Genomic DNA, 72,089 nt, shown 5'->3' on the forward strand with positions numbered 1-72,089 from the left:
TTGTGATCCATGATTCAGCTACTACCATACATTGGGCCCTGAAATATGACCCCGCTCGACTTCTTATTCACCCTCGTCCTCTGTCCAGGAGTTGCAAGTAGTTTCTGGTGTTTGTAGTATGCTGGAGGCCGTGGACAGCGCTGACCGGAGGGGTGTGCTGTGATGCGGTAGGCACGTGGCCGGGTATACCGGGTGCCCGTTTGGTGTCACGGAACCCTGTTCACATCGTTTGGGGCTGTGAGCGAAACTCCGGCCGGATCTCCTCATGGATGGAACCCGAATAGGCGATAAACCTGGGCTAGAGACTTGAGTGTTTAGGTAGGTCGTGGTCTACACCCACATCGGCTTTCGCTTGAAGTCTGCCGAGCACATGTCGTGTGCAGACGCTAAGTGGTGGAAACATGTATGAAGAAGTACACCCCTGCAGGGTTAATATCATCTATTCGAATAGCCGTGTCCGCGGTGAAGGACTTCTGGGTTGCTTATATCAGTTCATAGACAAGTGAAAGTGGATACTCTAAAATACGCAAGATAAGCGTGAGTGCTATGGATGGCGTTCTCGTGGGGAGACGGGAGCGGATCCATAGTGGTGTATTGATATGGTGAATATGTGGACTCGTGTGTGCCACCTCAAGAGTTACTTGCAGTCTTAGTTTAGGTTAGCCACCGAGTCAAAGCTGGCTTGCTGCAGTTAAACCCCACCATCCCCTTTGTTGATAATGATGCATATGTAGTTAGTTCTGATGTAAGTCTTGTTGGGTACATTTGTACTCACGTTTGCTTAATTTATGTTTTTGCAGAGAGACTTCAGTCTCGCTAGTAGTTCCGTGTGGTCTTCGACGTTTAGCTTGATACCTCAGCTACGATCTTGTGCCCTCGGCAGGATCTGGTAGATAGTCAGGCTTCTCAGCCATTTTCATTCTAGATGTCTGTACTCAGACATGATAGCTTCCGCTTGTGCTTTGATTTGTATGCTCTGAATGTTGGGTCATGAGACCCCTGTTTGTAATATCTCGCTCCTCGGAGCCTAATGAATACTGACTTGTGTCGTAGAGTCATGTTGTGATGCCATGTTGTACTTGCACATATCGAGCATATTGTCTGTATGTTATTGAAATGCTTGGTATGTGTGGGATCTGACTATCTAGTTGTTTATCCTTAGTAGCCCCTCTTACCGGGAAATGTCTCCTAGTGTTTCCACCGAGCCAGGGTAGCTTGCTACTGCTCAGGAACACTTAGGCTGGCCGGCATGTGTCCTTCTTCGTTCCTGTGTCTGTCCCTTCGGGGAAATGTCACGCGATGAATACCGGAGTCCTGTTAGCCCGCTACAACCCGGTTCACCGGAGTCCTGCTAGCCCAGTGCTACAGCCTGGATACACTCGCTGATGACCCACACGTTTGATGCTGGGTCATGGATGCCTGTCCCTGTAAGTTTGTGCCACTTTGGGTTTACGACTAGCCATGTCAGCCCGGGCTCCTTATCATATGGATGCTAGCGACACTATCATATACGTGTGCCAAAAGACGCAAACGGTCCCGGGCAAAGGTAAGGCGACACCCGTGGAAATACCATGCGTGAGGCCGCAAAGTGATATGAGGTGTTACATGCTAGATCGATGTGGCATTGAGTCGGGGTCCTGACAATTCTGCTTCATTTCACTCCTTGCTTTTTTCATGCTGAGCCTCTCTTCTTTGCTGAATGTGAAATCCCTCTTGTGCGGGACATTAACACCTATACCCCTTGCATGGCCAGGGGGCTCTTTTGTGTCCAGAGCAATGGACAGAATGTCACATGGCCCCGAGTTCCTGTAGAACCTTCTAGGGATCTCGGAAGCCTCTACCATCACTTCATATAGTTTGGTGTCACGTGCATTTTCAAAGTAATAAGTTCTGTCACCATACCTCTTTGCACGTGCCCGCAAGTAGTCTCTGGCGCGTTCGCCCTTGATTTCTCTAAAGGCCGGACTCCCACCCACCGCTACTCTTCTTTGTCCTCTTGTTCCCATATCAGTTTTATGTTGTAGTATCCTGCCACACCCATATGGTGGGGGGTGTATGTTCTTCTTCTGAAGTTCTGATTGCTTGAAACTCTTCGCAGCAAACTCTGGAGTTGCCCTGACCCCTTTGAATTCTGCCTAGTTTGCCTTTGAAATTTGGGGGTATGTGGGGATTGGGTCCTTGCCTTCACTCAAGTACTTCTTGTATAGTACGTGCTTCCAGTTTCTCCAAGCATCCCTAGCCTTCTTCAGTGCAGCGTGTTCCACCTGCATTCTCCACTGCTCTGGAGTGTTGATGTGATCCATGATCTCCCGGACTATCCTTCGTCGTGTTTCTGTGTCAGCCTTCCAAAACCCCGGTAGATTAATGTTGAGCCTTGCCCTGCCAACAAATCCACACACACTCCTGAACCTCATGCGTGCTTTATCTGGTTTAGTTGGAGCCCAGGACTTTAAATCAATCTTGGTTACTTCATATACACCTTTAGGCTGGTGTGGGGGCTTCCTTGGAGTGTTCCTCCATGTCCTGACCAGAAGGGTAATTGCTGCAGCTCTATCCCATTCAACACTACTTGATCCCTCACCATCTGCTGAAGACCAAGGGTTGTCCGAATTAAATGAAGATACATGGCTTGAATGAGTGTTGTCGTTGCTACTCGGCATCTACAGAGAACACATGCAAAACTCTGGAAAGGAGGATAAGCATAGAACTAACAACTTGGTATCAAGCTTTCTAAACATGACATGCAATAATTTAGAAAATGTACGGCTAATTTGTTAAGTTTGTGTGACTCGGGCGCCCGTGATCTGTAAATAGGCAGTAACGTATTGCAACAAATACAGCTTATATGTAGTAAGGAAGGTAGATAATGAACATATATACGCTCTCCGTTATTTTATAGCCAATTTGGGAACATACAGAATGAAATTGGAAGAGGGATTGCGAGGAAATATGCCTCACCATGATGGAGAGCAGTAACTAACAGGCTTCTTAATGCAAACCCGACCGGACCACATGAGAGGCGAGGGTTACTGCATCGATATGATCGAGGGTGGCTGGCGAGCAAACAAAGACGGCGAGGCGTGGGCCGCCTCGTGTTGGGAACGGCAGTGGAGGTAGGCTTGACGCTGAAGAGCGGGCACACGGTCGGGGTGAGCACGGTGGCGCCGGAGAGGGTTCTACTGTGGATCTGGGGAGGGGGAGCTGGCGAAGGAGATTGGGTGGACTAGTTGAGTTGAGGGAGTCCTGGATTAGGGGGTCTCCAGACAGCCGGACTATATCCTTTGGCCGGACTGTTGGACTATCAAGATACGAGATTGAAGACTTCGTCCCGTGTCCGGATGGGACTCTACTTGGCGTGGAAGGCAACCTAGGCAATACGGATATGTATATCTCCTCCTTTGTAACCGACCTTGTGTAACCCTAGCCCCCTCCGGTGCCTATATAAACCGGAGGGTTTTAGTCCGTAGGACAACATACAATCATGCCATAGGCTAGCTTTTAGGGTTTAGCCTCTCTGATCTCGTGGTAGATCAACTCTTGTAATACTCATATCATCAAGAACAATCAAGCAGGACGTAGGGTATTACCTCCATCAAGAGGGCCCGAATGTAACGCCCTTGATGCGGCTATATCTCCCACGTGTCGAAGCACGACTTAGAGGCATAACTGCATTGAAAGCAATGTCGCAAGTGAGGTAATCTTCACACAACCCATGTAATACATAAGGGAAAGAGATACATAGTTGGCTTACAATCGCCACTTCACACAATTAGATGAATAAAGGATTACATCATCCAGATACAATCAAGGTCCAACTACGGAACCAAAATAAAAGAAGAATCCCAAATGCGACAAGGTCCCCCGATCGACCCAACTGGGCTCCACTACTGATCAACTAGAACGTAACAACACAAAGGACAAGATCTTCATCGAGCTCCTCTTAAGCTTGGTTGCGTCATCTGCACGGTCTCATCGACACCTGCAAGCTGGTTTTGGAAGTATCTGTGAGTCACGGGGACTCAGCAATCTCACACCCTCGCGATCAAGACTATTTAAGCTTAAGGGTAAGGTAAAGGTATGAGGTGGAGCTGCAGCAAGCGACTAGCATATATGGTGGCTAACATATTCGCAGAAGAGAGCGAGAAGAGAAGGCAAAAGCACGGTCGATGAACTATGATCAAGAAGTGATCCTACAACAACCTACGTCAAGCATAACTCCAACACCGTGTTCACTTCCCGGACTCCGCCGGAAAGAGATCATCACGGTTACACACGCGGTTAATGTATTTTAATTAAGGTCAACTTCAGGTTTTCTACAACCGGACAATAACAAATTCCCATCTGCCCATAACCTCGGGCACGTCTTTTGAAAGTGCAAATCCCTGCAGGGGAGTCCCAACTTAGCCCATCACAAGCTCTCACGGTCAACGAAGGATATTCCTTCTAGCGGGAAGACCCGATCAGGCTCGGAATCCCGGTTACAAGACATCCTCGACAATGGTAAAACAAGTCCAGCAACACCGCCCGAATGTGCCAACAAATCCCGATAGGAGCTGCACATATCTCGTTCTCAGGGCACACTCAGATGAGCAGTCCGTACAACTAAAACCAGCCCTCGAGCTTCCCCGAGGTGGCACTGCAAGGGGCTCTAGTTTGGAACAACACTCAGAGGAGCACTGGCCTGGGGGGTTAAAATAATGATGACCCTTGAGTCTGCAGAACCCAAGGGAAAGAAAAGGCTAGGTGGCAAATGGTAAAACCAATGTTGGGCATTGCTGGAGGAGTTTTATTCAAGGCGAACTGTCAAGGGGTTCCCATTATAACCCAACCACGTAAGGAACGCAAAATCCGGGAACATAACACCGATATGATGGAAACTAGGGCGGCAAGAGTGGAACAAAACACCAGGCATAAGGCCGAGCCTTCCACCCTTTACCAATTATATAGATGCATTAATTAAATAAGATATATTGTGATATCCCAACAAGTAAACATGTTCCAACAAGGAACAACATCTCCATGTTCCAATAAGGAACAAACTTCAATCTTCACCTGCAACTAACAACCCTATAAGAGGGGCTGAGCAAAGTGGTAACATAGCCAAACAACGGTTTGCTAGGACAAGGTGGGTTAGAGGCTTGGTTCAACAATATGGGAGGCATGATAAGCAAGTGGTAGGTATCACAGCATAGGCATAGCAAAAGTGCGAGCATCTAGCAAGCAAAGATAGAAGTGATTTCGAGGGTATGGTCATCTTGCCTGAAATCCCGCAAGGAAGAAGAACGAGTCCATGAGCAAGACAAACGAACGTAGCCGAACGGATCCTCACAAACGCGACGTTATCGGAACCAACCCGAAGAAGCAACACCGAAAAGAAGCAAACCACATAGTAAACAACCAACACATCAACATGGCATGATGCACAATCGAGTATGATGCATGTCCGGTTTAATGAAGCATGGCATGGCAAAATGCACAAGCAACCCTACAAATTAAGTGGACCTCAATATGCAACGGGATGCATATTGACGAAACACCACGACAAGTTATTTAGTTTGATCCCGTTTATGTACCCAGCAATATTAAATGTTGATTAACATGGCAAGGGGTGCAGCATAAAGAAACTATCTATCTAGGCAAGTTTAAATGAGGCCGGAAATAACAAACAACAATTCCGGAAAAACCTCATGTGCATATTTTACGGTTTGGTACTGTCCTGCCCTAAACCATATTTTAGAGTTATTAAACATGCAAAGTAAAGCCATCATGTTAAACTAGGCATTTTTCTACCCCATTTACATATAAAGTTTATTAAATTCCGAGTTATGGTAATTTAGTTATGAAATAAATCATTTTAGCAAGTTAGTAAGCAAATTTAAACAAACATCATTTTAAACATTTTAAACATAGATGAAAGTTGCATATTATTAATCTACACAAAATTCTAAGCAAGTTTCATATATAATTCATTTTAATCCGATGCACCAATTGTGAGTTATTATATGCATGATCCACAAGGGCTTTCCTGCAAAAATGCTCTCCTTTGAAAAAATAGAAAAATTGCAGATCTGAAAAAAACAGAGGCGGGCCGAATCGGACTGGGCCAACAGTGCATGGGGTCTAGGCGAATGCTCACCATGGGCTTCGGCCCGTTGGTGAAGGAGGCTGGCTGGGAAGGAAGTGACTGGGCCTTGCGGTTGGGCCAGGGTTAGCGGCGCAGCTGGGCCGAAGCGCTGGACTAGCTTGAGTCCACGCGGGCGCGCAGGGCAAGCAGAAATAGAGGAGCGGTCAACGAAGGCTGGATCTCTCTGCTCGATCCTGAGCTCACGTACGAAGACACTCCTCGGGCGCTGCAAGAACCAGCAGGTGCGGCGTCTCCAGGGACTTGGCGGGGTTCCAGGATAGTGCGGCGGCGGATCCGGGCATGGGGAGAGGCGTGATGCAGGCGGGGCGGCGCTGCTTGGTCTCCGGCGGCGAAGGCAGACCATGAGGCGGGGCGATTGGGTCAGTGCGCAGGGATAACGGCGAAAACGGCGCGGAATGGAGGCAGAAGGAAGTGGATCCCGACGCGAGGTTCTCGGGGATCATAGGAGCTCTTGGCGCCGATCCATGGTGTTCGACAGCTGCGACCATCTCCTACGGTAAGAACCAGAGGAGGGAATTGGAGGGATGAGGTAAGTTCGAGAAGAAGGGAAGAAAAAAAGATAGGGACGTGATGGGGAGTCCGGCCTGGCCTACTGGTGGCTGTCGGCACGGCGCTGGTCGTCGGACGGCGGGGCGACGGGGAGGCCAGAGACGAGGCAGGAGGAAGTGGGGCGCTGCACTATGGTGGCTGGTGTTTGAAAGAGAGAGGAATTTTGGATCAGGGAGAAAACTAGTGGTTTGGTGTGGAACCCGAGGAAGAGAGTGGCGGCGGTGGGATGGATCCCTAGAAATTTGGGATCTGGTCTAGGGTTAGACTAGCTATATATAGCGAGTGGATATTTGGGTACGGGCTACCTCGTCCCTCCTATTGTAATCGGGCGGTTGAGAAAAGAATATGTTAGGAAGTCCAATTATCAAAATGGAGACGTTTTGTAGATGTTTGGGGATGATCCGGACACAACGGTGACGACTCCCCGGGTTGGTTCGGGACAACTTTGGGACGCGTGCGAGGGGGGCTGCGGGCTGACGAGAGAGGTTAGGTTGGACCTGGCGGTAGGTAGTCAGCTGTGTTGACGGTCTCGAGCTGAGAGAAGAGAATAGAGGGAGGCCCGGCGACTGTTTCCGGAGACCGAAAACATCTGACGTTAGACCGGCTATACTCCCGCTATAGTTTAACGGTTGGGCTATCAAACGAACTCCGAATGCGATGAAACTTGACAGGCGGTCTATCTACACTATAATAAGACCAGACGCCAACTTTCAACCCATTCCGAGAACATTTTCTGGCCACTTATAAAATACTATTTCCGACATGCCGCGGGCCCGTGCAAATGTGTCTGGGCTCAGAACGCACAACGGAAGGAACAAGGAGACTGGGACAGATGCAAGTTTTGAAAACATGATGACATGATAAGATGCAACACGCAAGCAAATGACAAGGCAACAACAACGAATAACTGGAAGACACCTGGTGCATTGGACTCGGGGCGTCAAAACACTCCACCACTACGAGAGGATCTCGTCCCGAGATCTAGGATGACACCGGAGGGAAACGGAAGAGGAAGATAAAAGGTAAAACTAAGTTGCTTCTCTGACCAATGAGTGAAACCAAGGAACCTTGCGAGGTTGAGCAAAATAAAAGAAAGAAAGCAACGAAGATGAACAAAGTTGACATCACTCCATTAAGAAAGATGAAAAGAAAGAACCGATTCGGGTAGCACTTCGGTTGAAGAGAGATGAAAGAGTTGATAAAATTAAAGAGCTTGAGCAAAAGGACACACCACTACGGTTAAATGGATAAACACGAAAAGAACACGATCCAAGATGATGAGAGAACAGAGAAACATCAGAAATGCTCCGTAACAAAAGAATAGAAGATAGATAATTGAAATAAAAGAATGGAGACGAAAATGCCATCCTATGCCACAAAAGAGCTTGAGAAGGCCTCCTTAGGAGACGGGTCGGGCGGAGTTGTTGGAAAACCAACAACGAAAAAGGATAAGCTTGATATGGTCTTATGGAATACATCTCAAATTATGAGGTGACAACTTGCCACTAACAAAATCAAAGATTGGATTGATATCAACAAGGAGACGAGAAACTTATTCACCGGGAGGATAATTGAAGAACTTGGGTCATTATAAGCACCATGGATAGCAACAATCCTCAGGGAAGGCTTTAGGTGAAATATACCCCAAGATAACTCCAAAGAAGAGGTTGATTGGTTGGAAAGATGACTTGAGCGAAGAGAAAATGATGGATTTAAATACCTCACTCTTGAAAACATGTGAAACATGAAACACGAAGGGAAATTGTCAAGAGTGACATAACACCACCTCAAAATATAAGAAAGAAAGAAAGAATCACACTTTGGAAAGCAAGATGAAGAATGCTTGAGCTCCTCTGAAAAGAATGTTGATGAACCCTTCGAGAAAGAATTAAATCCTTGATGAACCATCATGTAGACCTCCATGAAGAACTCCGGTAATAAAAGGATGATCAGAACGGAAAGAGAAGTTGAAAACACAAGCGAAGCCTTGCGACGATTTAGATGAATCTCCGTGATTACATAGTTGAAAGAGGTTGGAACCCCGGGAAAAGATAAAATGAAACAAATGAAACCGAGAATTTGAAGGGCCTCCGGAATAAAGAATTAATCATTAGGATGAAACAAGAATAAGAATTATATTATGCTTATCCTTCACCACTTTAAATTGATGACAAGCAACGGATCGCATATGACTTATTCTCGTAGAAAGGATTAAGATAGATATAGCGCAAACATGAGAAGGTTTTCAACGAGCCACCGGTAGGATTGGAAAGAAAGAGTCAATTGATATTATAACGAAGGAAGAAGAATCTTAGAAGAGCCACCGGTAGAATTCAAAATGAACGAAGAAAATATAGAGAAACACCGGGAAGAATTGGAAAACGAATGAAGATGCTTGAGGGAATTTAGATACGTGAGAACGAAGAGATCATGAACCGATTGCACCGGTGAGATTTGGGGAACGAGAGCTGAAAGCTGAGAATGAATAAATCTTAGATGATGGGCTCTGGATGAACAAACTGAAAAAGGCTCCTGAATTGCTCCAGATATTTTAAAAAGAATTCTCACAATCAAACAATTATGAGAGGATGGCCTCGAATTAGAACCACGAATCTCTAAGAGAACGGATAAGATCTGGAAGCAAAAATCTTCTTCGGTCTTCAAAATCCGAGAATGACGACGAGAACACCACCATGTATTGTTGAGATACTCCGGAAGAATCAAAAGCGAAGAGGTTGAGCCAACGATGAAAAGAATTTGAAAGATCTTGGAGAAATACATTTGACTTATGATAATTCATTCTTATGTCAAACTTTTGAAAAAGAATTGAGAATAACTCTGGGAGAATAAGAAGAGTCAGGTAAGATCCTGGGAAAAGACCTGTGGGTTAGGGCCCACTCAAAAGAAACACCGTTGAAATGATTTAAAAGAGATGTTGCACCGGTTGAATTAAATGGCTTGAATGAGAAAACGACCTCGAAAGATCTTGAACGAATGTAGAGTGGAAACACGAATCTTCGAGATGTCTTGAGCACTCCGGAACAGATGAATAGCGAAGAGTGGATGATTATGAGGTGCACCGGTATGATAAAACTTCTAAAACAAGGAAAAGATATGATCAACACCAAAAGCTTGAATTGAGTCCACCGGAGAAGAAAAGAATGAAGAATGATGAACTTGAAGAGCATCTTCATGAGAACCACCGGGTAGAATATTCCAAGAAAAGAATGAAGAGACTTCACAAGAATAAAATGATACTTGAATAATAAATCTGAATCCTTGAAGAAATAAGGGTGGGAGGGCAGGAAAACAAAGGCAACTTGGGGACGGATGAAACAAACACCGTTGAGAAGAACTGATACTAGATCTTGCAGATGTTGAAAATAGACGGATCCACTTGAAGAGAAAACACGCCGGTTGAAAAGGATTGACATGACAAACTCGATGATCGAGAAGGATTAGTATTCACATAGAAATATGAGAACACCGCTTAGGAAAAGTATGGAATCAACACTTGACTTCGAAGCAACTCGAATACCACAACTCAAAACAAAACAAGGATTGGCTTGCAGAATAAGCCGGAACAAACATATGATAGAGATTTCGTCCGAAGTTTTCGTGGTGGGGCCTGCACGGGCTCGATCGTACAGCACCATCATGTACAAGGCAGTGCACATGACATACGAAGCATCCCCGAGTCGGCATAGCCAAGGACTCTTTAAGACACAATGAGACCACTGTAAAACCGACCGTGAATAGGCGGACCACTAGACGTCCAACCCCAATTTCATATCATACATCTGTCGGAAAGATATCCTAAGATCTAGTTGAATTCCCACTTATAAACTCCCAAAATTTTCCGGTTATGCAATCGGGTGTTGGGGATACAGGGGAAGCATAATATCTCACCCAAAACTAGCAAATCCTACATCCAGCTGTATCCATCCTTCAACACATAACCAAGAAAGCTTCGGAAATCGTCTACCTCAACCTTCGAAAATCATCCGTTATACAAGTTATGGCAATACTCCCGAACTCCCACCCCAGTACTGGGTGGCGTCGAGGTTATCTCACCAACAACTGCATAAAAGAGATTTTCGATGTCGGCAAACTAAACTCAGGTATTCCAGAACTGCAACGATAAAATTGTGACGACAACACCTCGGAGCTCAACTCCCCGGGACACTGCCACAACCCCTAAATGTCAGGAGGCACCAAGAACAATGTTCTCATCACAAAACCATCGGAACGATTCCAAGATACCCGCGTGATCCTAAATTTTTTTTGTGAAAATTTGAGAAGAGAAGAGTCAAAACTCTACGTCAGGATGCCTTACCAGAGCGATGAAGGGACTGGGGAGTAAAAAGAATTCCTAAACTCTCCGATATATAATTCCTAAATGACTCAAAACATTTTTCTAGACTCAACAACGGCTGCTAATAATGATCAAGCAGTGGGGGCTCCTAAGGTCGGGGAAGGCTCTGATTACCAACTTGTAACGCCCTCGATGCGGCTATATCTCCCACGTGTCGAAGCACGACTTAGAGGCATAACCACATTGAAAGCAATGTCGCAAGTGAGGTAATCTTCACACAACCCATGTAATACATAAGGGAAAGAGATACATAGTTGGCTTACAATCGCCACTTCACACAATTACATGAATAAAGCATTACATCAGCCAGATACAATCAAGGTCCGACTACGGAACCAAAATAAAAGAAGAACCCCAAATGCGACAAGGTCCCCCGATCGACCCAACTGGGCTCCACTACTGATCAACTAGAATGTAACAACACACAGGACAAGATCTTCATCGAGCTCCTCCTGAGCTTGGTTGCGTCATCTGCACGGTCTCATCGACACCTGCAAGCTGGTTTTGGAAGTATCTGTGAGTCACGGGGACTCAGCAATCTCACACCCTCGCAATCAAGACTATTTAAGCTTAAGGGTAAGGTAAAGGTATGAGGTGGAGCTGCAGCAAGCGATTAGCATATATGGTGGCTAACATATTCGCAGAACAGAGCGAGAAGATAAAGCAAAAGCACAGTCGATGAACTATGATCAAGAAGTGATCCTAAAACAACCTACGTCAAGCATAACTCCAACACCGTGTTCACTTCCCGGACTCCGCCGGAAAGAGACCATCACGGTTACACACGCGGTTGATGTATTTTAATTAAGGTCAACTTCAGGATTTCTACAACCGGACATTAACAAATTCCCATCTGCCCATAACCGTGGGCACGGCTTTCCAAAGTTCAAATCCCTGTAGGGGAGTCCCAACTTAGCCCATCACAAGCTCTCACGGTCAACGAAGGATATTCCTTCTAGCGGGAAGACCCGACCAGGCTCGGAATCCCGGTTACAAGACATCCTCGACAATGGTAAAACAAGTCCAGCAACACCGCCCGAATGTGCCAACAAATCCCGATAGGAGCTGCACATATCTTGTTCTCAGGGCACACTCCGATGAGCAGTCCGTACAACTAAAACCAGCCCTCGAGTTTCCCCGAGGTGGTGCTGCAAGGGGCTCTAGTTTGGACCAACACTCAGAGGAGCACTGGCCCGGGGGGGGGGTTAAAATAAGGATGACCCTTGAGTTTGCAGAACCAAAGGGAAAGAAAAGGCTAGGTGGCAAATGGTAAAACCAATGTTGGGCATTGCTGGAGGAGTTCTATTCAAGGCGAACTGTCAAGGGGGTCCCATTATAACCCAACCGCGTAAGGAACGCAAAATCCGGGAACATAACATCGATATGACAGAAATTAGAGCGGCAAGAGTGGAACAAAACACCAGGCATAAGGCCGAGCCTTCCACCCTTTACCAAGTATATAGATGCATTAATTAAATAAGATATATTGTGATATCCCAACAAGTAAACATGTTCCAACAAGGAACAACATCTCCATGTTCCAACAAGGAACAAACTTCAATCTTCACCTGCAACTAACAACCCTATAAGAGGGGCTGAGCAAAGCGGTAACATAGCCAAACAACGGTTTGCTAGGACAAGGTGGGTTAGAGGCTTGGTTCAACAATATGGGAGGCATGATAAGCAAGTGGTAGGTATCGCAGCATAGGCATAGCAAAAGAGCGAGCATCTAGCAAGTAAAGATAGAAGTGATTTCGAGGGTATGGTCATCTTGCCTGAAATCCCGCAAGGAAGAAGAACGAGTCCATGAGGAAGACAAACGAACGTAGCCGAACGGATCCTCACAAACGCGACGTTATCGGAACCAACCCGAAGAAGCAACACCGAAAAGAAGCAAACCACATAGTAAACAACCAACACATCAACGTGGCATGATGCACAATCGAGTATGATGCATGTCCGGTTTAATGAAGCATGGCATGGCAAAATGCACAAGCAACCCTACAAATTAAGTGGAGCTCAATATGCAACGGGATGCATATTGACAAAACACCACGACAAGTTATTTAGTTTGATCCCATTTATGTACCCAGCAATATTAAATGTTGATTAACATGGCAAGGGGTGGAGCATAAAGAAACTATCTATCTAGGCAAGTTTAAATGAGGCCGGAAATAATGAACAACAATTCCGGAAAAACCTCATGTGCATATTTTATGGTTTGGTACTGTTCTGCCCTAAACCATATTTTAGAGTTATTAAACATGCAAAGTAAAGCCATCATGTTAAACTAGGCATTTTTCTACCCCATTTACATATAAAGTTTATTAAATTCCGAGTTACGGTTATTTAGTTATGAAATAATTCATTTTAGCAAGTTATTAAGCAAATTTAAACAAACATCATTTTAAACATTTTAAACATAGATGAAAGTTGCATATTATTAATCTACACAAAATTCTAAGCAAGTTTCATATATAATTCATTTTAATCCGATGCACCAATTGTGAGTTATTATATGCATGATCCACAAGGACTTTCCTACAAAAATGCTCTCCTCTGAAAAAATAGACAAATTGCATATCTGAAAAAAAAACAGAGGCGGGCCGAATTGGACTAGGCCAACAGTGCATAGGGTCTGGGCGAATGCTCACCATGGGCTTCGGCCCGTTGGTGAAGGAGGCTGGCTGGGAAGGAAGTGACTGGGCCTTGCGGTTGGGCCAGGGTTAGCGGTGCAGCTGGGCCGAAGCGCTGGACTCGCTTGAGTCCACGCGGGCGCGCAGGGCGAGCGGAAACAGAGGAGCGGTCAACGAAGGCTGGATCTCTCTGCTCGATCCTGAGCTCGTGCACGAAGACACTCCTCGGGCACTGCAAGAACCAGCAGGTGCGGCGGCTCCAGGGACTTGGCGGGGTTCCAGGACGGTGCCGAGGCGGATCCGGGCATGGGGAGAGGTGTGATGCAGGCGGGGCGGTGCTGCTTGGTCTCCGGCGGCGAAGGCAGACCATGAGGTGGGCCGATTGGGTCAGCACGCAGGGACAACGGCGAAAATGGCGCGGAATGGAGGCAGAAGGAAGTGGATCCCGACGCGAGGTTCTCGGGGACCATAGGAGTTCTTGGCGCCGATCCATGGTGTTTGACGGCTGCGACCATCTCCTGCGGTAAGAAGCAGAGGAGGGAATTGGAGGGATGATGTAAGTTCGAGAAGAAGGGAAGAAAAAAAGATAGGGACGTGATCGGAAGTCCGGCCTGGCCTGCTGGTGGCTGTCGGTATGGCGCCGGTCGTCGGACGGCGGGCGACGGGGAGGCCAGAGACGAGGCAGGAGGAAGTGGGACGCTGCACTATGGTGGCTGGTGTTTGAAAGAGAGTGGAATTTTGGATCAGGGAGAAAACTAGTGGTTCGGTGTGGAACCCGAGGAAGAGAGTGGCGGCGGTGGGATGGATCCCTAGAAATTTGGGATCTGGTCTAGGGTTAGACTAGCTATAAATAGCGAGTGGATATTTGGGTAGGGGCTACCTCGTCCCTCCGATCATAATCGGGCGGTCAAGAAAAAAATATGTTAGGAAGTCCAATTAACAAAACGGAGATGTTTGTAGATGTTTGGGGATGATCCGGACACAACGGTGACGACTCCCCGGGTCGGTTCGGGATAACTTTCGGACGCGCGCGAGGGGGGCTGCGGGCTGACGAGAGAGGTTAGGTTGGACCTGGCGGTAGGTAGTGAGCTGTTTAGACGGTCTCGAGCTGAGAGAAGAGAATAGAGGGAGGCCCGGCGACTGTTTTCGGAGACCGAAAACGTCTGACTTTAGACCGACTATACTCCCGCTATAGTTTAACGGTTGGGCTATCAAACGAACTCTGAATGCGATGAAACTTGACAGGCGGTCTATCTACACTATAATAAGACCACATGCCAACTTTCAACCCATTCCGAGAACATTTTCTGGCCATTTATAAAATACTATTTCCGACATGCCGCGGGCGCGTGCAAATGTGTCTGGGCTCAGAACGGACAACGGAAGGAACGAGGAGACCGGGACGGATGCAAGTTTTGAAAACATGATGATGCAATGCACATGATGACATGATAAGATGCAACACGCAAGCAAATGACAAGGCAACAACAGCGAATAACTGGAAGACACCTGGCGCATCGGACTCGGGGCGTCACACCGAACCTGGGTAAACATCGTGTCTCCTGCCTCCTGTTACCATCTGCCTTAGACGCATAGTTTGGGTCCCCCTACCCAAGATCTGCCAGTTTTGACACCGACATTGGTGCTTTCATTGAGAGTTCCTCTGTGTCGTCATCATAAGGCTTGATGGCTCCTTCGATCATCGCTAGTGATGCGGTCCAGGGTGAGGCTTTCCTCCCCGGACAGATCTTCGTATGCGGCGGCTTCGCACTGCGGGCCAATTCGCTTGGCCATCTGGAGCAGATCGAAAGCTAAGCCCCTGGCCATAAGGTCAGATTTGGAAACTTGAACTACACGGCCGACATCCGCGGAGACTTGATCTTCGATGGATTCGAGCCCATGCCGGATGCGCCACACAGTCGCGACGAGCAAGATGTAACTCTGTCGTCGGATAGTGTTCGGGAGATCGCATCCGCCGATACTCCGGCCTTTTACCCGGAGCAAATCGCGCCATCCGAAAGCGGAGGGATGGACCCCGCCATGGAGGCCGCAACTCTCAGTGGTGATAGAACCAGATACTGACTTCACCCCTTATGAGAGCCGTGTCACCGAACCACTAGATTTATCCCCGGCCACGGACTCGGAGCCGCCTACATCCGTGCCTGTCGAATCCGACGGGGCACCGACAATGGAGTTCACCTCCGCGGATATCTTTTAGCACTCACCTTTCGGAGATGTGCTAAATTCATTAAGGTCTCTCTCCCTGTCAGGAGAACCTTGGCCGAACTATGTCTGGCTAGAATGGGATGCGGACAACGAAGAAATTCGCTGCCCACCCACCACCCAGTTAGTAGCCACTGTCGACGACTTAACCGACATGCTTGACTTCGACTCCGAAGACATCAACGGTATGGACGACGATGCAGGAGACAAACCAGAACCACTGCCCACAGGACGCTGGACCGCTACTTCATCACATGACGTATACATGGTGGATGCACCCAGAGAGGGAAATGGCGAAGAGACAGCGGAGGATGCACCCTCCAAGCAACCCAACCGCCGACGTCAACGGCGCCGCTCTAAGTCCCGCCATAGCAACAACAACGATAATAATAGTCCACGTGACTCTGGAAGAAACAACAACTGCACCACCCCGATGGCAGAACACGATCAAGATGCAAACTGCGCACATAGTACAGATCCGACGTCCGAACACGATGACGCTAAAGATAAGCCTCATCAATCCCCGTCTAGGGAAGAAAATAGTCCAGACAAAGATGCACACATCGTCCCGGAAACGCACTTGGAGCAAGAAAACCTCCGCAGAAGGCTTATTACCACAACGAGGAGCCTGAAGAAACAGAAGCAAAGGCTCAAGGTCGCACAAGATATGCTCAATAGCAAGTGGAACAAAGTAACGAAGTATGGTGGAAGTTACCATCAAAATAGCTATCCAAAGCGCAAACTATTACCGGAATTCGACGATGAGGCCTTAGAGCCCATACAGCCGAAAGGTGATACGGCCAACCGGCCGGATCCACCACCCTGTGAACCACAGACCCTGGAGTCTGGAGTCTAGATAGAGGACTTCATCCTCCATATTCATATGGCTCGTGGAGACGATCTCCATGCCATTAAATACTTGCCCCTCAAGCTTAAAGGGCCATCTAGGCACTGGCTGAAAAGCTTCCCCGAAAACTCAATTGGAAGTTGGGAGGAGCTCGAGGACGCTTTCCGGGCCAATTTTCAAGGGACTTATGTCCGACCTCCGGATGCAGACGATTTAAGTCATATAATCCAATAGTCCGGAGAGTCCGCCCAAAAGCTTTGGAACATGTTCCGCACCAAGAAGAACCAAACCGTCGACTGTCCGGACGCCGAAGCCTTAGCATATTTTAAACATAGCGTTCGAGACGAATGGCTCGCCAGACACCTCGGTCAAGAAAAACCGAGAACCATGGCAGCCCTAACAAGCCTCATGACCCGCTTTTGTGCGGGCGAGGACAACTAGTTGGCCTGTAGCAGCACCATCGACCCAAGCACATCCGAAGTTAGGGATGGCAATGGTAAACCACAACACAACAAAAACAAGCGTCGAAATAAAGAAGGTGGCCCAGATAACACGGCGGTAAATGCCGGATTCAGGGGCTCCCGACCAAGTCAGCGGAAAAAGCCTTTCAAAGGCAGCAGAGAAGGACAATCTGGCCTAAACAAAATTCTTGACAAACTCTGTCAGATTCACGGCACCCAAGACAAACCTGCAAATCATACCCATAGAGAATGTTGGGTCTTCAAGCAGGCCAGTAAGCTAAACGCCAAATACAAAGGGGAAGAGACACCAAGCAAAGACGAGGATGAACCTCGCCAGAAAAACGCCGGAGGACAGAAAATGTTCCCACCAGTGGTTAAAATAGTAAACATAATCCATGTGACCAGGAGGAGAAGCAATCATGCACTCCGATGCACACGCGCCATAGAGCCCGTCACCCTAGGTTCAACCACTGGTTGGCATGCCCGATCACTTTTGATCGTCGGGATCACGTTACAAATATCCGGTGTGAAGGACTGACGGCCTTGGTGCTAGACCCAATAGTAAATGGGTACCATTTCACACGGGTCCTCATGGACGGTGGCAGTGACCTAAATCCGATATATCAGGACACAGTCCGCAAAATGGGGATAGACCCGACACAAATAAGACACAGTAATACTACCTTCAAGGGAGTAATACCCGGCCAAGAGGCCTGCTGTACGGGCTCTCTACCACTAGAGGTGGTATTCGGTTCTCCCGATAACTTCTGAAGCGAAATGTTAACTTTTCACATCGCTCCATTCCGATGTGATTATCAAGCACTACTTGGAAGGGCGGCTTTCGCTCGTTTTAACGCAGTACCACATTATGCTTTTCTCAAGCTCAAGATGGTCCATGTGGCATCATCACAGTTATTGGAAATACCGAACGTTTTTTACGTACGAAAGAGGACGCGGTGGCTCTAGCAGCAGCAAACTAAGAAGGCCTCGCCAACCAGAAAAATGGCAGGTCGTCAAGACCACGGACACGGTTAGACGAATCCGGTGTTCCATCATATATACATGAGATTGGTTTTCAAACCCTCATAAAATGACACCAGCGGCTTCCCGCGTGTAATCAGGGCCAGCCCGGCTCAACTTGGTTTCTCTTGAATTTCGATAGTTCATTGATAATAACCAACTCTTCTCTTTTTTTGGCATGGCAACCTTCACCTAAGTTCTTTCCTTTTGCAGATGACAATCGTGATGCACCCGTCCAGGGCACGGCACAACGGAGACACAGGTGCAGACGTGCAGCAGGGACCTGCCCAAAGGTTTCTTTTTAGATTAAGACCCTGCGTAAACCTTTTTTAATGTCTCTTGTTGCTCACATCCTCTGTATACTCCACACAACCGAGAAGGATGCCGGTGTTATTGGCATGTGGCCACGCCAGGATTTTGCACGTACCTGGACACATGGGGTTTCTTATTAAGGGCATTGTTTAGCCTAGTATATGTTATAAAGACCGAACACCTTAGGGAGTGTTCGGCATCGCAAGTTTGGACCTATATGCATCAGCTCCGAATCAAATGTCTTTGGTCAAATGTTGGGTTTGCCCAGCTCCCACGTTTTGGTACCTTACGTTCCGTTATATCGGCTAACGTAGCACTGGGAGAACTACTGTGATTGTGCCCTGGGTCATCCAGATGAGCACCTCAGTAGAGAAAGCCGAAAACTGACTATCATGATATAGCGAGAGACTGGTCAACCACTTGATGACTCATCGGAATCTTCGGGATTCCTCCGCATTAACGAAGGGCCGTTTCCCGGTCATGTACGTACGCGCCCCGTATTCGGACGAGTGCAGAAGTACCAAGGGCTACATAGTAGCCCCACTGTCAAACTCCTATGGCTAAGTGAAAGTGTTAAAGCAATATAGTCTGATTGCCTAGTTCGCTACGCTATCACCTCCTTAACGGACCAAGACGTTGGATCAAGTGTGAATATGCACCTTTTGCAAACACCCCCGCATTATATGCGTGGGGGTGGAAGCCGACGACTGCAAACTTTCAGGTTATACACATATATACATAAACGGCCGCATAGGAGGCGCCATAGTACTTTCAGGCAAAAGTATAAATACAGCCTTGACAATTCAATAAAACATTGTTTTTACAATGGGAATACATGTCACTTGAACATAACATTCTTCGAGCACTGAGCCTCTATCGAACGAGCGCCTTCAAGAACTTCTTCAAAGTAGTGCTCGGCAGCCACTCGGCCTACGGCCGAACCCTGTGTCGCAACAGTGGTGGCCTCCATCTCCGCCCAGTATGTCTTGACACGGGCAAAGGCCATCCGCGCACCCTCTATGCACGCTGATCTCTTTACAGCATCGATGTGTGGCACAACACCAAGGAATTGTTGCACTAAGCTAAAGTAGCTATTCGGCCTTGGCCCTCCCGGCCACAGGTGATCCACAACGGACCTCATGGCAAGTCCGGACAACCTATGGAGCTCGGCCCACTCGGCCAATCGCTTATTCAATAGCAGCGGACGGACTGAAGCGTGGAACTGTGACCAGAACAGCTTTTCCACTTCGGGACCTTTCTGATCCTTGAAGTACTCGACCGCATCAGCAGCACTTGCAGCCAAATCCATATACGCGTCTGCAGAACTCCATAGCCGGTCCAGAGGAGCATACTTCGGATCTTCGAAGTTAGTCCGCAACAAGAAGGGCTTCCCAGACACGATATCTGCAGCTTGGTTCAGATCCTCCTTCGTCGCTCTAATTTTGGAGCGGGCTTCCTTGGCAGCCACCTGGGCCTTCTCCAGGTCCGTCGCCTTCGCCTGGCTCTCTTCTTCAAGAAGTTGGTAACGGTCAGTGGCATATTTTAACTCTACAACCATCGTGGCTATTTTTTCCTTGCTCTCACAATGCACGGCCTGTTCGGCCCTTAATTCTCCGGCCGCCTTTAAAGCAGCTGCATTGCTACTCCTTGCTTGCTCCTTGGCTCGGGCAAGCTCCGCCCGAAGGGTCTCCACGGTGGCAGCTCCATCTGTAGGCACAACACATTAAAGATATTGGCATCATGCTACTCTTATTATGTGACAACCACCAGAAAAATCACTCACCCTATGCCTCATCAAGCCGCTTGTTGACAAGCACAATGTCGGCATCTGCCGCATCTAGTTACCGCTTTAGCTCGGCAAACCCATCAGTCCGGCTAGCCACCAAAGCCTCAACCACCTGCACATAAAGGCGGTCTGGTTGTTACCTGGGACTATGATCCTCTGTTTGCCACCGTTTTCGACGACAACCAGAGTCTCAGGGGCTACTATCTACATAGGGCATACCTACGTATGCGGTACTGTTAAAAACATACACTAGTTCACGTACCTCATAGCCTTTCAGCAGACTCATAAGGGCTTCATGTAAACCGCTTTCAGTGGATGAAATCCTTTCAATTACCGTACCCATTAGTGTACGATACGCTTCCGAGACGGCAGCTTGCCCTAGAAGATCCTTCTGCGCGTCCGACCGCACACTGTACGGACCCTTGTTGTCTCTCTCCTTAGGAGCCGGATACTGGGGACTCCGGGCAGCCAAAGGGTTATCCTCTGGCCCTATAGGATCTGGAGATACCCTTCGCGACGACACTTCAAGGTCGCCCACTTCTTCAGCCTGGGTGTCCGGGGGAGGCATTTCGCTCTCCATCATCTCCGGAAGAAGATCCCCCGAAGATGAGCTCTGTTGAGAAGGGCTGCAATCTGGACTACAATTTATAAGCATCAGTTATTGTCTTCAAAAGTAAGGTAGGATGTTTTCACCATTAAGTACTTTTCGATTACTTACAGCTCGGTAGAGGGCTGATCCCCGCGCGGACATTGTGGGGCAAGAATACCCTCCGAGGCAGGACCTTCTGCCAGAGATTTCTTCTCCTGTTTGGAAACCTTGGTTTCCGGATCTTCAGAGGTAGCCCTCTTCCTTCCCCGGGGAGAGAGAATGTCAAATTTTTCCCCTTGGTTATCCTCCCTCGCAGAGGCGCTCATTCCCTCGGTTGGAATAAATAGCGAAGGAGGCCCGCTTTCGCCCTCTCTTTTTTCCCTTCATCTTCCTCTGAGGGCACTAGATAAGGTGTTGGCTCGAGCATCTTTTCTAGCACCGGATTGTCCAAGCCCTCAGGAAGGGGGGTCGAACACCGGATCATCTTCGCCTTTGTTATCCAGTCCTGGTCAAAGAGAGATTCTTCAGAATGATGTCATGATAAATAAAAGGACGGTGTGTTCAGCCACGAGATTACTTACTTGGGCAGCGGGGCGGTTGCAGCTTAGGCCCACGTCATCGGTGGTGTCCGGACACTCTATTTGGGGTTCGAAGAATGGTTTGTACATCTCCTCATTCGTCATGCTGAGGAAATGCTGAATAGTACGCGGTCCTTCCGGGTTGAATTCCCACATGCGGAGGGGCCGACGTTTGCAAGGTTGGACTCGACGAACCAGCATAACTTGCATTACCATAACCAGACTGAAATCTCCCTCGAAGAGATCTTAGATATGGCTCTGCAGCATTGGCACGTCCTTGGCTGGACCCCAGCTCAGCCCCCTGCTGATCCATGACATCAGTTGTGGTGGGGGGCCCGAGCGAAAGGTAGGGGCAGCTACCCACTTGGCACTTCGGGGAGCTATGATGTAGAACCACTCCCGCTACCACAATCGGGACACCTCTAGGAAGGAACCCTCTGGCCATGGAACGTCAGCGATTTTGCTTATCAAAGCACCTCCGCACGCTGCATGCTGCCCCTCGATCATATTCGCCTTCATATCGAAGGTCTTGAGCCACAGGCCGAAGTGAGGGGTAATGCGGAGGAAGGCCTCACATACGACAATAAATGACAAGATGTGAAGAAGGGAATCCGGGGCCAGATCATGAAAATCCAGCCCGTAATAGAACATAAGACCCCTAACAAAGGGATCCAGAGCGAGGCCTAGTCCTCGGAGGAAGTGGGAGACGAACACAACGCTCTCGTTAGGTTCGGGAGTAGGGACAACCTACCCTCGGGCAGGCAGCCTGTGCGAAATTTCGACGGTCAAATATCTGGCCTCTCTCAACTTCTTGATGTCCTCCTCTGTGATGGAGGAAGGCATCCACTGACCTTGAAGGTTGGATCCGGACATAGTTGAAGGTCCAAAGCACCTGACCTGAGCTTTGGGTGTTAGAACTCGAGGCGGGGGAAGGATTCGATTGAATGTGGGAGGGAAAAAAGAAAAAGCCTTGTCCCCTTTATAAAGAGGCTGAATATCAGGCGTCCTCCTCATGGCCGTCTGAGACTTACCTAAGATCTAGGAGTCATACCAATAGGCACGGTTGGGTTACCCACGTCTGTATTGATGAGAATCCCGTGATAAGGGGAACACGATCTCTGCTTTGACAAGACGTGTCGAGGAAACCGCTTCGCGTTATGTGCAGGGCTGGTTAAAGGAAAACAGTTCAAATAATGACCGGGCCGTGGCGTGATGTCTTGCTGTCAAAACATGTCAGCAGATTAGATTTGTGGAAACATTATTCTCTCTATGGTGGTATGTGGAACTTATTTTGCAGGGTCGTACACTATCCTCATATTCAAACTCTTCCATGGTGTATTCAGAGGAGGAACCCGCCTTGCAATGCTGAAGATAATACTGCGTGCCGGACTCATCGTCATTGAAGCCTGGTTCAGGGGCTACTGAGGGAGTCCTGGATTAGGGGGTCTCCGGACAGCCGGACTATATCCTTTGGCCAGACTGTTGGACTATGAAGATACGAGATTGAAGACTTTGTCCCGTGTCCGGATGGGACTCTACTTGGCGTGGAAGGCAAGCTAGGCAATACGGATATGTATATCTCCTCCTTTGTAACCGACCTTGTGTAACCCTAGCCCCCTCCGGTGCCTATATAAACCGGAGGGTTTTAGTCCGTAGGACAACATACAATCATACCATAGACTAGCTTTTAGGGTTTAGCCTCTCTGATCTCGTGGTAGATCAACTCTTGTAATACTCATATCATCAAGAACAACCAAGCAGGACGTAGGGTATTACCTCCATCAAGAGGGCCCGAACCTAGGTAAACATCGTGTCCCCTGCCTCCTGTTACCATCTGCCTTAGACGCACAGTTTGGGACCTCCTACCCGAGATCCACCGGTTTTGACACCGACATGAGTGAAACACGGGAGGGTGGTAGGGGGTGTTGGCGGCCTAGGTGAAAAGGGTGAAAAATATCCCCGGTCGCTGCGCGCGTGGAAAGGCCTATGCAAACGGTTGCCTCTAAGCGCTCGTGTGCACAAATAGAATAATTTTGTTTGAAATGAAGACGTACTAATTTTGAAATGAAGAAATGAGTTCATCGTTTCTCATCTAAATTTTTTGCACGTAAACCAATCACAATTTTACCACGGGTTTGATTTGCTGGAGCATTTCAGGTCTCGTGTGCTATATGTAAGACATTTTTTGGCATTTACCATGCATGTTTGCATATAAATCAATACCTAGCCAGACTGAATTTCCTGTCGAAAGGGATGAGGATTGCCGTTCGATCTGGGAGCATCCAACGGTGCAAATGTACGATCCATGGGGCTTGGGTTCTGGCCAATCAGAACGCACGACTCAGATCGCATGCGCAGCGAGGGGGGCATCGGCCACGGTTTGGTAGGCACACGTCTTTCGTGTATGAACCATGTGCTTTTTGAAAACACTTTTTGGGAGGGGCTATTTGAAAACATGTACATGCATTGTCGAAAGGGATGAGGATCGCTGTTCGATCAAGGAGAATCCAACGGTGCAGGCGTACGATCCGTGGGGTTTGGGATCTGGCCAATCAGAATGCATGACTCAGATCGCGCGCGTGGTAGAGGGGTGGGGGTGCATCGGCCACGGTTTAGTGGACACACGGCTTTCGTAACTGAACCGTGTGCTCTTTGAAAACATTTACATTACCTAACATCATATTTTTGTTCGAATGAAAACATGAGTTCATCATTTCACCTCCAATTTTTTTCCACTGTAAGAAATCATGAGTATAGTCAAGAGTGTCATATACTAGTATCATGAATATACAGTAGATATGATACTACCTTTAATTAATTATAGCGCATAGTATAATAAATAGAGTATAGTATATCATACATATATATATATATCACATTTATTGCCATGCATGACACAAATTAGCATCGCATTTAACATGATACAGTATCTACCTACTATATGTTACTCTAACCCTCTTTATATATTGTCGGCTATGATACGACCACTATGGCCAGCCTTATATAGGGAGTATCATATAGTACTATATATATAGTATCATGCATATGATTCTAGTGTATGATACTACGTACGTACCTTCATAGTGCATATATAGTATCATAGGATAGTACTAGTTCCCTCTGTAAACTAATATAAGAGCATTTAGATTACTAAATAGTGACCTAAACGCTCTTATATTAGTTTACGGAGGGAGTATATATCATAGATGACCGTATTTATGGCCATGCATGACACAAAGTAGTATAGCATTTATTATATATATATATATATTACGGTATCTACTTGTTACTGCTTCTTTGCCACATCATCGTATTTTCTATTCCTGGGTGCATGATACTGGCTATGATACCCCCACTATGGCCACCCTAATAAGGCTGGTCGTAATATGGGAGTATCAAGCGGTATGATGCATGCCAACTAGACTTTTTGGATGATGTGGCACACAGTTAAATGATGAAAGAGGGTGTGTGGTATCATATCATGATACCGTATCATATTAAATGTTGTACTACTTTGTGTCATTCATGGTAATTAATAAGGAACCTAAGATACTAACTCATGATACTATGCATGTGCGCATTACGGAGGTATTGCCGATCATATACTAGTATCATGCATATATACTCCCTCCTTTCCAGTTTATAGGCTTATCTCAAAATTTTAGTTTTTCCATTTTATAAGGCTCAATTTGGTTGTTCCCCATCACATGTCCAGATTCCAAGGTGCATTAAATCATTGCATGCAAGTATTAAGAGAAAGTTGACCAACGCATGTACTTTATATATGCATGCATGTATTGCAATTAATACATTAGAAAACATAAATTTTTGAGGAAAACAAAAGCATTAATTGGGTGTTCTTGCAAACTACAAAAGGTATTCCACCACTCACCATCTACCTTGGTTGGTGAGTTTTTTGAATTGAGCCCTATAAGGCTGGTTGTAATGGGGAGTATCATATATATATACTAGTAGTATCATGCATATATATGATAGTGTAGCTAGGATACTAGCTACTTCCGTAATGCATAGTATCATAAGTTAACATCTTAGGTTGCCTTACAAATCACACAAATTAGTAGTACAACATTTAATATGACACGGTATCATGATATGATACCACATCCTCTCTTGTGTGCCACATCATCCAGAAAGTCTAGTTGGCATGCATGATACCACTTATGATAATACCATTACAACCAGCCTAGCTAAACCGGAAAGGAGGGAGTATGAGACTAGCTAGCCACAATGGAGAGTAGTACACTGGTAACATACACATATCCCTAGACTATATATGTTACTACCTTCATAGTGGGTAGTAACATAAGTGTAGTGTCATGCAAAGCTTCATTTCTTAGGTTACAGACTCATATTGCATTGGGACATGTGATGCTACAATAACTATCTAAGTTACTGAAACTATCTCTCTCCTCATTAACTTATTGCCACATAAGCAAGTTTGCTGAGTTGGAGTCGGTGTTACTGCTGAAGTTACTCCCACTGTGGCTAGTCTGATACTAGCTAGTCGTCTATGATATACTAGCTACCTCACTAAGAGCATGGTTAATAATACAGCCAAGGGTCGGCTATAAGAAGTTGACATGTCATATACAGCCAACCTCTTAGCGGGTATGTACAATAATAAGTTTTATATACGTACTAGTTTATCAATAGTTGGCCCACCTTACATCCTCACAAAGTGTCTTGGGTCTCCTGTTGCAGCTGGCTCTACTAACCAAGAGCCCGCTTCTCTTCTCTTTCCTCGAACTAATAAGCACATATATATTATTCTATTCCTTATAGCCAGACTACCCACAGTGGGAGTAACATAGGTAGTAACATCACACATATCTAGATAAAATAGATGATGTGGCAAGCAATAAATGAAGAAATGGAGGAAAGTGGATATGTGTGATGTTACTACCTATGTTACTCCCACTGTGGGTATAGTCTTATACTATAGTATAACATCACACATATCTAGATAAAGTAGATGATGTGGCAAGCAATAAATGAAGAAAGAGAGGAAAGTAGTAACATAGCTAGTTACTAGTAGTATGAGTAACATCAGATGTACATATCAATGCAAGATGTGTCTATAGCCTAATAAATGAAGTGTTGCATGTTACCACACATATATGTTACTCCCCACTATAGAGGTAGTAACATAGACTAGTGTAACACATGGGCATGTTACTAGTCTATGTTACTACCCATTGTGGCTAGTCTGAGTAACATCACACATCTCAAGGCAAGATGAGTCTATAGCCTAATAAATGAAGTGTTGCATGTTACTACACATATGTTACTCCCCACTATAGAGGTAGTAACATAGACTAGTAACATTCTATGTTACTACCCATTGTGGCTAGTCTTATGTCACTCTATTGTGTACTTACTTGCTCTAATAATGCATAGTATCATAGAGTAGCTAGTATCATATGTAGTACTTTATTTATATTGTCATGCATGACACATAGTAGCATAACATTTATTATGATACGGTTTCATGATATGATACTTAACCCTCTCTTTCTTCATTTAATTAATTCTATGACAGCTCATCAAAATTGCCTAGTTGGCATGCATGATACTAGCTATGATACCCCCTTACTATCAGCCTAGCAAAGGTGTACAGATCATTTGTGCGTCACTTTGTGAGTTTTCATCCGTTTGTTCGAGAAGCGTGGAGAAGTTTGAAACATTTCAGCCGCGTGGTGCGGCCACTGACGTAGGCCTAGTTGGTATTTTAATTACAGAAAATTTAGATGGAGTTCGGACATCATCAAAATCGATGTGTGCCTGTGGCATGCTCTCATGACCCTGTGGAAAAAATTGGTAAAGTTTGGCACAAGTTTTGATGACCGCTCCTTCCAAACCGGAGCATCTCACATGAAGGATCATGGTTTTCCAAAAGGAGACGTGTCAATTCAAACTCATATGGCCGGTAACTTCATCATTTGGCCTCATAAAAATTTCCACGGTACGCAATCACCATTATACCACGGGTTTGATTTTCTGGCGCATTTCAGGTATCGTTAGCTATATTTAAGATATTTTTGATATTAACATGCATTTTGTGCATAAAAATAAAATTACAACCGGAACTGCATGTGTTGTCGAAAGGTATGAGGATCAACGTTCGATCTGGGAGCATCCAACGGTGCAGACTTACGATCCGTGGGGTTTGGGTTCTGGCCAATCAGAAAGCATGACTCAGTTCGTGGGCGGGGTGGTGGTGGGGTTTGGTCGGCACACAACTTTCATCAATGAACCGTGTGCTATTCGCAAACCAGATTGCATATTTTTGTTCACACATACTGTAGTGAGATCGATTGAGTGTGCTACCTCTATGATATAATAATAATAATAATAATAATAATAATAATAATAACAAAAAATAGTTGATATTCATTGCCTGAGCTGACAGTATATCAAGGTCAACATATTAACGGTTCTTACATCAATAGAAAAACGGGCATAACTTACAAATTCAGTACACACGACAGTTCTAAATTGAATGAATTAAGTTGTAGGGTAGGCATAAAGACTAGTCTTACAGCTTAATTCCCATGTACATGGGGGAACTAGGATCATTAAGTTGACCCAGAATGAACTTGGGTTTTTTGATGATTTTAAACTTCTTCTCTGTTGCACTGGTGTGTGATCCCTTGGTTGGCAACTCATCAAATTCATCATACTCGTCCTGATCGGCAACAGCGTCGACACCCAGTACCCTTCTCTTCCCATGCATCGCTAAATGTCCATTCTTATGCAAGGGGTCTTCCACAAAGAAAATCTGGGTAGCATTGCTGGCAAGAATGAATGGGTCCGCGTGATATGCCATCATTGTCCTGTTAACACAGGTCTTCCTGTACTCAACAATCCTTACCTGACCAAGAGGGATCCATGCGCACCTGAATAATGCCACCTTAACTTTCACATAATCAAGCTCCCAAATCTCTTTGATGGTTCCATAGTATACCCTTTTATCAGCTTCATTTGCAGTCATGCATTCTATTCGAACAGAGCTGTTTTGATACGAGGTCTTCTTATCACGTTCCTCAGTGTAGAACGTGTATCCATTTATATCATATGCTTGGTACGTCAATACCGTAGGTGATGGCTTTTGTGCCTACCACGTAGCAATGTCATTGATGGATCCTTGTGCCAAACGATTCTTCAGCCATTCGGCGTAGTTCTTAGTGTGCTCCTTCATCTCCACCTCTGATGAAGGCACTATTGGTAAGAATCTTTGGTGTATCTTTGCCAAGTGTTCTTTGGCATAAGCGATGAGAACTGGGATGTTAAGCAGTACCGTCAAATGGGCTTTCTCTGCCAATTCTCCGGGTGTAGCCATTTGTGTGCTAGTAAGGACTGGCTTACCTTTCAGACTTCCCTCGTGGAGAGAGAGGGGCAAACCTATAGGTCTTTGTTTCATGTATTCGATGCAAAACTCAACCACCTCCTCCGTGGTATAACCTTGTAGGATGCTTGCTCTGGATGGTTTCGGTTCCAACAAAAGTGCTTCAGGATTCCCATGAACCGCTCAAAGGGATACATGTTGCAAAGAAACACAGGACCACAATACTTTATCTCGTCGACAAGGTGCACAGTGAGATGTACCATGATGTCAAAGAATGATGGTGGGAAAAACATCTCTAGGTTGGACAATATTCTTGCAATATCATCTTGCATATGATCCAACTCTTCAGGATCTACAACTTTTTGACATAGTTGGTTGAAGAAATCACAGAGGTCAATGAGTGTGTTTCTTATATCTTTGTGCATCAGATTCCTGATGGCCACTGGGAGGATTTGTGTCAACATTAGGTGGCAATCATGTGACTTCATGTGTCCCAACTTCATTTTACCTGAGCTCACATCCACGAGACTTCTGATGTTTGCGGAGTAGGAAGAGGGTGTCTTAACTGACAACAAATAGGTGAAGAATTGTGTTGCTTCTTTTGTACTGAAATTGTAACTCTAGCAATCTTTGATGACTTTGTCATCATCTTCTCCTTCACTCTTGTGTTGTGATTGATCAGCAAGCATATTGAGCCGTGAACCGTCACCATCCTTTCTTTTACCTTTAGTCTTGAGCAGAGTACCAAGGATGCTTTCACATACGTTCTTCTCTACGTGCATGACATCGATGCAGTGACGTACACGTAGAATCTCCCAGTAAGGTAATTTCCAGAACACTGATTTCTTCTTAAACACTTGATCCTTGGGTGTTAGTTTCACCGTCAAAGGGTGGTTCTTGCCAAGCACAACATTAATTTTTTAGCCATGTTGTGGACCACCACCCCTTCATAGGGTCTTGGGGCTGCAGCTGCCTCTGCCGTACCATCAAATTCAGCTTTCATCTTTCGGTATGGGTGATTTTTCCATAAGAACCTACGATGACGCAAATACACTGTTTTGTGCGAGTTGGGAAGTCTTCTGCTAGCTGTCCTATCCATGCATGTGACACACCCTACTTCTCCCCTTGTTTTCTGCCCCGATGTGTTGCCTAATACCGGCATATCTTGAATGGTGTGCACCAGCATGGCATTTAGATCGAAAATCTCCTTTCTGTAAGCATTATAACATTTTACAGCAGGCGCATCTATCCACACTGTCAGCAGTTCTTCTACTAGTAGCTGAAAGTAAATGTCGATGTCATTTCCAGGTTGCTTCGGGCCTTGGATAATCATTGACATCATAATGTATTTTTTCTTCATACACAACCAAGGATCTAGGTTATATATGCACAGAAGCATCAGCCATGTGCTGTGATTGGTGCTCATATCGCAAAGACGATTCATCCCGTCAGTACACTCCCCGAGCCTTATACTTCTAGGATCCTTGGCAAAATTTTCAAACTTTTTGTCGATTAATTCCCACTGAGCCCCATCTTTCGGGTGCCTCATATACCTATCCGCAATTTGCTCATCGTGATGCCACTGCAACCTCTTTGCCTCTCTAGGGTTTGCAAACAAACGCCTCAACCTTGGAATTAAAGGCAAGAACCAAACAACCTTGAATGGGACTCCTGTCTTGATCTTGTCGTCCAATTTGTACTTGTAATTTGCTCTCTTGCGCTTGTATCATGCATTCTTGCAAGTGGGACATGCATGAAAATCTTTGTACTCACCACGGTACAATATACAGTCATTCACACAGGCGTGTATCTTCTGTACTTCAAGTTCCAATGGGCAAAAAAAATTATTTGCTCCATTCGTGCTTCTAGGGAGCACATTATCTTCGGAAGAATTTCTTTCAAAAGACCTAACATCTCTGTGAAGCCCTTGTTTGATAGACTGTTTGCTGCTTTAAATCTGAGAAGCGTCAGGGCGGCACTCAACCTGGAATATTTATTTTTGCAACCTGGATACAATTCTTTCTTGGAGTCCGCATCAATGGTTAGTAGATCCTTGTACCCAATCATATGCTTATCTGGGCCCTCAAAATCTGCAATCATAGCAGCAAAATCTGGCATATCAAGATCGTCGTCATCTGCGTCGACGTCTTGGTTTTCCAGTGAGCGTTTCGGCTTTCCGGCGTTCCATTGGTAGCTTGACGCCTCTGCCCTGATGTTAGATTCAACATCCGTGTGACACTGATCGGGGTTTGGCATCTCGCTGCCCTGGGTATCTTCATCCATGACCTCCTGTTCACCGTGTCTGGTCCAACGTGTATATCCATCCATGAATCCCCTAGAGACTAAGTGCATCTGGACATCTGCAACTTCATGTGACTCTGTATTGGCACAATCAGTACATGGACACAAGATGTAATCCACATCACCAATTCTCCTCTTTGTACTTCCAGCCAAATTCATGAACTCTGTCACGCCACTGATAAAATCTGTGGTTCTCTGATTCTTCATCCATTGAGGTTGTTCCATATGCAGCACACGAATGGTAATTAAAAACAAAACAACAACATTAATACACGGATTAACTGTTGTCCAAAGATGCATGCATAAATGACAAGGTTTTATTTTAATAATTACTAAGGGTGCTCCATGTTGTTATCCAGATGTGCTTTGACAAAAATTAATAGCCAGTCAATTTACACGCAGAGTACTAGTACAACACTACAATTAGGAATTAAATACCTAAATTTAGCCACTCACGGAAAGAATACCTTAATTAATTAGCCGCGCGGCGACCTCCACCCAGCAGACAGACAAGCGTGATGCAGCGGCATGCCAAGACAGCAGGGTCGATGAGCAAAGCTTAATGCGGCTGCCGCCTGAAGTTCAACCTCCACTATCCCGCGCACCATCGACCGTGATGGATGTGCTCGAATCATGCCGCCGCTGACCTCGATGGTTGAGCTCCTCCTATCTCCCGTCGTAGAATGAGGATTGACCTCCTATGACGCCGCCACTGCCCATCGACCGAGGATTGACCTCTTCTCTGGTAGCCGCTGCCTAGGCCGCCGCCATCTCTATATGCAGAGCGGGTGTCTTTTTTTTACGGATATCCGTAGAGCGGCTATTTACATGGTATCTCACCGTAACTCAATTATATGTATAGGGTAGTACATCACATACGATTATGTAACGGCAACCGTGTCTAACCTACGTTGTCTTCTCACATGGTTTGGTGCGAAAATCGTGTGTGACGTTGTAATACCTAACACAAACGACATATACAAACAGTGTGTCGTATACAACATATATATAGTGCCATTAGTAGTTCCCGACTGTTAGCTTATTTTCACTGTTTCCCCATTCCCCCCAAATCCCTACATAGCATCAAAATTCCCTCGCGTTGCGCTAACATTGGGGGAATGCGGACGAGTGGTGCCGATGGTTTCGGTGCGGCTGCTCCTGCTCGTATCACCGCCACAACGGCGGTCGCTGCCGAGCACTTGCCTAAGGTCATCAGAAGGCAGGTGTACTACGTATCCGAATCGTCCTGTCAGGTTCCAATCTATCCCGATCTTTTTACCATGTCCAAAGTATGGCTCCTTGCTGAATCCGTCCTGAATGACCCCCCCCCCCAGGAAAGCGATATGTCGCCGGATCCGGAGCTTGACTCCAGACTCCCGCAACACGAGTTCGACTCCGAGTTTTGCGCCACCGAGAAGTACCAAAAGATGAGTTGTGTGCATGGGCACACTCCCGCTCGACATGTATGCACAGAGGGATTCGACATTGGCAGGCAGTTTCTCAGTTGTCCCTTAGAGGTTAGTGCTAATTAAGTTCATCATTTTACTTCAGTTAATGCCACCGCTCATCCAGAATACTATTTAACATTGGCATGGATATGAGGCTTGTGCCTTTGTTAACTGGCTGGATGAAGAATGGCATGGCAGGGCTCAGAGTGTTATCACCAAGTTCACAGAAGATAACGAAAAGTTGAAGAAGAAACTGGCTGATCTGGAATGTACAATCAGTACGATGAAGCAAGAAAGAATCAATCACAAGCAAGAGATGAAAGCAAGAGACAAGAAGGAACTAGCATGTGTAGTTGTGGTTGTCGCATTAGCCATGTTCTATGCGCTGTTGGCAATGATGATTAGGGGTTTTGTTTGACAGTATTGTTAAAGCACATCTAGATGTGCTCTAAGTAATGCACATCTAGGCCCTATGCCATTGATGTTACGCAAAGATTCATGCAGATATTTTTCTTTGTCTTTTTTTATTTTCCTTTCTAGTTAGATTATTACCGGCTTTATCAATAAGAAGAGCTCAATGTATTGCTTGCCAACTGTTCTACTCCGTTCGTACCGGTACCGGTGCATAATCCCAAAACTCGTTCCTTGTTTTTGTCCTGAAAAAGGAAACCAGCCAAATAGCCAATAGGAGTCCTGCGCAACCAACCCTAAAAAAAGGAGTCATGCGCAACCCCGGGAATTTAGAGCGATTGGGTACAAATAATTGTGGTTGATTATATCAGCGGTTAGATAGTACGTCAACCCCCGCTTCAATTCCCGCTTCAATTGGCAATTCCTCTTCTCTACATACCCCACTTAAGTGTCCACCATCTTCATCATCCCCGGCAGGCCGCGCTACACACTGGCACACACAGTCTGCAGCCATGTCGAGAGATAGCGAGGACGGCAGTTCGGCCAGCAGTCTGGCGCCCGATGATAGGTCAACATCAGAATCATCTCGCTCGTCTTCCATGAGTCCAGCATCGAGCCCAGACCTCGATTATATCCGGTTCATGGAAGGGACACTACCTCCGGAGTTGTCAGATGAGAACCAGACGGACGAGGAGCCATCGGAGGACGAAGAAGAGGACGACGATGATGATGAGGAGGAATGGTCAAACGAGGAGGAGGACGATGACGACAACAACACCGATGATGACAGCGGCGATGATGAAAAGCCAACGGTCAGCGGCAAGAAGCGTCCTCGCCAAGACGATGTCGCGGGGCCATCCAACAAGAACAACAAGAAGGACTAAATTATGCAGACTGTATATATCTCTGTTTATCCTGTCAATCTCATCACACACGGTTAGTAATATGTATTCGACAGAGATCTTCTACATTATCGCCAATAGGTTGGTTTGTTGAACTGTGTGCCCTGATGAGCACACAATTCACAAAAAAGACTGTATGGGCTGTCTATAATGATCACACACAATTCTGATTACCGACATGTTTGTCGGGCATCACACACATCTTGTTACGCCGAATCGTTTGTGTTCACCTCACTCATCGCAAACGGTTCATCGGACCGAACTGTATGTCGTATATCGCACACACCTTGATCTGGCTGCCCGTTTCTGTTGTTCTGTCTCATCGCAAATAGTTCATACAGATCAACCGTATGCCCCTCATCGCACACGCAACTATAATCTGAACCGTGTTTGATGTATCATTCATCGCAAATATTTTGCATCATTTCTGACGGTTTTCATATAGCACTGTTTGCGATTATTGCATCGCACACAGTTTCTCGAAGGGTCTCTGATCGTAGTGTCGCGTTAGCAGCATCTTGCAGTAGTGGTTCGCTTTGAATAAAACTCTTCCAGCAAGACCCAACATTGGTTTTACCATTTGCCCAACATAATAACTAAACATGATAATGAATTTGATGCATAGGGAGTGAGCACTACCCGAGGTTCATTATTCAACCTAATATAGGGGGGCCAGTACTGATGGTGTTGGTCCCAAACGGGCAACCTGTGGGGCCACCTTGGGGAAACTCGAGGGTTGGTTTTACTCGTAGCTTGTCCATCTTGTTGTGTCCTGAGATGAGACACGTGCGGCTACTATCAGGGTGTCAGCACGCTGGGAGGTCTTGCTGGACTTGTTTTACCATTGTCAAAATGTCTTGTGCATCGGGATTCTGAGTCTGATTGGAGGGTCCCGAGATGGAGGATTGCCTTCGCGGATCGTGAGCTTGTCATGGGCTAAGTTGGGACACCCCTACAGGGTTTAAACTTTCAAGAGCCATGCCCGTGGTTATGTGGCAGATGGGATTAATGTCCGATTGTAGAGAACTTGACACCAGATTCGAATTAAAACACACCAACCATGTGCGTAATCGTGACCGCCTCTTTTTGAGTGGGTTGAGAAGAGAACACAATGGGGTTATGTTTGAATGTAAGTAGTTCAGGATCACTTCTTGATCATTACTAGTTTGCGGCCATTTGCGTAGTAACTCTTCTTACTCTTGTACTCGTAAGTTAGCCACCATACATTGCTTAGCTGCTACTACAACCTCACCACTTACCCTTTCCTACCCATTAAGCTTTGCTAGTCTTGATACCCATGGTAATGGGATTGCTAAGTCCTCATGGCTCACAGATTACTACAACAACAGTTGCATGTGCAGGTAATGCGATGATCCGACGTGAGAGCGATGTTTACTTGTTTTGGAGTTCTTCTTCTTAGTCGATCTTGGGTTTGGTTCCTGGTCGGCAGGCTGGGCTAGCAGTGTGGATATCGTTTGAGCTTATGTTTGTGTTTCATCCGTTGTCGGATGTTGTTCTCATGTATGATGTTTGATGTATTCTTGCGGCATTTGTATGCCTTGTATGTATCCCCAACTATTATGTAATGGTACGATGTAATGATATCCACCTTGCAAAAGTGTTTCAATATGCGGCTCTATCCTTGGTGGGACCTTCGAGTTCCTCTCGGATAGAGTCGCATATTGGGCGTGACAAGTTGGTATCACAGCCTTACCGACTTTAGGATCCCCCTTGATTGATTGAACTGCTGTCATTGTTGAGTCTAGAAGAGAACTGTTTTGAGTCTAGCTATATATCAGAGAGTAGGAATTCTTTTTACTCCTCAACTCCTTTGTCACTCTGGTGAGGACTCCTAACGTAGATGTTTTGTCTCCACTCGCCTATCCTTTTTCACTCAATTTTTTTTAGGATCACGCGGGTATTGTTGGATCGTTGCAATATCATTGTGACGAGAATTATGTCTTGGTGCCTCCTGACATTTAGGGGTTGTGGCACTGTCCTGGGGAGTTGAGCTCCAAGGTGTTTTTGTCACAGTGCTTATCATTTAAGTTCCAGAATACCAGAGTTCACCGACATCAAAAACGCTTCTATACTCTTTGTGGTGAGAGTAGTTTGACGACACCCAGTACTGGGGAGAGTGATCAGATGTATTGCCACAACTAGTATATCGGATATTTTCAAAGGTCTGAGGTACATGATTTCCGAGGGTTTCTTGGTTATGTGTTGACGGATGAATACAATTGGAGTGTAGGACTTGTTAGTTGTGTGAGATATTTGTGCCTCCCTGTATCCCTAACACCAGATTGGATAACCAGAAAGTTTCGGGAGTTCTTAGGTGGGAATTCAAGTATCACGTAGGATATCCTTCCAACAGACACATGATACGATATGGGCTATATCATATGTTTGTTCCAGCATATTCTGCATGCCAAATCCTTTGTTTTGTTTTGAGTTGTGGTATTCGAGTTGCTTAAATGTCAAGTGTTAATTCCATACCTTTTCCAAAGTGGTGTTCTCATATTTCTATGGGAGTGCTAAGCCTTCTTGATCATTGAGGTTATCATGTCAATTCTTTCCAACGGGTGTGCTTCTCTTCAAGTTCATCCTATCCTTTCAATATTTGCTAGATCAATTCTCAGTTCTTCGCAATGGTGTTTGTTTCATCCGTCCCCAAGCTTCCTATGTTTTCCTGCCCTCCCGCCCCTTTTGCTTCTAGGACTCATATTTCTTAATCAAGTATCCATCTTATGGATGTGAAGTTTCTTTAGTATTTCCTTCAATGTTCTTATCCGATGATTATCATGAAGATGGTCAGGAGTTACCAGTTCATCATTCTTTGTTCTTTTTTCTTCTCCGATGGATTCAATTCAAGCTTTCAGTGTTGATCATATCCCTTTCCCCATTTCAAATGCTTTCCCATGCCGGTTCACCTCTTAATCGCTCACCTCTCTCTATTCATTTCCAAAGTGCCGAAGATATCTCAGAAGATTCGTGTTTGTGTTCAAATTAATTAGAGGTTGTCACCTCATTCAAGTCTTTCAATCATTTCGGTGCATCATTTCTCATTCAAACAACCCTTTCCAAAGGTTTTTCTTTTCAGTGGGCCCTAACCCACAGGTCTTTTCCCAAGATCTTACATGACTCTTTTAATTTTCCTGGAGTTATTCTCAAATTCTTTTCAAAGTTTGACGTAAGAATGAATTTCATCAGTCAGATGCCTTTCCAAGATCGATTTCAAATTATTTTCATTGTTGGTCAACCTCTTCGCTTTTCACTATCCCAGAGTATCTCAACAATTTTGGTGGTGTTCCTCGTCGTCATTCTCAACATTTGAAGACCGAAGAAGAGTTTTCCTCTAAATCTTGTCCGTTCTCTCGAAGATTCATGGTTCTAGCTTTATGCCACCCTCATAATTGTTTTTTTATTATGAGAATTATTTCATACTCATCCGCAACATTTCATGAGTTCTTTCCTTTTTGATTCTCCGGAGACCATCATTTCAGAAGAATTCTTTGTTCTCACATTCCAGCTATCATTCTCCAATTACCCAGACACATTGTATAAGTATTCTATAATCAGTTCATGATCTCTTCATTATCTTATACCTAGATTCACTCAAGTATCTTCTTTCACTTTCTAATTCTTTCCAGCGATTCGTTCTCTTCTCTTCGTTCGTTTTCATAGCCACGGTGGTTCGTTTAAGATTTTCACTTCCGTTCTTACCATATCAATTCATTCGTTCTTTCCAATCATACCGATAGTTCGTGAAGACCTTCCCAAGTTTTGCGCTATATCTCCCCTTAATGTTTTCCAACGCGAATAAGTAGTATGCAAATCCATTGCTTCTCATCAATTTAATTGATGAAGGATAATCATCACATATTTCTTATTGTTCTTTCATCAAGCTGATTAATTCCTTCCTTCGGAGATTGTTCATGTTGAATAATCTCTCGGTTCTAAGTTGTTCATGTTTTCTTTTCCGGAGTTCCAAGTTTTCTAGCTTGTCTCGTCGCGAAGCTCCATCTAAATCATCGCAAGGCTTTATCTTGTTCTTTTCAACCTTCGCTTCTTTAATCCTTTTGTTTACCAGAGTGCTTCATGGTGGTTCATAAAGGATTTAACTCATTCTTGTCAAGGATTTAAGTCCGTCAAGATTCTTGTTGGAGCTCAAGTATCCCTCTTCTTGCATACCGAAGTGCAACTAATTCTTCCTTGTCTTTCAGACATGTTGTTTTGCATCTTTTCTTTTGTCTCAAGCAAACAATCATTTCCATTTGTGGCCGGTTATCACCTCATAATTTTGAGATGTTTTCCATAAGCCCACGACAAGCTTATTCTTTTGTTGTTGATTTTCTCAACAACTCCGTTCAACCCTTCTTTGTAAGGATGCTTTCCAAATTCAATTGTTGTAGGAGTTGTCATTTTCTCCTCCATTCTTTTCTTTCTAACGATTTAGCTTCCATTCTTTTGTTTTGGAGGCATGGAGATGTTTCTCTCTTTGAACCACCATCTCGTTTTGTCAAGATCATGTTCTTTTCCTTGCTTATCCATTTAACCGGAGTGTGGTGTTCTCTTTTCAAGTTCTTTTCATCTTATCAAGTTTTCCTTCTCTTTTCTACCAGAGTGCTCTCAACTTCATTCATCTTCGTTGTATTATTTCTTTCAAGTTATTCAACCTTCTAAGGTTCTTTGGTTTCACTTGTTGGCCAAAGAAGCAACTTTAATTTACATCCTCCATTTCCCTTCCATTTCGTTCCTAAGATCTCAGGATGAGATCTTCTGTTAGTGGAGGAGAGTTGTAATGACCCGGGACCGACGCTCGAGACGCCTTCCATGTTTTTCATTCTCGCCGTGTGTTTTATTTGCTTGTTGCATCTCATCATGGCATCATGTGCATTGCATCTGCATGTTTTCATAAAACTGCATCTATTGGTAGTGCTGCTGCCCATTTGTCTCTGTTGACCTTCTCGGACCACTTGCAACCTAGATCTTCGTTCTTTCTCTTGCCTAAGCCGGAATCTCTTTGCATAGTGCTCAAACCCCCTTGCCTTCATGACCTTTTGTCAAACCCCTCGCGCGCGTCCGAAAGCTTCTCCAAACCCGAACCGAGCAGTCGTGACTATCGGTGTCAAAACCGGCGGATCTCGGGTAGGGGGTCCCGAACTGTGCGTCTAAGGTTGATGGTAACAGGAGATAGGGGACACAATGTTTACCTAGGATCGGGCCCTCTCTATGGAGGTAAAACCCTACTTCCTGCTTGATTGATCTTGATGAATATGAGTATTACAAGAGTTGATCTACCACGAGATCGTAATGGCTAAACCCTAAAAGTCTAGTCTGTCTAACTATGATTATGAGGATATCTGTCTACGGACCTAGTCCTCCGGTTTATATAGACACCGGAGGGATCTAGGGTTACATAAGGTTGGTTACAGAGAAAGGAATCTTCATATTTGATCACCAAGCTTGCCTTCCACGCCAAGGAGAGTCCCATCTGGACACGAGTAGAGTCTTCGGTCTTTGTATCTTCACAACCCATCAGTCTGGCCCATGTCTAATAGGCCGGATGCCCGAGGACCCCTTAGTCCAGGACTCCCTCAGTAGCCCCCGAACCATACTTTAATGACGAGGTGTCCGACGCGTAGATAGTCTTCGGCATTGCAAGGCGGGTTCCTCCTCCGATGACTTCAAAGCAATGTATTCGGCTTTCCATTTAATGTCGTACCCCTCAGCTTCTGTGCCTTCCTAACTCCGGCTTCCATGTGTCGAGTGAATACAAGAGGTCGGGGTATTTTTGCACATACCACCCTGACCATACAAGAGAGGTGCCTATTTAAAGAGAATAGATCTCAGATCCATTCCACACCCCGCGGAAAAATTCTTCAGAGCTTGATAAGCAGAACCACCCCAACATGGCTAACGCTCCCAGCTCTTCCTCTCGTCCCCATGGCTCCTAAAAGGGTGATTGGGAGAGATGCTCCGTATCTCACAATCAGTTGTTGAAGCTGCAAAAACAGGGCTTTCTTCCTCCCGCGGATCTAGTCCCCGTACGAGCAGGGCTGACGTCCTTCAATGGCAGGGTTCAGGCGCAGAACTTCCCCAATCCGTCCAGGGGGAACGAGTATGCTTCGTTTCCTTCTTGCTAAGAGGCATCGGATTTCCAATCCATCCCTTTCTCCGAGGACTTCTGGAGTATTATGGCCTCCAACTGCATAGTTTCACTCCCGCCTCCATCCTGCACATAGCGGGTTATGTTGCTCTATGCGAGCTATTCCTAGGCTGCGAGGCCCATTTTGATTTATGGAGAAAACTGTTCTGCCTCGTCCCTCGTAATCAAGGAGGGTCAATATTCAAAGTGGGAGGAGCCAAAGTGTGTCCTATCGCCGGGACCGGTTACCTGTCTGGCACGCCAAAGAAGGCTTCCGAAGAGTGGCCTTCCGAATGGTTCTATATTGACGATGTCGATCTTCCCGACCCAGTCCGAATGGGCCTCCCCGAATTTTCAAGCGCTCCGTTGAAGAAACGCCATAGCTGGCGTCCTCGGAGCCTCGAGGAGGAGGATAGTGCAGAAGTTAGTCAGTTGATGGGCAAGATTAAGATGCTCGCCCAGTCCGGATTGTCAATAGTCAAGGTAATGGCGATCTCCATAGTGCAGGGGGTCCAGCCTCTCCAATACAGAGGCTTCCCATGTGGCACTGTAACGGGGAAGATGACGCCTCATGCTACGGTCGGAAGGGTCCGAAAACCCCCGCCGCTTTGGTCAAAATATTGGCTGAACTGTACAAAGGGGAGAAGGAGGAGTTCACTCGTCTCCAACATCGAGATGGGTTTTCCATGTATAATCCTCCTAGTTGGGTAAGCTCCAATCCCGCCATTTTAATCATTTCCCTGAATCATTTTCGATGGACAGTAACCTATCCACTCGCTATAGGAATGGGGAAGGCTATCGAGGGGATCCATAGCCCCGCTCCCCAACCGGAGGGTCACAACCAAGTCCTTGACCCTGGATTTGAAGAAGATACGGACATATTTGTGGATCTCGATGATGGAGTACTCTATCAGACGAGTTACGATGGTACGAAAGTACCCATCATCGCCGATTACCCCGGTCTTCTTCCTGCTTCGCATGTGAGTAATTTAAAAGACACCTTCTTCAAAAGAGTTTCATTACTATGCCTCACCCACCAAACTATTTCGTGTTCCAAAGGGGAGGCGCTCGATGCCACAATGTGCACCAGAAGCGTCTCCGAGGAGAACGGCGCCCGCGCCGAGCATATCTTCAAAGAGGAAGGCAAATGATAACATGACAGAACCCTCGTCCAAGAGGTAAGGTTTTCTTTTCAAGAATACATCTTCTGATCACCACATCAAATCATGATGCCATTCGCTGCATTCTATCAGAAAAAGTATCCGCCGGACTGTGTCCGGGGATCCGTCCGGACGTGCCTCCACTTGTCAGGTTCCGGACCCTGCCCTAAGGATGGGGGCTCACACGGGAGTGGCGCCGAACTGTCCTTCCCCAGAGGATTCGGACGATATGTCCGTCAAGAACTCTGAAGTGGAGAGCGCCATGAATCATCGTCGTCGAAGGGCCGCTCTTCATGACCCCAGCTTTTCAAAGGAGGCATTTTATGCCTTCAGCTCGGCCGATGCATACATCCGAGCTGCTCGGGATGGGCTTGCCAGAGCCACGGACCAGCATCTGAAAGATATGCACGTAAGCGTAGATTTAATAATCATACACCAATAGCCCCAGAGACTTAACGCAGTTGATACAACTGATTTAAGGATCATTGTATAACCAGGTGCTTACGGAGAAGAACAGCCTATTAACTCGAGAACTAGAAAAGTATCGGACCTAGCTAACTGTTGCCAATGCCGAACTGGAGAAATCCAAGAAGGCGTCTCCTGGTAATGTTCCCCTCCATCTAGAAAACATAATGGTATACCAATAATGCTAACATGGTTGCTCACCTCTTAATAGGATCATTAGATCAACTGCAAGAGCAACTGAAAGCTGCTCAAGGCGGAGAACGAGAAGCCAAAAAACTTCTAGCCGCAGGCGAGCATGTGCTAACAAAAGTCATGATGGAGAAAAACAAGCTCCAGGATTCCAATACCCAACTGGGCGAGGAACTGAAAGATGTACGGCCCAGCTGGCTGACTCCGTAAAGGAGAATAAAAGGCTACGAGGCGGCGTATTCAGTATGTGGTTGAACTTACCTTCGAATAATTTAGAGATAGAGGGGACTGACAGAGTTATGTCTGCAGGTATGCTGGTCGGTCGTCCCGAAGAGGAGATGTCCGGATTCTCAAGCGATCTGCTACAAGAGTTGTCGCAAGTGCACGAGCAGGCTCAGCAGGCGATGTGAAGTGTTGCCAAGGCCTTATGGCCATCCGCATCCCCTCCGAGAAAGATGGAGGAGCTTCTACAACTATTCAAGGGAGTAGGGCGGCGCTTTAGATTAATCGGCCTGCCGGGAAGGTGCACGAGAGGCCTGGGCCATGGTGAAAACACGGTATACCAAGCTTGATCCGAATCATATGGCTCGGGTCGGACCTCTAGGGTCAGATGGAAAATAAGTTCCTGTTAATTTGGTATATGACCAAGTAGAAGTAGCTGCCAAGTATTCCTAGCAGGATTGTAAGTTAGACAGCCTACTGGACGGTATAGAGGAGGAAATTTTTGATTCCAAGTGACTATGTACATTCCTTGACATATGTGACTCTAGCTGAATTGTAAAACGATTTTCATGGCAGACCTTTTCTCTTTGACCTCTGGACCCGAAGGTGCGGAGTGTTTCCGAATACCTGAGCGGGTAAAATAGACCGAGGTATGCATGGAAACCAGGCGTAGGATCATAGTTGCTTGAACAGACAAGTTGTATCTGGCTAGTTATGTTATATTGCATTATGATTGTAAGAAACATCTTCCAGAGAAAATACTTCCGTTAAGGGTTCCTTTCCCTGGGTGTGCATGCGTTAAAATGCATGTCCGAACTGTGATTGGCACAAATCGCAGTATGCATAACATCTAGGGGTTGACCATGGGGTGAATGCAAAAACATCTTTAATCCACCGACCGAATATTCCCTTAAGAACGCTAGAATTCGGCTTCACCCAGTCTGAGGTACACATCCGGATGACCCGGCAGTAACAATCGCAGAGGTGCTCCCTTTATGCCCTAACCGAACTAACGGGAACGTAGGGCATAAGCACAGGAGCCAGGCAACCCAGCTTGGCCAAAACTTAAGTCATATCGATGCATATAATGTCAAAGAAAAGGTACATATGGTAAAATGCATATGTGATGAGCTTGATGCTCGGAAAATAAGAATAAGCTTCTGTCCAGGAATCCCCCAGGTATAATGGACGTACATGTTCGAGGATGTGTACGTCATAGGTGCACGATTTAGCCATGCGAAAGCTTTAAGGCTTAGAAAAAAAGAAGAACAAAAAGAGAGGAAAAAATAAAGGAAACAACAGGGAGAAGGAGACGAACAAATAGTTCGGCACTAGGCATAGAATCTTTGGAGTCTGGCCGCGTTCCAGGGGTTCGGCTCTAGGCGATTGTCTGATGCAGCACGTAGGCGGTACGCTCCTCCAGTGAGAACTTTGTCAATGATGAAGGGACCCTCCCACTTGGGCTTGAGTTTGTCCTTTTTCTTCTCCAACAAGCGTAGAATGAGTTTGCCAACATTATAAGTCTTGGCCCGTACTTCTCTGCTTTGATATCTGCGTGCCTGTTGTTGATAAAATCCGGAACGGGCTTTTGCAACATCGCGCTCCTCCTCCAGGGCATCTAGGTTGTCCTGCCGATCAAGCTCGGCCTCTCTCTCTCTCTCTCTCTTCGTACATGCACACTCTAGGTGAGTCATGAATAATATCGCAGGGCAACACCGCCTCCATGCCGTACACAATGAATAAAGTGTATATCCAGTAGTGCGGTTGGGCGTGGTCCACAACCCCCAGAGTATGGAGTCAAGATCCTCAACCCAGTGCTTGTCTAATTCTCTCAAAGACCACACTAGTCTGGGTTTGATGCCGCTCATAATAAGACCATTGGCCTATTCGACTTGACCATTTGTTTGCGGGTGATAGACAGAGGCGTAATTGAGCTTAATACCCAGATTAGCATACCAAGTTTTCACCTCATCGTCTGTGAAATTGGAGCCGTTATCGATGATGATGCTGTGTGGGACACCATAACGGTGCACCACACTGGATATGAATTCTATCACTGGCCCCGCCTCGGCCATTTTAACTGGTTTGGCCTCTGTCCACTTAGTGAATTTATCCACCATGAACAGCAGATACTTTCTCTTATGGCTTCCTCCTTCAAGGGGTCCGACCATATCGAGCCCCCAAACCGCGAAAGGCCAAGTGATGGGAATTGTTTGTAGAGCGGTGGGGCATATGCCTTTGGTTGGCAAAGAGCTGGCATCCGACGCAACGTTGGAAAAGGTCCTGTGCATCTACTCGGGCCGTCGGCCAGTATAAACCTGTACGGAAGGCCTTGCTAACAAGGGCCCGAGCTGCGGCGTGGTAACCTCCAAGACCGGCATGAATTTCAGCCAAGATTTGCCCCCCCCCATTCCTCGGAGATACATATTTAAAGGACTCCAGTAGCGCTTTTCTTGTAGAGCTCTCCATTGTGAACCTTGTGGGCCTTCGAACGCCGGACAATGCGGCGAGCCTCATTCTGATCCTCCGGGAGTTCTCTCCTATTAAGGTAGGCCAAGAAAGGTTCGGTCCATGGGGCAATGACTGCCATGATGAGATGGGCACACGTGTTATTTCGGTGGCTAAGCCCCCGATGATATCGTTGTGTTCGGAATCTGGGGTTGTGTTCGGATCTGGACTGGTGTTGCCGCTCTCCCCTTTCCACACCACGGACGGCTTAAAAAGCCTTTCCAGAAAGATGTTAGGTGGGACGGGGTCGCGCTTAGTGCCGATGCGAGCAAGGACGTCCGCCGCTTGATTACTTTCTCGAGCCACGTGATGAAACTCGAGCCCCTCGAACCGAGCTGACATTTTTAAGACGACGTTGTGATAGGCTGCCATCTTCGGATCTTTGGCATCAAAATCTTCATTTATTTGAGATATTGTGAGGTTTGAGTCCCCGCGCACTTCTAGGCGTTGTATGCCCATGGAAATAGCCATCCGGAGACCATGCAATAAGGCCTCGTATTCGGCTGCGTTATTGGAGTCTGTGTATAATATTTGGAGCACGTACTGGACTACGTCTCCAGTGGGGGACGTTAAAACGACGCCCGCTCCTAATCCTGCCAGCATTTTGGAACCATCGAAATACATAACCCAGATGGAATATGTGACATACTCTTTAGGGAGTTCGGCCTCTGTCCATTCGGCGACGAAGTCCGCCAGTACTTGGGATTTGATGGCTCGACGTGGTTTGTATGTTATGTCGAATGGAAGGAGATCAATGGCCCATTTGGCTATCCGGCCCGTAGCATCGCGGTTGTTTATTATATCATTGAGTGGTACTTTGGAAGCCACCGCGATAGAGCATTCTTGGAAGTAGTGTTGTAGCTTCCGGGATGCCATGAAGACCGTGTATGCTATCTTTTGATAATGAGGGTACCGGGATTTGCATGGTGTGAGGACAGTGGATACGTAATATACCGGCTTCTGAAGCGGGAATTTGTGTCCGTCCTTCTCTTTCTCAACGACGAGCATGGCGCTCACCACCTGGTGTGTTGCCGATATGTATAATAACATGGGTTCGCCAACGTTCGGCGCGGCCAGGATTGGGTTGCTCGCAAGAAGGGTTTTTATTTCTTCCAATCCGGTTGTTGCCGCATCCGTCCACTCGAAGTGATCGATGTGCGGGAGGAGGCGATACAGTGGCAATGCCTTTTCTCCCAGTCTGGAGATAAAGCGGCTTAGAGTTGCCACACATCCTGCGAGTTTTTGGACATGTTTAAGGTCCGTTGGCATAGCCAATTGTGACAAAGCTCTGATTTTGGCTGGATTTGCTTCAATTCCTCTATGGGAAATGATGAAGCCCGGCAGCTTTCTAGCAGGGATGCCGAAAACACACTTTTCCGGATTGAGCTTGATGTTATATGCACAGAGGTTGTCGAATGTGAGACGTAAATCGTCTATTAGTGAATCGACATGCCTAGTTTTAATGACAACTTCGTCCATGTATGCTTCAACTATCTTGCCGATCTGTTTCTCCAGACATGTTTGAATCATGTGTTGGTAGTGGCCCCAGCGTTTTTAAGACCGAAGGGCATGGTGTTGAAGTAGAATGGCCTATATGGGGTAATGAATGCCGGTGCGGCTTGATCGGACTCCTTCATTTTGATTTGATGGCATCCGAAATATGCGTCGAGGAAGCATAGTGAGTCGTGTCCTGCAGTGGCATCAATGATCTGGTCGATGCGGGGGAGGGGGGAGGGATCCATAGGGCCGGCCTTATTGAGGTCTTTGAAATCGACACACATGCGCCATGATTTATCCTTCTTTGGCACCATCACCAAGTTTGCTAGCCAGTCCGGGTGTTTTATTTCTCTAATGAATCCAGCCTCGATTAGCTTGGCTAGCTCCTCCCCCATAGCTTGATGTTTGGGTTCGAAAAAGCGCCGCAGTGTTTGCTTGACCGGTTTATATCCCTTCAATATATTGAGGCTGTGTTCGGCCAATCTGCGTGGGATTCCTGGCATATCCGAAGGGTGCCAGGCAAATATATCCCAGTTCTCGTGCAGAAACTCTCGTAGCACGGTGTCGACCGTTGGGTCTAGTTGTGCTCTGATAGATGTTGTCTTCTTGGGATCCATTGGATGGACTTGGAATTTGACTATTTCTTCTGCTGGTTTGAAGGAGGTGGATTTGGGTCATTTGTCCAGGATTACATCGTCCCTATCCATAGTGGAGCGTAATGCGGTTAATTCTTCGGTCGCGAGGGCTTCAGATAATGCCTCAAGGGCCAGGGATGCGGTTTTATTTTCGGCGTGGAGTGCTATGTCTGGATCACTAGCGAGAGTGATTATGCCGTTGGGCCCAGGCATGTTGAGCTTCATATACCCATAGTAAGGTATAGCTTGGAAGCGTGTAAATGCATCTCGCCCCAGTAGGGCGTGATATCCACTATTGAAAGGGGCCACTTGGAAGGTTAATTCTTTGTCCGATAGTTCTCCGGTGTGTCGAATACCACGTCGAGTGTGATTTTTCCCGTGCATCGCGCCTCCCGACTAGGAATGATTCCATGGAAGGTCGTGCTACTTTGCTCGATGCGGCTCCTGTCTATTTCCATTTTACTGGGTGTATCCTCGTAAATGAGGTTTGATCCGCTGCCGCCGTCCATAAGAACTTTGGTGAGCCTAAAGCCATCCACGATCGGACTGAGGACCAAGGCGGCTGGTGCTCGGATTGTCCTGAATTTTGGTTCGTCATCGGCATTGAAAGTTATGGCCGTGTCGTTCCAAGGGTTTGTTGCTGTGATTTGGCTGACTTCGGCGAGGTCGCAGAGTGCCCTTTTGCGCTTATTGTTTGAAGTGAAAGTCTGGAAGACCGTCAGTACTCTGAGGTCATCATCTTCTGGGGGATATTGCTCTGGGTTATTTTTGGTGAGGATATCCTCGCCGCTCTTGGCCACCTGCCGGAGTATCCAACATTCTCTAAGGACGTGGGTTGATATAGTATCCGGTGTTGCGTGTAACTTGCATGGTCCATTGAGACATCCCTCCAGAACGGTTCTGTGTCCCGTAACGGGCTTATATTTCTTTATCAATGGGTCGGGCGTGCCACGAGGGTGCGTCCTTTTCACCTGAACGAGGGGTTGGGTGGAAACCGGTGGTTCCCAGCGAGCTACCTGAGTTTTCCAGTCACTTTCCATTGCACAGTACTTGTATACTATGGTTGCCAAGTCTGCGAAGCGTGATATGCGACAATGGTTGATGGGGTTGAGGATTCCTTCATCCGTGCAATTGTTGCAGAACACTGAGATCGCGTCTTCATCGTGGCAATCTTCAATCTTATCTTTGACAAAGAGGAATCTAGCCCAGAAGTGGTGGACCGTTTCCTGAGACTGATGTCATATGCCCATGAGAGCGCTTATATCTGGGTGGGTGGGTGGTTTGAAATCTAAACCCTGACCCAATTTAGGATCTGGAGTTTAAAGAACTTCCGGACTTAGTAGTTCAGGCTCCGGGATGTCAACTGATTTTGTGGGCTTGTCGTCCGATTCTATGTTCGAGGGACAAGGCATGTCTTTTTGTAGGTAGGTGTCCGGCTCTTCAAGCTCGAAGGTCTGAACGTAGTTCGTCCTCAATATAGAGGAAGAGTTGTCGTCTTTCTCCTCTACTACCGCACTTTGGTGGGTGATCGGCGGAGTTTTAATTTCTCTCTGGTCGGGTTTAAGCCCAATCCGATCATAGTCTGTGGCAACCCCCAGGGCGGCGATGCGATCTAGGATCTCGTTTAAAGACGACAGCTCCACTGGATCCATCTGCTTGGAATATTTGGAGTCAACATGGAGGGGATTTTCGATGACCCGAGAAGTCATTGTCGGCTTAACGGCCGAACGGGCGGTCATGATGAAGCCGCCCAGCCGGAGGGTTTTCCTGGGGCCAGTGCTCCTCCGGAGGTGATGTCGTCCTTCATAACAAGGCGATCCATCGAACCTATCTTTCAACGTCACAGCGGAACTCTCAATGAAAGCACCACTGTCGGTGTCAAAACCGGCAGATCTCGGGTAGGGGGTCCCGAACTGTGCATCTAAGGTCGATGGTAACAGGAGACAGGGGACACAATGTTTACCCAGGTTCGGGCCCTCTCTATGGGGGTAAGACCCTACTTCCTGCTTGATTGATCTTGATGAATATGAGTATTACAAGAGTTGATCTACCACGAGATCGTAATGGCTAAACCCTAAAAGTGTAGCATGTCTGACTATGATTATGAGGATATCTGTCTACAAACCTAGCCCTCTAGTTTATATAGACACCGGAGGGATCTAGGGTTACATAAGGTCGGTTACAGAGAAAGGAATCTTCATATTTGATCACCAAGCTTGCCTTCCACGCCAAGGAGAGTCCCATCCGGACACGGGTAGAGTCTTCGGTCTTTGTATCTTCACAGCCCATCAGTCCGGCCCATGTCTAATAGGCCGGACGCCCAAGGACCCCTTAGTCCAGGACTCCCCCGGTGACCGTTGGGTCCGGATCAACCCCAAACATCCCGAGCATCTTCCGTTTCTTATTCGGACTCTCCTAACCCAAACCCCTTTGACCGGAGCCGTCCGATGATGATCTAATGACCCGAGATAAGCCCCAAACCCCTCTCCTAGCCCCCATTCCCTATTTAAGCCACCCCTCCATGCCTATTTGGGACAAACCCTAATCCCTAGGGGATCTGTCCCTTCACCGCCACCGGACCAGCCTTCTCCTTGTTTTCCTCCACTACCCAACTGGATGCCACTTCTCGATTCCCAACCAGCCAACCAAATCCAACCCCGATACAGCCTTCTACCATCCATCTGTGGCCGCCAGATGGAAATTCGATGACCACCAGCACGCCCGAGCCTCGTGAAGTGCTCAATCTAGATCGGATCAAGACCACCTTCTCGCCACAGCCTCCTCGATCTGGAACGAGAGAGGAGCTCCCGATCGAGTCCCTCGTCGCCGTCAGGCCTCGCCTGAGACCACCACTACCAGGCCGCCCATCTGCCCTTCCTTTTCTTCCTCTCCTTCTCCCTCTCATCTCACAATCTCTCTCTCGCTCACCTTCACAGGAAGCCGACACCATGGACAACCTCCTCACCACCCGTCTGTCGCCTGAAACTCCGCCCCGCCTCCAAGACCGACGAGAACGGACGGATCTATCTTCCTCGTGCTCAGATGTGTTGCTGCCGCTGTTGTTTGACCATCTCCGTCGAGACCCGTGGCCTCCTTGCCTGCAAGCGCCCAGCTGTCCCGCCTCGACCGCGCGTTGATCAGCCGCCGCGCCAAGTCCTGCTTCTCCCTCGTGTCAAGTCCCTCGCCCGCGCACCAAGTTCTTCCTGTCGCTGCCATCTTCTTCCCGGAGCTCTGTCGTCGCTGCTGTCCCATGCACGCACCATGTTTCTCTGTCACCAACGTGCCCGCGCACATTGACCTCGTCCTCGTCTCGCTGCGCTATGGCCCCCTTCGTCAGCGGCCTACTCAATCCCCTTCATCGTTCGATCCAAGCGAGCACCGCTCCAGCCAGCTTGGCTTCGGCCCAGCGCGCCTCCCTGTTGGCCTTCCTCTCCACCGCATGGGCTAAGCCCCTCTTGTGAGGCCCAAACCGCCCCGGATTTGGCCCGTAGTGTTTTTTCCCATGTCTGTGAATTTAGCTATTTATCCAGAGTTTGCAGTTTTATAGAAAAACCCTCATTGTTCATGCATATAATAACTCTTGAACCGTGCATCGGATTAAAATGATTTAAATATATAAAATGCTTAGAATTTCATCTAGTTTCATATTATGCAACTTTCATACATGTTTAAAATGTTTAAACCTGCTGTTTGCATTAATTTGCTAAATGCCATGCTAAAATGATTTATTTAATAACTAAATAACCGTAGCTCCGAATTTAATAAACTTGATATGTAAATGGGGTAGAAAAATGCATAGTTTAAAATGGTAAACTTATTTGGCATGTTTAACCATTCTAAAATATGGTTTTAGGCAGAACAATACCAAATTCAAAATATGCATATGGGGATTTTCCAGAATGGTTGTTCGTTGTTCCGGCCTCATTTAAACTAGCCTAAATAGTTAGTTTACTTATGCTTCACCTCTTGCCATGTTAACCAACATTTAATATTGTTGTGTACATAAATGAGAGCGAACTAAATAATCAAATGTGGTGTTTTGTCAATATGCAACTCATTGCATATTGAGCTCCACTTAATTTGTAGTATTGCTTGTTGCACTTTGCCATGCCATGACTCATTAAACCGGACATGCATCATACTTGGCTGCACATCATGCCATGTTTATGTGATGGTTGTTTACCATGTTGTTTGCATATTTCCGGTTGTGCTTCTTCCCAATAGTTCTGGTTACGTTGCAATTGTGAGGATCCGTTCGACTATGTTGGTTCGTCTACTTCTCTGATTCGGTCTTCTTCCTAGCGGGATTTCAGGCAAGATGGTCATTGAGGGAGTCCTGGATTAGGGGGTCTCCGAACAGCTGGAACGTTGGACTATGAAGATACAAGATTGAAGACTTCGTCTCGTGTCCGGAAGGGACTCTCCTTGGTGTGGAAGGCAAGCTGGGTAATACGAATATGTAGATCTCCTCCCTTGTAACCGACTTTGTGTAACTCTACCCCCTCTGGTGTCTATATAAACCGGAGGGTTTAGTCCATAGGACAACATACAATCATACCATAGGCTAGCTTCTAGGTTTTAGCCTCTACAGTCTCGTGGTAGATCAACTCTTATAATACGCATATCATCAAGAACAATCAAGTAGGACGTAGGGTATTACCTCCATCAAGAGGGCCCGAACCTGGGTAAACATTGTGTCCCCTGCCTCCTATTACCCGCCTTAGACACACAGTTCGGGACCCCCTACCCGAGATCCGCCGGTTTTGACACCGACATTGGTGCTTTCATTGAGAGTTCCACTGTGTCGTCACCATAAGTCTTGATGGCTCTTTTGATCATTGGCAGCGATGCGGTCCAGGGTGAGGTTTTCCTCCCCGGACAGATCTTTGTATTCGGCGGCTTCGCACTGCGGGCCAAATCGCTTGGCCATCTGGAGCAGATCGAGAGCTACGCCCCTGGCCATCAGGTCAGATTCGGAAACTTAACCTACACCGCCGACATCCGCGAGGACTTGATCTTCGATGGATTCGAGCTTGTGTCAGGTGCGCCGCACAGTCACGACGAGCACGACGTAACTCTGCCGTCGGAAAGTGTTCGGTAGATTGCATCTGCAACTACTCCGGCTTTTAATCCGGAGCAAATCGCACCATCCAAGGACGGAGGGATAGACCCCGCCATGGAGGCTGCACTCTCAGTGGCGATGGAGCCGGATATTGACTTCACCCCTTACGAGAGCCGTGTCGCCAAACCATTGGATTCGTCTCCGGCCACGGACTCCGAGTCGCCTGCATCCGTGCCTATCGAATCCGACTGGGCGCCGATCATGGAGTTCACCTTCGCGGATATCTTTCAGCACTCGCCTTTTGGCGATGTGCTAAATTCGTTAAGGTCTCTCTCCTTGTCAGGAGAACCTTGGCTAAACTATATCCGGCTATAATGGGATGCGGACGATGAACAAATTCGCTGCCCACCCACCACCCACTTAGTAGCCACTGTCGACAACTTAACCGACATGCTCAACTTCGACTCCGAAGACATCGACGGCATGGATGAAGATGCAGGAGATGAACAGAAACCAGCGCCCATAGGGCGCCGGACAGCCACTTCATCACATGACATATACATGGCGGATACACCCAAAGAAGGCAATGGCGAAGAGACAGTGGAGGATGACCCCTCCAAGAAGCAACCCAAGCGCCAACGTTAGCAGCGCCACTCTAAGTCCCGCTGTAGCAAAAAAGAAATAACAACGCAAGAGAAAATAACACTCTAGTCGACTCCAGAGGAAACGACGACCACATTGCCCTGGTGGCAGAGCACGATGAAACTGCAAGCGGCGAACATAGTACAGATCTAATGTCCGGACATGGCGATGTCGAGGATAAACCTCATCAAACCCCCTCTAGGGAGGAAAACAGTCCGGACGAAGATGCACACATCATCCCGGAAACGCACTTGGAGCAAGAGAACCTCCGCAGAAGGCTTATTGCCACAGCGAGGAGTCTGAAGAAGCAAAAGCGAAGGCTTAAGGCCGCACAAAATACACTCAACAGCAGGTGGAACAAAGTGCTCGACAACGAAGCAAAGTATGGTGGAAGTTACCACACAAAGAGCTATCCAAAGCGCAAGCTATTACCTGAATTCGACGATGAGGCCTTAGGGCCCACACAGCCAAAAAATGAAACGGCCAACCGGCCGGATCCACCACCTTGTGACCGCGATGGAGAGGCTAACAAAGTCGCACATAAGTCAACACACGATCTACGTGAGGACTTGCGCCAAAAATCCGGTACGACCAGATCCATCTATGGATCTAGGAAGCGCGCTCCGGCACAAAATCAAAACCGAATACTACAATCGTCCGAACGCCATGGCACGTCCCAATACAGGGGTGCCGCACACCCCCTATGTTTCATCGATGAGGTGCTGGACCACGAATTCCCAGAAGGATTCAAACTAGTGAACATAGAGTCATATGACAGGACCACTTGAGGACTTTATCCTCCATATCCATATGACTCGCGGAGACGACCTCCATGCCATCAAATACTTGCCCCTCAAGCTTAAAGGACCAGCTCGGCACTGGCTGAAAAGCCTCCCCGAAAACTCAATTGGAAGTTGGGAGGAGCTCAAGGACGCTTTTCGGGCTAATTTTCAAGGGACCTACGTCCGACCTCCGGATGCAGACGATTTAAGTCATATAATTCGACAGTCTGGAGAATCCTCCCGAAAGCTTTGGAACAGGTTTCTCACCAAGAAGAACCAAATCGTCGACTGTCCGAACGCTGAAGCCTTAGAAGCTTTCAAACACAGTGTCCGAGACGAATGGCTCGGCAGACACCTCGGCCAAGAAAAACGGAGAACAATGGCAGCCCTAACAAGCCTCATGACCCGCTTTTGTGCGGGCGAAGACGGCTGGTTAGCCCACAATAGCACCAGCGACCCAAGCACATCCGAAGTCAGGGATGGCAATGGAAAACCACGATGCAATAAAAACAAGCGTCTAAATAAAGAAGATAGCCCAGATAATACGGCGGCAAACGCTGGATTCAGGGGCTCTCGACCAGGTCAGCGGAAAAAGCCTTTCAAAGGCAGCAGAGACAGACCATCTGGCCTAAACAAGATTCTTGACAAACTATGTCAGATTCATGGAACCCCCGATAAACCTGCCAATCATACCCACAGAGAATGTTGGGTCTTCAAGCAGGCCGGTAAGCTAAATGCCGAACACAAAGGGGAGGAGACACCAAGCGAAGACGAGGACGAACCTCGCCAGCAAAGCATTGGAGGACAGAAAAAATTCCCACCAGAGGTTAAAACAGTAAACATGATCCATGTGATGAAGAGGACAAGCAAACATGTACTCCGAGACACACGCGCCATAGAGCCTGTCACCCCTAGGTTCAACCCCTGGTTGGCCTGCCCGATCACTTTTGATCACGGGGATCAGGCGACAAGCATCCGGCATGAAGGATTGGCGGCCTTGGTGTTAGACTCAATAATAATCGGATACCATCTCACACGAGTCCTCATGGACGGTGGCAGTGGTCTAAATCTGATATATCAGGACATAGTCCGCAAAATGGGGATAGATCCGACACAAATAAGCCACAGTAATACTACCTTCAAGGGAGTAATACCAGGCCAAGAGGCCCACTGTACGGGCTCTCTATTGCTAGAGGTTGTATTCGGTTCTCCCGATAACTTCCAAAGCGAAAGGTTAACTTTCTATATTGCTCCATTCCGAAGTGGCTATCAAGCACTACTCGGAAGAACGGCTTTCGCTCATTTTAATGCAATACCGCATTACGCTTCTCTCAAGCTTAAGATGCCCGGTTCACGTGGCACCGTCACAGTTAGCAGAAATACTGAGCGTTTCCTATGCGCGGAAGAGTGTGCGGCGGCTTTAACAGCCGAGCACTAGACGGCCTCACCAACCAGACAAAATGACAGGTCGTCAAGACCACGGACACGGTTAGACGAGTCCGGTGCACCATTACATATACATGAGATTGGTTTGATGATCAAACCCTCCTAGATGGTACCAGGGGCTTCCCGTGTGTAATCAGGGCTAGTCCGGCTCAACTTGACTTATCTTGAATTTTCATGGTTTATTGATAATAACCAATTTTCTGGCACGGCAACTTTCACTTAAGTTCTTCTCTTTTACAGATGACAATCGTGCTACACCCATCCAGGACATGGCACAACGGAGACACAGGCGCAGACGTGCAGCAGGGACCCGCCCAAAGGTTTCTTTTTAGATTAAGACCCTACATAAACCTTTTTTACTGTCTCTTGTTGCTCACATCCTCCGGATACTCCAAACAACCGAGAAGGATGCTGGCGTTATTGGCATGTGGCCACGCCAGGATTTTGCATGTACCTGGACACATGGGGTTTCTTATTAAGGGCATTGTTTAGCCCGATATATCTTATAAAGACTGAACGCCTTAGGGAGTGTTGGGTGTCGCGAGTTTGGACCTATATGCATCAGCTCCGAATCATGTCTTTGGTCAAATGTTCGGTTTGCCCGGCTCCCATGTTTTGGTACCTTACGTTCCGTTATATCGGCTAAGGTAGCACTGGGAGAACTACTGCGATTGTGCCCCGGGTCATCCGGATGAGCACCTCAGTAGAGAAAGACGAAAACTGACTGTCATGATATAGCGGGAGACTGGTCAACCACTCGATGACTCATCGGAATCTTCGAGATTCCTCCGCATTAACGAAGGGCCATTACCCGGTCACGTACGTATGCGCCCCGTATTCGGACGAGCGCAGAAGTACCAGGGGCTACATAGTAGCCCCACCGTCAAACTCCTATGGCTAAGTGAAAGTGTTAAAGCAATATAGTCCGATTGCCTAGTTCGCTACGCTATCACCTCCTTAACGAACAAGACGTTGGATCAAGTGTGAATATGCACCTTTTGCGAACACCCCCGCATTATATGCGTAGGGGCGGAAGCCGACGACTGCAAACTTTCAGGTTATATACATATATACATAAACGGCCAGATAGGAGGCATCATAATACTTTCAGGAAAAAGTATAAACACAGCCTTGATAACTCAATAAAACATTGTTTTTACAATGGGAGTACATGTCACTAGAACATAATATCCTTCGAGCACTGAGCCTCTACCGAACGAGCGCCTTCAAGAACTTCTTCAAAGTAGTGCTCGGCAGCCACTCGGCCCACGGCCGAACCTTGTGTTGCAACAGTGGTGGCCTCCGTCTCTGGCCAGTATGTCTTGACACAGGCAAAGGCCATCCGCGCACCCTCTATGCACGCTGACCTCTTCATAGCATCGATGTGCGGCACAGCACCAAGGAATTGTTGCACTAAACTAAAGTAACTATTCGGCCTTGGCCCTCTCGACCATAGATGATCCACAACAGACCTCATGGCAAGTCCAGACAACCTATGGAGCTCGGCCCACTCGGCCATTCGCTCATTCAACAGCAGCGGATGCACTGGAGCATGGAACTGTGACCAGAATAGCTTTTCCACTTCGCGATCTTTTTGATCCTTGAAGTACCCGGCCGCATCAGCAGCACTTGCCGCCAAATCCACGTAGGCGTCCGCAGAACTCCATAGTTGATCAAGAGGAGCATACTTCGGATCTCCGAACTTAGTCCGCAACAAGAAGGGCTTCCCAGCCACGATATCCGCAGCTTGATGCAGCTCCTCCTTCCTCGCTCGGATTTTGGAGCAGGCTTCCTTGGCCGCTACCATGGCCTTCTCCAGGTCCATCGCCCTCGCTCAGCTTTCTTTTTCAAGAAGCTGGTAATGGTCAACAGCATCTTTCAACTCAACGGCCATCTTGGCTATTCTTTCCTTGCTCTGGCAATGCGCAGCCTATTCGGCCCTCAACTCTTCGACCACCTTTAGAGCGGCCGCATCGCTCTTCCTTGCTTGTTCCTTGGCTCAGGCAAGCTCCGCCCGAAGGGTCTCCACGGTGGCAGCTCCATCTGCAGTCACAACATATTAAAGATACTAGCATCATGCTCCTCTTACTATGTGTTGATCACCGGAAAAATCACTTACCCTGTGCCTTGTCAAGCCGCTTGTTGACAAGCACGATGTCGGCATCTGCCGCATCAAGTTGCCGATTTAGCTCGTCAAACCCATCAGTCTGGCTAGCTACCGGAGCTTCAGCCACCTGTACATAAAGGCGATCTGGTTATTACCTGGGACTATGATCCTCTATTTGCCGCCGTTCTCGACGACAACCAGAGTCTCAGGGGCTACTATCTGCATAGGGCACACCTAACATGTGCGGTACTGTCAAAAACATACACTATTTCATGTACCTCAAAGCCTTTCAGCAGACTCATAAAAGCTTCATGCAATCCGCTTTCAGTGGATGAAATCCTTTCAATTACCGTACCCATTAGCGTACGATGCGCTTCTAAGATAGCCGCTTGCTCCAGAAGATCCTTCAGTGCGTCCAACCGCACATTGTACGGTTCCGGACTCTTTCTGTTGCTCTCTTTAGGAGTCAAATACTGAGGACTCCGGGTAGCCAAAGGATTACCCTCTGGCCTTGGTGGATCAGGAGAGACCCTCCGCGATGACACTTCAGGGTCGCCCGCCTCATGAGGCGGGGTGGTAGGGGGAGGCGTTTCTCTCTCCATCATCTTCGGAAGAAGATCCCCAGAAGACGAACTTTGTCGAGAAGGGCTACGATCCAAACTACAAAGATATAAGCTTCGGTTATTGTCTCCAGAAGTAAGGTAGGACACTTTCACTATTAAAATACCTTTTGACTACTTACAGCTCGGTAGAGGGTTGATCCCCGTGCGGACATTGTGTGGCAAGAATACCCTCCGAGGCGGGACCCTCTGGTGAAGATTTCTTCTCCCATTTGGAAACCTTGGTTTCCAGATCTTCAGAGGTGATCCTCTTCCTTCCTCAGGGAGACAGAATGTTAGATTCTTCTCATTGGTTATCCTCCCTCGCGGAGGCGGTCATTCCCCCGGTTGGGGCGAGTAGCGAGTGAGGTGATACGTCTCCAACGTATCTATAATTTCTGATTGCTCCATGCTATATTATCTACTGTTTTGGACATTATTGGGCTTTATTATCCACTTTTATATTATATTTGGGACTAACCTATTAACCGGAGGCCCAGCCCAGATTTGTTGTTTTTTGCTTGTTTTAGGGTTTCGAAGAAAAGGAATATCAAACGGAGTTCAAACGGAATGAAACCTTCGGGAATGTGATTTTCTCATCGAATACAACTCAGGAGACTTGGACCCTACGCCAAGGCACGTAACAGGAGGCCACGAGGTAGGGGGTGCGCCCTACCCTACCAGGCGTGCCCCCACTATCGTGGGCCCCCTATTGCTCCACTGACATACTTCTTCCTCCTATATATACCCACGTACCCCCAAACGATCAGATACGGAGCCAAAACCCTAATTCCACCGCCGTAACTTTCTGTATCCACGAGATCCCATCTTGGGGCCTGTTCCGGAGCTCCGCCGGAGGGGGCACCGATCACGGAGGGCATCTACATCAACACCATAGCCTCTCGGATGAAGTGTGAGTAGTTTACTTTAGGCCTATGGGTCCATAGTTAGTAGCTAGATGGCTTCTTCTCTCTTTTTGGATCTCAATACAATGTTCTCCCCCTCTCTTGTGGAGATCTATTCGATGTAATCTTCTTTTTGCGGTGTGTTTGTTGAGATCGATGAATTGTGGGTTTATGATCAAGTCTATCTATGAATAATATTTGAATCTTCTCTGAATTCTTTTATGAATGATTGGTTATCTTTGCAAGTCTCTTCGAATTATCAGTTTGGTTTGGCCTACTAGATTGATCTTTCTTGCAATGGGAGAAGTGCTTAGCTTTTGGTTCAATCTTGCGGTGTCCTTTCCCGGTGACAGTAAGGGCAGCAAGGCACGTATTGTATTGTTGCCATCGAGGATAACAAGATGGGGTTTTCTTCATATTGCATGAGTCTATCCCTCTACATCATGTCATCTTGCTTAAGGCGTTACTCTGTTTTTACTTAATACTCTAGATGCATGCTGGATAGCGGTCATGTCATCTTGCTTAAGGTGTTACTCTGTTTTTACTTAATACTCTAGATGCATGCTGGATAGCGGTCGATGAGTGGAGTAATAGTAGTAGATGCAGGCAGGAGTCGATCTACTTGTCCCAGACGTGATGCCTATATACATGATCATACCTAGATATTCTCATAACTATGCTCAATTCTGTCAATTGCTCAACAGTAATTTGTTCACCCACCATAGAATACTTATGCTCTCGAGAGAAGCCACTAGTTAAACCTATGGCCCCCGGGTCTATCTTTATCATATCAATCTCCTACTACTTAGTTATTTGCTTTGCTATTTACTTTGCCGTATTTTACTTTGCATCTTTATCATAAAAATACCAAAAATATTTTCTTATCATATCTATCAGATCTCACTCTCGTAAGTGGCCTTATAGGGCTTGACAACCCCTATTTGTGTTGGTTGCGAGGATTTATTTGTTTTGTGCAGGTGCGAGGGACTTGCGCGTAGCCTCCTACTGGATTGATACCTTGGTTCTCAAAAACTGAGGGAAATACTTATGCTACTTTGCTGCATCATCCCTTCCTCTTCGGGGAAAACCAACGCAGTGGTAAAAGAGGTAGCAAGAAGGATTTCTGGCACCGTTGCCGGGGAGGTCTACGCAAAAGTCAACATACCAAGTACCCATCACATACCCTTATCTTCCGCATTACATTATTTGCCATTTGCCTCTCGTTTTCCTCTCCCCCCACTTCACCCTTGCCGTTTTATTTGCCCTCTCTCTCTCTATCCTCCCTCTATTTGCCTCTTTTTGTCCGCTTGCTTTTTGCTTGCTTGTGTGTTAGTTTGCTTGCTTGTCACGATGGCTCTACCTAAATTTGGTAACCTTCACCTTAAAAGGTTAGAAGAAATTGAAAATAATGTTAGGAGTTTCATGGTTTTGCAATTTGAACATAATAGTTTCTTCAGAAACGAGCTTAAAGAACAGAAAAGTTTCATGAGTTTTATGAATAAAGAGCTTGATGATATGTCTAAAGAATTCGATGGTTTAAGATCCCAACTTGCTCATCTTGAGAAATTAACTGCTAAAATTTCGGATAAGCAGGCTACCCTAGATAATAAGATGGCCACTAAACCGAGTTGCTATGAAAATAAAGATGAAGATCTAAAAGTTATTGATGTGTCCCCTATTAAATCTTTGTTTTGAAATATGAATCTTGATAATAATTGGACTTAATATGATCCACCTTTACCTAGTAGGTGTTCCAAGAATTCTGAATCTTTTGATCTTGATGCTAAATTTGATAAAAGTGGGATTGAAGAAATTAAAACCCTAGACGTTGCTAAACCCACTATTATGGATTTCAAGGAATTTAACTATGAAAATTGCTCTTTGATTGATTGTATTTCCTTGTTGCAATCCATGCTAAATTCTCCTCACTCTTATAGTCAAAATAAAGTGTTTACTAAATATATCATTGATGCCTTGATGCAATCTTATGAAGAAAAACTTGAATTGGAAGTTTCTATCCCTAGACAACTTTATGATGAGTGGGACCAACTATTAAAATTAAAATTAAAGATCATGAATGCTATGCTTTATGTGATTTGGGTGCTAGTGTTTCCACGATTCCAAAGACTTTGTGTGATTTGTTAGGTTTCCGTGATTTTGATGATTGCTCTCTAAACTTGCACCTTGTGGATTCCACTATTAAGAAACCTATGGGAAGAATTAATGATGTTCTTATTGTTGCAAATAGGAATTATGTGCCCATAGATTTTATTGTTCTTGACATAGATTGCAATCCTTCATGTCCTATTATTCTTGGTAGACCTTTCCTTAGAACGATTGGTGCAATTATTGATTTGAAGGAAGGAAATATTAGATTCCAATTTCCATTAAGGAAAGGCATGGAACACTCTCCTAGAAAGAAAATTAAATTACCTTATGAATCTATTATGAGAGCCACTTATGGATTGTCTACCAAAGATGGCAATACCTAGATCTATTTGTGATTGTTATGCCTAGCTAGGGGCGTTAAACGATAGCGCTTGTTGGGAGGCAACCCAATTTTATTTTTATTCCTTGCTTTTTGCTCCTGTTTAGTAATAAATAAATTATCTAGCCTCTGTTTTGGTTGTGTTTTTTTGTGTTTAATTAGTGTTTGTGCCAAGTAGAACCGTTGGGAAGACTTGGGGAAAGTCTTGTTGAACTTGCTATAAAACAGAAACTTTAGCGCTCACGAGAACTGCTGTAATTTTTATTAGAAGAGTGATATTTAGTTAATTCTTTTTTCAGATGATTAATAGATAAATTCCTCACGTCCAGAAATTTATTTTAGAATTTTTGGGGTTCCAGATCTTGCGCTAGCTACAGATTACTACAGACTGTTCTGTTTTTGACAGATTCTGTTTTTCGTGTGTTGTTTGCTTATTTTGATGAATCTATGGCTAGTAAAATAGTTTATAAACCATAGAGAAGTTGGAATACAGTAGGTATAACACCCATATAAATAAATAATGAGTTCATTACAGTACCTTGAAGTGGTCTTTTGTTTCGCTAACGGAGCTCACGAGATTTTCTACTTTAAGTTTTGTGTTGTGAAGTTTTCAAGTTTTGGGTAAAGATTTGATGGATTATGGAACAAGGAGTGGAAAGATCCTAATCTTGGGGATGCCCATGGCACCCCCAAGATAATATAAGGACACCTAAAAGCCAAATCTTGAGGATGCCCCGGAAGGCATCCCCTCTTTCGTCTACTTCTATTGGTAACTTTACTTGGAGCTATATTTTTATTTACCACATGATATGTGTTTTGCTTGGAGTGTCTTGTATTATTTGAGTCTTTGTTTGTTAGTTTACCAGAATAATCCTTGCTGTACACACCTTTTGAGAGAGCCATACATGGTTTGGAATTTGTTAGAATATTGTATGTACTTCTCTTATATCTTTTGAGTTATATAATTTTGCTCTAGTGCTTCACTTATATCTTTTAGAGCACGATGGTGGATTTGTTTTATAGAAACTATTGATCTCTCATGCTTCACTTAGATTATTTTGAGAGTCTTAAATAGCATGGTAATATGCTTAAAATCCTAATATGCTTGGTATGCAAGATTAATAATAAAACTTTCTTATGAGTGTGTTGAATACTATGATAAGTTTGATACTTGATAATTGTTTTGAGATATGGAGATGGTGATATTAAAGTCATGCTAGTTGAGTAGTTGTGAATTTGAGAAATACTTGTGTTGAAGTTTGTCATTCCCGTAGCATGCACGTATGGTGAACCGTTATGTGATGAAGTCGGAGCATGATTTATTTATTGATTATCTTCCTTATGAGTGGCGGTCGGGGACGAGCGATGGTCTTTTCCTACCAATCTATCCCCCTAGGAGCATGCGTGTAATACTTTGCTTTGATAACTTGTAGATTTCTGCAATAAGTATATGAGTTCTTTATGACTAATGTTGAGTCCATGGATTATACGCACTCTCACCCTTCCACCTTTGCTAGCCTCTCTAATACCATGCACCTTTCACCGATATCATACACCTACCATATACCTTCCTCAAAACAGCCACCATACCTACCTATTATGGCATTTCCATAGCCATTCCGAGATATATTGTCATGCAACTTTCCACCGTTCCGTTTATGACACACTCCATCATTGTCATATTGCTTAGCATGATCATGTAGTTGACATCGTATTTGTGGCAAAGCCACCATTCATAATTCTTTCGTACATGTCACTCGTGCATCATTGCATATCCCGGTACACCGCCGGAGGCATTCACATAGAGTCATATTTTGTTATAAGTATCGAGTTGTCATTGTTGAGTTGTAAGAAAAATAAAAGTGTGATGATCATCATTATTAGAGCATTGTCCCAGTGAGGAAAGGATGATGGAGACTATGATTCCCCCACAAGTCGGGATGAGACTCCGGACGAAAAATAAATAAAAGAGGCCAAAGAAGCCCAAATAAAAAAAGAGAAAGAAAGGATGCCATAAAAAGGCCCAAATAAAAAAATGAGAGAAAAAGGGAGAAGGGACAATGTTACTATCCTTTTACCACACTTGTGCTTCAAAGTAGCACCATGATCTTCATAGTAGAGAGTCTCTCATGATATCACTTTCATATACTAGTGGGAATCTTTCATTATAGAACTTGGCTTGTATATTCCAATGATGGGTGAGGGAGTCCTGGATTAGGGGGTCTCCGGACAGCCGGACTATATCCTTTGGCCGGACTGTTGGACTATGAAGATACAAGATTGAAGACTTCGTCTCGTGTCCGGATGAGACTCTACTTGGCGTGGAAGGCAAGCGAGGCAGTACGGATATGGATATCTCCTCCTTTGTAACCGACCTTGTGTAACCCTAACCCTCTCCGGTGTCTATATAAACCGGAGGGTTTTAGTCCGTAGGACAACATACAATCATACCATAGGCTAGCTTCTAGGGTTTAGCCTCTCCGATCTCGTGGTAGATCAACTCTTGTAATATTCATATCATCGAGAATAAATCAAGCGGGACATAGGGTTTTACCTCCATCAAGAGGGCCCGAACCTGGGTAAAGCATCGTGTCCCCTGCCTCCTGTTACCATCCGCCTTAGACGCACAGTTCGGGACCCCCTACCCGAGATCCGCCGGTTTTGACACCGACATTGGTGATTTCATTGAGAGTTCCTCTGTGTCGTCGCCATTAGGCTTGATGGCTCCTTCAATCATCGATAGCGATGCAGTCCAGGGTGAGACTTTTCTCCCCAGACAGATCTTTGTATTCTGTGGCTTTGCACTGCGGGCCAACTCGCTTTGCCATCTGGAGCAGATTGAAAGTTACGCCCCTGGCCATCAGGTCAGGTTTGGAAGCTTAAATTACACGGCCGATATCCGGGGAGACTTGATCTTCGATGGATTCGATCCCCTGCCTTGTGCGCCACGCGGTCACGATAATTACGATTTAGCTCTACCATCGGACCATATTCAGGAGATCGCACCGGCAGCCGCTCCGAGCCTCAATTCGGAGCCAGTTGCGCCATCCATGGATGGGTGGATAGACCGTCACGGAGGCCGTATCCTCAGCGGCGATCGAGCCGAATATCGACCTTACCCTTCACGAGAGTCGTGTTGCCAAACTGTCGGATCCTTCCCCGGCCACGGACTCCGAACCGCCTGCGCCCGTGCCTATCAAATCCGACTGGGCGCCAATCATGGAGTTCACCTCCGCGGATATCTTTCAGCACTCTCCCTTCGGCGACATACTGAATTCATTAAAGTCTCTCTCCTTGGCAGGAGAGTCCTGGCCGAACTATGTCCGGCAGGATTGGGATGCGGATGACGAAGAAATTCGTCGCCCACCCACCACCCACTTAGTAGCCACTGTCGATAACTTAACCGACATGCTCGACTTCGACTCCGAAGACATCGACGGTATGGACGACGATGCAGGAAACGAATAGGAACCACTGCCCACAGGGCACTGGACGCCCACTTCATCACATGACGTATACATGGTGGACACGCCAAAAGAAAACGACGATGAGGAACGGAAGGATGCAACGAAGGATTGTCCCCTCGAGAAGCAGTCAAAGCGGCGGCGTAAGCGCCGCTCCAAATCCCGCCTAGGCAGAAACAACGATCATATTGACCCAGCGTTAGAGTAGGGTGAACCATCGCCGGACCACGGCAACACAGAGAATCAAACCGAACAACCCGACTCTGTCAAAGATAATAGTCCGGACGACATCACACCGGACAGACACCCGGAGCAATAGAATGCCCGCAAAGGCTTGTTGCCACCGCGAGGAGTCTAAAAAAGTAGAAACAAAGGCTCAAGGCTGCGCAAGACACACTCAGAATCAGATGGATTAAAGTACTCAACACAGCAGCGAAGTACGGCGGTAATCGCCCCACCAAGAGCTACCCGAAGCGGAAGTTGCTACCTAAATTCGATGAGGAGGCCTTAGATCCCCCGCAACCAAAAATTAAGACAGCCATCTGGCCGGATAGATGACCTCACGGCCAACATAGAGTGGCAAACAATGCCGCACATGAGCCAATATGCGATCCACGCGAGGGCTCGCATCAAAAGGACGGCACAACCAGATCCATCTATGGACCACGCAAGCGCGCTCCAGCATACGATGCAACACAACAAACATCCGAACACCACGGTACACCCAGATACAGGGGTGCCGCACACCCCCTATGTTTCACCGACGAGGTGCTGGACCATGATTTTCCAGAGGGATTCAAACCCATAAACATAGAGGCATACGACGGAACAACAGATCCTGGGGTCTAGATTGAGGACTATATCCTCCATATCCATATGGCTCGAGGAGATGATCTCCACGCCATTAAGTGTTTACCCCTCAAACTCAAAGGGCCAGCTCGGCATTGGCTTAAAAGCCTCCTCGAAAGCTCTATTAGAAGCTGGGAAGAGCTCAAAGACGCTTTTCGGGAAAATTTTCACGGGACTTATGTCCGACCTCCGGATGCGGACGATTTAAGTCATATAACTCAACAGCCCGGAGAGTCAGCCCGAAAGCTTTGGAACAGGTTTCTTACTAAAAAGAACCAAATAGTCGACTGTCCGGACGCCAAAGCCTTGGCAGCTTTTAAACACAGCGTCCGAGACGAATGGCTTGCCAGACACCTCGGCCAAGAAAAGCCGAGAACAATGGCAGCATTAACAAGCCTCATGACCCGCTTTTGTGAGGGCGAGGACAGCTGGCTAGCCCGATGCAGCACCAGCGACCCAAGTACATCCGAAGTTAGAGATGGAAACGGGAAATCACGATGCAGCAAAAATAATAAGCGCCGGAATAAATAAGACAGCCCGAACAGCACGGCGGTAAACGCCAGATTCATAAGCTCTCGGCCAGGTCAGCAAAAGCCGCCCTCTAAAGGCGCCAGAGATGAACTGTCCAGCCTAAACAAAATTCTGGACCAAATATGTCAGATCCATAGCACCCCCGATAAACCTGCAAATCATACCCACAGAGAATTTTGGGTCTTCAAGCAGTCCGGCAAGCTCAACGCCGAACATAAGGGGCAGGATACACCAAGCGAAGACGAGGATGAGCTTCACAAGCAAAGCACTGGGGAACAGAAGAAATTTCCACCAGAAGTCAAAACAGTAAACGTGTTACACGTGATAAAGGAGAGAAACAAAGCGGCACTCCCAGATAAATATGCCCAAGGGCCTATCACCGCGGAGTTCTGCCACTGGCCGTCTCAACCGATCACCTTCGACCATCAGGATTACTCGGCAAGTATCCGGTGCGCAGGATGGGCTGCCTTGGTATTAGATCCAATAATTTACGGATACCACTTCACACGAGTCCTGATGGACGGTGGCAGCAATCTAAACCTGATATATCAGGACACAATCCGCAAAATGGGGATAGACCCAACGAAAATTTGCCACAGCAATACTACCTTTAAAGGAGTAACGCCAGGCCCAGGGGCTCATTGCACGGGCTCTCTGCTACTAGAGGTTATATTCGGCTTCCCCGATAACTTCCGTAGTGAAAATTTAACCTTCCACATTGCTCCGTTTCGAAGTGGCTATCAAGCACTACTTGGACGCGAAGCTTTATCTTGCTTTAATGCAATACCGCATTACGCTTCCCTCACGCTTAAGATGCCCGGTCCACGTGGCATCATTACGGTAAATGGAAATATTGAGCGATACAGGCGCGCCAATGAGAGTGTGGCTGCCTTGACAGCCGCACACTAAAACGGCCTCACCAACTAAAGCATTCGATAGGTCGTGAAGACCACGAACACGGTTAGACGAGTCCGGCGCAGCTATATGTAATTCATACAGGTTTGATGGCCACACCCCTATTACAATTACAAGGGGCTCAACGCGCGCAGACAAGTGGCAATTTTTACTCATCTTGAATTATACATGGTTTCTTTAAACCTACCTTTTTGCACGACAACTTTTCACCTAAGTTCCTCTCTTTTACAGATGACCATCGTGCTACACCCGTCCAGGATACAGCACAACAGAGACACAGGCGTAGACATGCAGCAGGGACCCGTTCAAAGGATTCTTTTTAGATTAAGGCCCTGCGTCAACCTTTTTTACTGTCTTTTGTTGATACACATCCCTCGGATTCTCGGTACAATTGAGAAGGATGCTGACGTCTTGGCATGTGGCCACGTCAGAATAATGCACGTACCTGGACACCAGGGGCTTCTTACAAAGGGCATTGTTTAGGCCCGGTCCTTACCATAAAGACCGAATACCTTAGGGAGTGTTCGGCGTCGCGAATTTAGCCTTATATGCATCAGCTCTAAATCATGTCTTTGGTCAAATGTTGGGTTTGCCCAGATCCTGTGTTTTGCTGCCTTACGTTCCGCTCTATCGGCTAAGGAGGCACTAGGAGAACTACTGCGATTGTGCCCCGGGTCATCCGGATGAGCACCTCAGTAGAGAAAGCCGAAAACTGACTGTCATGATATAGCGTGAGACTGGTCAACCACTCGATGACCTATCGGAATGTTAGAATTCCTCTGCCTTAACGAAGGGCCGTATCTCGGCCAGGCATGTACGCACCCCGAATTCGGGAGAGTGCGGAGCCACCAGGGGCTATATAGTAGCCCCACTGTCAAACTCCTATGGCTAAGTGAAAGTGTTAAAGCATTATAGTCCAGTTGCCTAGTTCGCTGCGCTATCACCTCCTTATTAGGACCAAGACATTGGATTAAGTGTGAATATGCGTCTTCTACAAACACCCCCGCATTATATGCGTGGGGGCTGAAGCCGACGACTGCAATCTTTCAGGTTATATACATATATACATAAACGGCCGCACAGGAGGCATCATATTACTTTCAGGCAAAAGTATAAATACAGCCGTGATAAATTTCATAAACATTGTTTTTACAATGGGAATACATGTCACTCAAACATAATATTCTTCGAGCACTCGGCCTCTATCAAACGAGCACCCTCAAGAACTTCTTCAAAATAGTGCTTGGCAGCCACTCAGCCTATGGCCGAACCCTGCGCCGCAATAGTGGTAGCATCCATCTCCACCCAGTATGCTTTGACACGGGCAAGGGCCATCCGCGAGCCTTCTATGCACGCCGACCTCTTCATCGCATTGATGTGCGGCACCGCACCAAGGAACTGCTGCACCAGGCTAAAATAGTTGTTCGGCTTTGGCCTTTCCGATCACAGCTGATCCACGACAGACCTCATGGCGAGTCCGGACAACCTATTGAGTTTGGCCCATTCGGCTAGCTGATCAGTCAATGGAAGCGGACGCTCTGGAACGTTAAACTGCGACCAGAACAGCTTGTCCACTTCACGATCTGTTTGATCTCGGAACTATTCGGCCGCATCGACAGCGCTCGCCGCCAAGTCCATATATGCGTCTGTCGAACTCCACAGCCGATCCAGAGGGGCATACCGCGGATCTCCGAACTTCCTCCGCAGCATAAAGGGCTTCCCAGCCGCAATATCCGCGACTTCTCGCAGTTCCTCCTTCTTCGCTCTCATGGCAGAGCGGGTGTCCTTGGTCACCATTGTGGCCTTCTCGAGGTCCGTTGCCCTCGCCCGGTTTTCTTCTTCAAGGAACTGGCAACGGTCGGCAGTGTCTTTTAACTTTACAGCCATCTTGGCCATTTTATCTTTGCTCTCGCAATGGGCAGCCTTTTCGGCTCTTAACTCTTCGGCCGCCTTTAAAGCGGCCGCATTACTACTCCTTGCTTGTTCCTTGGCTTGGGCAAGTTCCGCCCAAAGGGTCTCCACGGTGGCAGCTCCATCTGCAGTCACAACATATTAAAGATACTGGCGTTACGCTGCTCTTACTATGTGACGTGCACCAAAAAATATCACTTACCCTGTGCCTCGTCAAGCCACTTATTAACAAGCTTGATGTCGGCATCCGCCGCATCCAGTTGCCACTTTAGTTTGGCAATCTCATGAGTCCGGCCAGCCACTGGAGCTCCAGCCACCTGCACATAAAGGCGGTTTGGTTATTACCTGGGACTACAATCCTCTATTCGCCGCCGTTCTCGACGACAACCAGAGTCTCAGGGGCTACTATCTACACAGGGCACACCTAAAAATGTGCGGTACTATCAAAAAGTATATCATTTCACGTACCTCAAAGTCCGTCAGTAGACTCATAAAGGCCTCATGCAATCCGCTTTCGGCGGACGAAATTCTTTCCATCACCGTACCCATCAACATACGGTGTTCTTCTGAGATGGCCGCTCGCTCCAACAGCTCCCTCAGTACGTCCGACCGCATACCAGACGGTGTCGGACTCTTCTGTTTGCTCTCTTCAAGAGCTGGATACTGGGGACTTCGGGTGACCATAGGATTATCTTCTGGCCTCACCGGATCCGGGGAGGCCCTCCGAGACGACACTTCAAGGTCGCCTGCTTCTTGAGCGGAGGAGTCCGGGGGAGGCGTTTCGCTCTCCATCATCTCTGGAAGAAGATCCCCGAAGAGGAGCTTTGCTGAGAAGGGCTGAGATCTGAACTGCAAGATAAATGCTTCGGTTATTTTCCTTGGAAGAAAGGTAGAATATCTTTACTATCAAGTATTTTTCGATAACTTACAGCTCGTTAGAGGGCTCATCTCCGCACGGACTTTGTGTGGCAAGAGCACCCTTCGGGGCCGGACCCTCTAGTGGAGATTTCTTCTCCCGTTTGGAAGCCTTGGTTTCCGAATCTTCAAAGGCAGTCCTCTTCCTTCCCCGAAGCGAGAGAAGGTCAGATTCCTCCCCTTGGTTATCCTCCTTCACGGAGGCACTCATTCCCTCGGTTGGAATTGGTAGCGATGGGGGCCCGCTTTTGCCGTCATTATTCCCCCCTTTATCTTCCTTTGAGGACTCCAGGCAAGGTGCTAGCTCGAGCATCTTTTCCAGTACCGGATTGTCCAAACCCTCAGGAAGGGGGGCCGAACACCGAATCATCTTCGCCTTTGTTAGCCAGTCCTGGTCAAAGAGCGATTTCTTAGAATGACGTCATGTTAAATGAAAGACGGTGTGTTCGGCTAGAGGCTTACTTACTTGGTCGGCGGTGCGGTTGCTGCTCAGGCCCACATCCTCGGTAGTATTCGGACACTCTATTTGGGGTCCGAAGAATAATTTATACATCTCCTCGTGTGTCAGGCCGAGGAAATTCTGAATAGTGCATGACCCTTCGGGGTTGAACTCCCACATACGGAGGGGCCGGCGTTTGCAAGGCTGGACTCGACGAACCAGCATGACTTGCACCACTGTAACCAGACTGAAATCTCCTTCGAAGAGATCTTGAATGCGGCTCTGCAGTATAGGCATGTCCTTGGCTGGGCCCCAGCTCAGCCCTCTGCTAATCCATGACATCAGTTGTGGTGGAGGGCCCGAGCGGAAAGCAGGGGCAGCCACCCACTTGGCACTTCTGGGAGCTGTGATGTAAAACCACTCTCGTTGCCATAATCCGGACACCTCTGGAAAGGAACCCTTTTGCCATGGGGCTCCAGCGATCTTGCTTATTAAAGTGCCTCCGCACGCTACACGCTGCCCCTCGACCATCTTTGGCTTCACGTCAAAGGTCTTGAGCCACAGGCCAAAGTGAGGGGTAATGCAGAGGAATGCCTCACATACGACAATAAATGCCGAGATGTGGAGAAAGGAGTCTGGGGCTAGATCGTGGAAATCTAGCCCGTAATAGAACATCAAACCCCTAATGAAGGGATCTAGAGTGAGGCCTAGACCTCGGAGGAAGTGGGAGACAAACACAACGTTCTCGTTGGGTTCGGGAGTAGGGACGACCTACCCTCGGGCAGGCAGCCGATGCGAAACCTCGGCGGTCAGGTATCTGGCCTCCATCAACTTCTTGATATCCTCTTCCGTAATGGAGGAGGGCATCCACTAGCCTTGAAGGCTAGATCCAGACATGATTGAAGGTCCGAAGCACCTGACCTGGGCTTTGGGTGTTAGAACTCGAGGCGGGGGAAGGATTCGATTGAGCACGGGAGGGGAAAAAGTAAAAGCCTTGTCCCTTTATAAAGAGGGTGAATATCAAGCGTCCTCCCAGTGGCCGTTTGGGACTTGCCTAAAATCTAGGAGTCCTAGGCACGGTTGGGTTACCCACGACCGTATTGATGAGAATCCCGTAATTAGGGGAACACGATCTCTGCTTTGATAAGACGTGTCAAGAAACCGCCTCGCATTATGTGTGGAGCTGGTTGAAGAAAGACGGTTCGAATAATCACCGGGCCATGGCTTAATGTCATGTTGCCAAAACAAGTCAGCAGATTAGATTTGTGGAAATATTATTCTCTCTACGGTGGTATGTGGAACTTATTTTGTAGGGTCGGACACTATCCTTGTATTCAAATTCTTCCGTGGTGTATTCGAAGGAGGAACGCGCCTTGCAATGCCGAAGACAATACTGTGCGCCGGACTCGACGTCATTGAAGCCTGGTTCAGGGGCAACCGAGGGAGTCCTGGATTAGGGGGTCTCCAGACAGCCGAACTATATCCTTTGGCCGGACTGTTGGACTATGAAGATACAAGATTGAAGACTTCGTCTCGTGTACGGATGAGACTCTACTTGGCGTGGAAGGCAAGCAAGGCAGTACAGATATGGATATCTCCTCCTTTGTAACCGACCTTGTGTAACCCTAACCCTCTCTGGTGTCTATATAAACCGGAGGGTTTTAGTCCATAGGACAACATAAAATCATACCATAGGCTAGCTTCTAGGGTTTAGCCTCTCTGATCTCGTGGTAGATCAACTCTTGTAATATTCATATCATCAAGAATAAATCAAGCAGGACGTAGGGTTTTACCTCAAACAAGAGGGCCCGAGCCTGGGTAAAGCATCGTGTCCCCTGCCTCCTGTTGCCATCCGCCTTAGACGCACAGTTCGGGACCCCCTACCCGAGATCCGCCGGTTTTGACACCGACAATGGGCTTCCTCAAATTTCCCTAGGTCTTCATGAGCAAGCAAGTTGGATGCACACCCACTTAGTTTCTTTTTGAGCTTTCATATACTCCCTCTGGTCCTTTTTAATCTGCATATTAGAATTCTCTGAAGTCAAACTTCACAAAGTTTGACCGTATCTATATGAAAAAATATCAACATCTGCCATGCTAAAGTTATACAATATAAAACTTGAAGTCATGACACATCTATTGATATTGATTTCAGATTATGAATGTTAGTACTTTTTTCTATAAAGTTGGTCAAACTTTATGAGGTTTGACTTCAGTCAAATCTTAACTAAAAAGGACCGGAGGGAGTACTTATAGCTCTA

This window comes from Triticum aestivum, chromosome 7A (genome assembly GCF_018294505.1).
Source record: "Triticum aestivum cultivar Chinese Spring chromosome 7A, IWGSC CS RefSeq v2.1, whole genome shotgun sequence".
Classification (NCBI taxonomy): Eukaryota; Viridiplantae; Streptophyta; class Magnoliopsida; order Poales; family Poaceae; genus Triticum; species Triticum aestivum.